Here is a 59,875-nt window from a genome sequence, read left to right on the forward strand (position 1 = left end):
ATTACCATACCACTGATACCAGTCCTGAAAAGAACCTTTGTGGAACTAATAGTAACAGCAAGTCTTTAAACTGACCCTCACTGCCTGACAACACTGCTTCCTTCCTGTCCCTATACAAAGTGGCAAAAAAGAGTAGACTGGAACGATTAGTGGTTACTGGAATAGCTCTTTTGTGGACCTGATAGTAACAGCTAATGATGATGATGATGATGATGATGAAAGACTAATCTGGCTGTCCCTGTAGCACACACCGTCCTTTCCCTTTCTCTAAACTGACAAAAGACACTCAGGCTGCTGCAAGAATCAGTAGCACAGCAAACCTATATACACCTAACACCTATACCAGTCCTGAAAAGAACTTTTGTGTACCAAATAGCTAGCGTTTTATCTCTCCCTACTCCACACAGCAACCTTTCCCTATAGTGACAGAAGAAAGAATGTAAAATGGCCGCCGGATCGGGTGTATTGATAGGTTAGGGGGAATGTCCAAGTGTCCATGTGCTGTCATGTCTCAATTGGCTGTCCTGTACCCCATGATAGACGTGTCATCATAGGTCAAAGTTCTTTTACACATTAAACACGTAAGTCCGCCGGACCGAACGACGGGAAAAGGCGAGCGAACGAGCGGACCGCGAACGACCGAAATTCGCAGCGAAACGACCGCTGGGCGAACCGTTCGGCCATCACTAGTCCACTCCCTCCACAGATGGGTATGCCGCTCTCTAAAGGAACCTCTGACACTTTCTGTTTGAGGGTGTTGCTGCCAGATCGATTTCCGGAATTCCCCAAGTTTGGGTCAGAAGATTGAAGACTTGTAGGGTCAGGGACCATTCGTTGTTTGATAAGAACTCCCTGCTCAAAACAGTCAGCTAGCGGGTTCTGAGCTGCTGGGACATATACTACGAGTTCCGCCCCTAAGAAAGTCATATTTTGAGTGGGCTGAAGACGGCTCTTCTTCCAATTGATCAACCACCCGAAATTTTGAAGCGCGTCGATCAGTATATCTCGATGAAGAATCAGTGTCTCTTGACTGTTCGCTAAGAGCAGGATACCCAGGGGGTCTCAAACTCAAATTAGCAGAGGGCCACATGACAAGTTTTCATATCCCATGGGGGGCCGCATGCAAACTTTAAAAACTTCAAAAACAATAAAAACTATACCAGCAATAATATACTATACTATACCCAGCACTGGTGTCAGCAGACACATTATTAAACCCAACACTGATGTCAGAAAAAGCATTAATAAACCCAGCATTACCCCCACACTCCATAAATACCCCCCACACTCCATAAATACCCCACACACTGCATAAATACCCCCCACACTGCATAAATACCCTCCACACTGCATAAATACCCCCCATAAATACCCCCACACTCCATAAATACCCCCCACACTCCATAAATACCCCCCACACTGCATAAATACCCTCCACACTGCATAAATACCCCCACACTGCATAAATACCCCCACACTCCATAAATACCCCTCCACAAATACCCCCACACTCTATAAATACCCCCCACACTCTATAAATACCCCCCATACACAAATTTCTACCCCAGTCACCCCACTAAGGACTTGCCTCAGTGTGATGGCTCACTCACCTCTCCTCTAGCTTCAACACAGGGCACCCAGCAAAGGACACAATCTCCCGCCCTGAGGTGGCAGCAGGACCCCGGATCCGGAGCTCTGATCGATCTCCAGTGCCTAGGTGGGCGGGGGCGATGGGCGGATCCTTCCTCCGCCCCTTCCTCCACTCTGTTCTCTCTCTGGTGCTGCAGCAGCATGCAGCAGAGGAGGGCACAGGAGGCGGAGATGGAGACAAAGCTCTTTCGGCGCCTCCCCCTCTGCGGTGCAATGCTGTCCAGGATCGGCCCTGCCTGCGGGCCATTTATAACCAAGTCCGCGGGCCGGTACTTTGAGACCACTGGTCTAAATAATGACGGAGACGCATGCCTTTCTCTCTTAGGAACGCAATCGCAGGAAGAAGATTGTCTTGGTAAATGTCCTGGGAGCGGAGGAGACACTGAAATGGCAAATGTTGACGGTTGACCGAGAATCGCAGATACTTTTGAAAAGCGGGGTGTATGGGCCTACGTGAAGATAAGCATCCAATAAATCTACGGAAAGCATCCAATCTCCTAAGTTTACAGCTAACAAAACTGATTGGAGGCTCTCCATTTTGAAAGCTTCTACTTGAATGCTTCTGTTGAGTCCCTTTAGGTCCATAACAGGCCGTAAGTCGCCTGTCTTTTTCCTTACCAGGAATAGAGGGGAGTAATTCCCCCTTCCTCTTTGGGAAATTGGAACTTCCAATATTACCCCCTTCATTACTAGCTCCACCACATACTTGAGCAGTAATCTCCTCTTGATTGGAGATGATGGCAGTCTGGTTGACTGAAAATGTTTTTTTGGTGTTTCTTCTATAAACTTCCATCTGTGACCATACTTTACTGTGGACAGTGTCCACGCGTCCTTTATGTGTTCCGGCCATACCTGCTCGAATTTTTTGGAGTCTGGCTCCCACTCTCCCAGGTAGGACAGGCCCCCCCTCAAAAAGACTTCTGAATAATAACTTTGACAAATTCGTTAATTCCGAATTTCAAAATTTGCGAAATTACGAATTTCCGAAATTTCCGAAATTCCGGATTTCGATTTTTCGGATTTCCGAATTTCGAATTTTCAGATTTCCTAATTTCCGAAATTCCGAATTTCGAATTTTCGGATTTCCGAATTTCCAAATTTCCGGATTTCCGAAATTTCGAATTTCCGATTTTCGGAATTCTGAAATTTTCGGAAATTCGAAAATCAGAAAAAAAAGAAAGAAAATCAGTTTAATTCTGAATAATAACTAACTATTAAATTATAGGTATTGGAATTCCCTTTCAAATTTGTTTGTTAGTGAACGTAACGAGTACGAATTTATCCGAAGTTACGAATTATCTGAAATAATGAATGCCAGATCTAACCAAATGAAACGTAAGAATCTAATAATAATAATAAAACCTTTTTATTATTATTCATTATTTGTTACTAATTATTTATTATTAATTTGTTCCATTCCATTTGTTTAGATGCGACATTCGTTATTTCAGATAATTCGTAACTTTGGATAAATTCGTACTTGTTAATTTAATAGTTATTAAACTGATTTTCTTTCTTTTTTCAGATTTTCAAATTTTTGGACTTTCAAATCTTTGAATTCCTGAATTCCGAAAATCCAAAAATTCGGAGTTCCGAAAATCCAAAAATTCGGAGTTCCGAAAATCCAAAAATTCAGAGTTCCGAAAATCCAAAAATTCAGAGTTCCGAAAATCCAAAAATTCAGAGTTCCGAAAATCCAAAAATTCAGAGTTCCGAAAATCCAAAAATTCAGAGTTCCGAAAATCCAAAAATTCAGAGTTCCGAAAATCCAAAAATTCCGAGTTCCGAAAATCCAAAAATCCGAAAATCTAAAATTCGGAAATTCAAAAATCCAAAAATTTGGAAAATATAAATGTGAAAAGACTTCTGGTTTTCCCCTGATGAGGTAGTCTTATCCCTTGTACACACGGTTGGATATTCCGACAACAAAATCCGTCGGATTTTGTCCGAAACTGGTGTTGCATACACGCGGTCGGACAAAGTTGTCGGAAAATCCGATCGTTCAGAACGTGATGACGTTATTTCGTTAGGACGGGACTACGTTCAGGCTAGTAGCCCAATAGCTTTGGTCTAGGAATTTGATCTGAGCATGCGTGGCACTTTGTCCGATCTGAATTTTCTACAAACGATCGGGAACAAAGTCCAGTCGGATCATGTTGGTGGAAAATTTTATAGCCCAGCTCTAAAACTTTGTCGGTCAAATATTTCGACGAAAACAGTCCAATGGAGCCCACACACGGTCGGATTATCCGACAACACGGTCCGATCGGACATTTTCCGTCGGAATGTCCAACCATGTGTGTACAAGGGCTTCGACTTCTGAAGTCTCAAAAAGGATGATTGTGGATTCTTCCAATTCCTTTTGAATTATCTACCTGGTCTGCATGTCTTCGCCTCCCTGTATCTCTCCGGGAGATTGCGCTTGAAGGTAGGTCCCTTGTGTGGTTCGGGACGCCGGCCAGAAGGAATTAGGCCCGACTTTTCACCTGTTACTTTGTAGATTGCCGAATCCAACTTTGATCCAAAGGGATCTTGCACCAATTAGACTTTGATGCCGCATCCGCCATCCATGGCTTGGGCCATAGGGCTCTTCTGGCCGGAACTGATGCCAGCATAGCCCTGGCAGAGGAACGAATTACATCCACTGCAGCTTCTGCCACAAAATCACCTGCCAGTTTCAATTCTTGAAGAGAACTTATTATCTTCTCCTGGTCAGCCCCCAAACAAACAGATTTCTCTATATTGGCAGACCAACTAGAATTTGCTTTTCCTACTGCGGCTGATGCTATTGCAGGTTTACATGCCCCACCTGCTGTGCAATATGCTTTTTTCATGTCTTGATGAATTTTTCGATCCAACACGTCCCGGAAAGTTACTGCACCCTCTATGGGTAAAGTAACGTAAAAAAAAAAAAAAGGTACTAAATAAGTAACCAAAATGGGACTTTTGAGGCATAGAAACAATGGAGAAGCAACCAGAAGAACAAATATATATTTACATAATATTTATAAAAAAAAAAAAAATTCCATAATCACATAATGTTCAACACATGCTTTTGTACAGGTGAGCCCTTGTGCGTCTCTACGCGTTTCACCATTAGGCTTCTTCAGGACACTGGCGTGGTTCAAAACGTAACATGTACAAGAAAATCTCACTATAAAATCTCAACCAGAAGAACAAATATATATTTACATAATATTTATTGAGAAAAATTCCATAATCACACAATGTTCAACACAAGTAAAAACATGCTTTTGTACAGGTGAGCCCTTGTGCATCTCTACGCGTTTCGCCGTGAGGCGTCTTCAGGACACGGGCAAGGTTCAAAACGTAACATGTACAAGAAAATCTCACTATCTGAAATGAGATATATTTGATTAAAATTCGTAGAAACGTGCAAACAATAAATCATATTGAGTTAAAAAGCGTATGCTAAAATATCCACGAGACACCAGGAAAAACAGAGACACCAACAACCAGAAAAAGGAAAAAAAAAAAAAAAAAGGGGGGGGGAAGGGAGAGAAAAAGAAAATACCTTAAAGGGATTAAGCCTCCTGTACAAATTTATGGTAGCCGGAAAGTTTCCAATGAAAACTGAGTATATGTAGCAAACTAAGAAAAAGTAAATAGTACATGATTGATAACGTGCAAAATTTTTTTTTCCAATTTTCGGATTTCCAAATTTCGGATTTCCGAATTTCTGATTTTCGGAATTACGAATTTTCGGAAATTTGAAAATCAGAAAAAAAGAAAGAAAATCTGTTTCATTCTGAATAATAACTAACTATTAAACTATAGGTATTGGAATTCCCTTTCAAATTTGTCTGTTAGTGAACATAACGAGTACAAATTTATCAGAAGTTACGAATTATCTGAAATAACGAATGCCGCATCTAACCAAATGGAACGTAACGATCTAATAATAATAATAAAACCTTTTTATTCTGGCTACCATAAATTTGTACAGGAGGCTTAATCCCTTTAAGGTATTTTCTTTTTCTCTCCCTTTTATTTCCCTTTTTCTGGTTGTTGGTGTCTCCGTTTTTTCCTGGTGTCTCGTGGATATTTTAGCATACACTTTTTTAACTCAATATGATTTATTGTTTGGATGTTTCTATGGATTTTAATCAAATATATCTCACTTCAGATAGTGAGATTTTCTTGTACGTGTTACGTTTTTTTCAACCACGTCCGTGTCCTGAAGAAGCCTCGCGGCGAAACGCGTAGAGATGCACAAGGGCTCACTGTACAAAAGCATGTTTTTACTTATGTTGAACATTGTGTGATTATGGAATTTTTTTCAATAAATATTATGTAAATATATATTTGTTCTTCTGGTTGCTTCTCCATTGTTTCTATGCCACAAAAGTCCCATTTTGGTTACTTATTTAGTACCTTTTCTTAATTTCCTGATTCTGTGGATGTGGCATCAGGAGTGCTTCTCTCTTTCATATTCGGGTAAAGTAACGTGTCTTGCAAGACGCATCAAGGAAGCATCGACCACCGGTGGTTGGGATCGCAAATTTACCTTTTTGTTCTTTCAAAGGATACAGTTTAGTAAATCTATTATTCAGATTAGCTCTCTTGTCCATTCTCTCCCACTCATCCTTGATGAGATCTTCCAGTTCTTCGATAAAGGGAAAGGACTCCGGTTCCCTCTTTAGATTAGGGAAGAAGTACTTCCGAACCTTGAGAAGGGTCTCTTTCGCCTCCTCCCATCCTATGGCTTCCTTCACTGACTTTATGAAGGGCTCCACTAGAGTAAAGTCAAATCCAGTAGGGGTCTCCGCATCAACAATGACGAAATCAGAATCCGAATCTATGGGCGGATTCTGAGCTACGGAAGATGCGCTCGGGCCGGCCTCGTCTTGTTCAGGAAGTGATGTCTCCAAGATAGTCTCCCGTACAGACTCTCCGATGAGGTCAGTCATCTCTCTTCCATCAGATTCCTTTTCTCTGGTTGCTTCATTGAAGCATGCCTGGCAGGCCAATTTGTCTGGCAAAGCTGGAGCTCCGCACACCCAGCAAGCGTTTGCTGCGGGGCGGGTGGTATAGTTCCTTTCGTGACGGGGGGAGAAGGTGACCTTCTATATGAGCGACTATAATGGAGAGTGAGGATGGTGAGATGAAGATCTTGAGCGACTTCTTCTAGATCTCCCAAGTATGACTGGAGCGTCCGTGATGCTTGGAAGATTTAGACCTGGAAGGGCTACCAGAAATCGCATGATTAGTGAATATTAGACATGTGCAGTTTGTTTAGTTCCGAATTCGTTTTTTAACGATTTTTGACAAATTCATTAATTCCGAATTTCCGAACTTTTCAATTTTCAAAATTTGCGAAATTATGAATTTCCAAAATTACCGAATTTCCAAAATTACGAATTTTAGATTTTCGAATTTTCGGATTTCTGAATTTCAGATTTTTGGGAATTCCGAATTTTCGGAAAAATCGAAAATCAGAAAAAAAGAAAGAAAATCTGTTTAATTCTGAATAATAACTAATTATAGGTATTCCGAATTTCCAAAATTTCGAATTTACGAATTCTGACTTTTCGAAAATCTGAAAAAAAGAAAGAGAAAATCTGTTTCATTCTGAATAATAACTATTAAATTATAGGTATTCAGAATTTCCAAAATTACAAATTTCCTAATTTAGAATTTTTGGATTTTCGAATTTTCAAATTTCGAATTTTCGGATTTCCGAATTTCCAAATTTCAGATTTCCAAATTTCGGATTTCCAAATTTCAGATTTTTGGAATTCCGAATTTTCGGAAATTTCGAAAATCAGAAAAAAAGAAAGAAAATCTGTTTAATTCTGAATAATAACTAACTATTAAATTATAGGTATTCTGAATTTCCAAAATTACGAATTTCCGAATTTCGAATTTTTGGATTTTTGAATTTCCAATTTTCGGATTTCCAAATTTCTAATTTTTGGAATTCAGATTTTCAGAATTCAGATTTTTCGGAAATTCGAAAATCAGAAAAAAAGAAAGAAAATCTGTTTAATTCTGAATAATAACTAACTATTAAATTATAGGTATTGGAATTTCCTTTCAAATTTGTCTGTACGGCCGCGTACACACGGGCGGACTGTCTGGCCAACTAAGTCCGTCAGACAATCCGACAGACAGTCCGTCCTACTTTTGAATGAACGAACTTGACCACACACGATGAACAGACAGTCCGCTGAAAGCTTGCGCGATGACGTGTACAGCACGTACGACGGGACTAGAAATCGGAAGTCCAATACACAGCAATGCAACCTTTCACCGTGTAAATCCTTTCTGAGCATGCGCCATATTTAGTCCGTCCAACTTGCCTACTCACGAGCGGACTGTCCGCTGAAACCAAAGTTGGACGGACAATATTACGGAAATTCCGAAAGACTTAGTCCGCCAGACTGCACGCTGAAAAAGTCCGCTGAAGCCCACACACGAGCGGACTGTCCGCTGAAACACGTTTCAGCGGACTAAGTTGGACAGACAGTCCACCTGTGTGTACGCGGCCTTAGTGAGCGTAACGAGTACGAATTTATCAGAAGTTACGAATAATAACTATTAAATTATAGGTATTCAGAATTTCCAAAATTCCGAATTTCCAAATTGGATTTTCGAATTTCCAATTTTCGAATTTTCCAATTTCCGAATTTCGGATTTCCGAATTTCAGATTTTCGGAATTCCGAATTTTCAGAAATTTCGAAAATCAGAAAAAAAGAAAGAAAATCTGTTTAATTCTGAATAATAACTAACTATTAAATTATAGGTATTCTGAATTTCCAAAATTACGAATTTCCGAATTTAGAATTTTTGGATTTCCAAATTTCGCGATTTTCGGAATTCAGATTTTCGCAATTCAGAATTTTCGGAAATTCGAAAATCAGAAAAAAAGAAGGAAACTGTTTAATTCTGAATAATAACTAACTATTAAATTAAAGGAACCGTATTGGAATTCCCTTTCAAATTTGTCTGTTAGTGAATGTAACAAGTACGAATTTATCTGAAGTTACAAATTATCTGAAATAACGAATGCCACATCTAAACAAATGGAACGTAACGATCTAATAATAATAATAAAACCTTTTTATTATTATTATTTGTTATTAATGATTTATTATTAATTTGTTCCGTTCCATTTGTTTAGATGCGGCATTCGTTATTTCAGATAATTCGTAACTTCGGATAAATTCGTACTCGTTAATTTAATGGTTAGTTATTTAATTAAACTGATTTTCTTTTCTTTTCAGATTTTCTAATTTTTGGACTTTTAAATCTTTGAACTTCCAAATTCCAAAAATTCGGAGTTCCGAAAATCCAAAAATTCAGGAATTCTGAAAATCCGAAATTCGTAAATTCGAAATTCTGAAAATTCAAAATTCGGAAATTCGAAAATTCTGAAATCCGAAAAATCGAATTGTGAAAATTCCCGAAATTTCTGAATTCCAAAAAAAGCAAAAAAAAAACGAATGAAACGAAAATGAACAAACTTTTTGTCAGTGCACATGTCTGGCGAAAAAAAAAGCAAAAGAGACCTACCTGAGACTGAGAGCAGCAAAGACGCCAAAGGAAAATCCTTTTGTAATATGCCTGTAACCATCAGCAAAAACTGACAGATTACAAGGCGCCGGAAATGACATCACCGCACATGTGCAGTAGTGCTGTGTAGTCCCGGGCGCCATCTTGGAGAAGGGCAAAAGTTCCAGTAGTATGACCTCACTTCCCCCCCGGCACCTGTGCAGAGAGCTGATGAGGACACTTCAGCCATCTTGGAGACTCCCCCTTGCCTGTTGGAACTATAGAGCCCAGAAGAACTTTAAAACAGACAAAAATGAAAGGAAATGACACACTTTTGCCCCGTATGCACGGGCGGACATTCCGACCACAAAATCCGTGGGATTTTTTTCCGACGGATGTTGGCCCGAAACTTGTGTTGCGTACACACGGTCGGACAAAGTTGTGGGAAAATCCGATCGTTCGGAACGAGGTGACGTTCGTTGCGTACGACGGGATTACGTAAAGCCTAGTAGCCAATAGCTTTGGTCTCGTAATTTGATCTGAGCACGCGCGGCACTTTGTCCGTCGGAATTCTCTACGAAAGATCGGAAAAAGTCCGATCGGATTTTTCTGTCGGAAAAATTTTAGATCCAGCTCTCAAACTTTTTTCCGTCTGGGTTTCCGACGGAAAAACTCAGATAGAGCCCACACACGCGATCGGATTTTCCGACAACATAATTCCGTCGGAAAGGGCATAATTGTGGGGGGGGGAGGGGCTGTGTGAGACACGTCAAGAAACGATTAGTTAATCACCTGACCGACAGCAACATACAGGGCTATACAATATAATACTGACATATAATCACACACGTAGGATGGACTTGTGTCTTTTTCCTAACATAAGGTTTATACTGTTCTTGCAGTGTGGTCGGGTCATGTGGTCGGGTCGTGTGGTCAGCTGATCCCGAGAGCGAGGGTTATGTGCAGCGTCAGTGCTGACAGTCGGAGTTCCTCCGCGATAAGGGCACTTAATCAGTTACAGAAGGGAAACATTGGCGGACTTTGTACCCCGACAGGGGCTATAAACCATATCACCGCCATCTCATATTATCTATTAAATTGGTCAATGGACACCAATTAAAGCGACCTGTCAATAAATCTGTATTGTTCTGGCTCCGGTCCATGCTGCCGAGCAATGTGTCAGTGTGCCCCTTCCAGGTATTTATTACCCCTCACAGGGATTGCAGTTCTCCCCCCCCCCCGACAATCTGCTTTGCTTTTCAGAAGGCCGACACCATCCTTGTTCAGGCATCATCCTGGACTGAAAAAAAAAAAGGGGAAGCTGCCCCGGGTCCAGACGTTGTGGGGCCCAAAGCAGCTTGCCCCGGGGACCCAGTCATTGTGGGGCCCAAAGTAGCTGCTGTGGGGCCCAGTCGTGGCTGTGGGGCCTAAAGCAGCTGCTCCGGGGCCCAGTTGTTGTTGTGGGGTCCAAAGAAGCTGCCCCAGGGCCCAGTCGTTGTTGTGGGGCCCAAAGCAGCTGCCGCGGGGCCCAGTCGTTGTTGAGGGGCCCAAAGCAGCTGCTCCGGGGCCCAGTTGTTGTGGGGCCCAAAGAAGATGCCCTGGGGCCCAGCCGTTGTTGTGGGGCCCAAAGCAGCTTGCCCTGGGGGCAAAGTCATTGTTGTGGGGTCCAATTGTTGTTGTGGGGCCCAAAGCAGCTGCCGTGAGGCCCAGTCGTTGTTGTGGGGCCCAAAGCAGCTGCTCCGGGGCCCAGTTGTTGTGGGGCCCAAAGAAGCTGCCCCAGGGCCCAGTCGTTGTTGTGGGGCCCAAAGCAGCTGCCGCGGGGCCCAGTCATTGTTGTGGGGCCCAAAGCAGCTGCCACGGGCCCAGTCGTTGTTGTGTGGCCCAAAGCAGCTTCCCCGGGGGGCCCAAAGCAGCTGCCCTGGGGCCCAGTCATTGTTGTGGGGCCAAAAGCAGTTTTCCCCGGGGCCCAGTTGTTGAGGGGCCCAAAGCAGCTGCCCCAAGGCCCAGTCATTGTTGTAGCGCCAAAAGCAGCTGCCCCAGGGCCCAGTCGTTGTTGTGGGGACCAAATCAGGTTCCCCAGGCCCAGTCCTTGTCGGGCCCAAAGCAGCTGCCGCGGGGCCCAGTTGTTGTTGTGGGGCCCAAAGCAGCTGCCGCGGGGCCCAGTCATTGTTGTGGGGCCCAAAGCAGATGCCGCAGGCCCAGTCGTTGTTGTGTGGCCCAAAGCAGCTTCCTCGGGGGCCCAAAGCAGCTGCCCTGGGGCCCAGTCATTGTTGTGGGGCCAAAAGCAGTTTTCCCCGGGGCCCAGTTGTTGAGGGGCCCAAAGCAGCTGCCCCAGGGCCCAGTCATTGTTGTAGCGCCAAAAGCAGCTGCCCCAGGGCCCAGTCGTTGTTGTGGGGACCAAATCAGGTTCCCCAGGCCCAGTCCTTGTCGGGCCCAAAGCAGCTGCCGCGGGGCCCAGTTGTTGTTGTGGGGCCCAAAGCAGCTGCCCCTTGAGCCTGCGCTGCCTACAAATATTTGATGAGTGGATTCTGGGGGTGGGGGGGGGCAAGAAAATGTTTGCCCAGGGTCCAATCAATATTAACCACTTCAGCCTCAGCCACTTCAACAGTGATTATTACAGTGGGGTGTCATTTTTATTATCTAGCACATGTTCATTTTAGGATGAATGTCGTTTAATTAGCACCTAAATTTACATTTTTTTTTTGTTTGACACAAGACCCGTCATGCCTCTTTCACAATAAGAAAAAAAAAAGAAAAGGTTTTGGCTGTCCATGCACTTTATTGCACATTGTGCCTTTTTCATGGCTGTACGGCACGTTATTGGAAAAGTTACCGATGAGTGACCCCGAATGAAGAATATGACGCACCCAGCAGGTAAAAAAACAAAACAAACAAAACAAAAAAAACACCCCTTTCTATAAAATAACCGATTGATTTTATTGGGGGGGGGAATTGAAAACCGCACACCTACCTGGCTTCCGCGATGCCCCGCCCACATGTAGACCGGTCTCCTTAAGGCTTTCTTCTTTCAGGTCTTGTCGGCGCCCCTTTTGCTGACATCATTACATATGATGCAGTACTGGTGACCACCAGAAGGAGCACCAGAGCACCATTCCAACACTAGAGAGGAGCGCACTGTCGGCTGCCGCAGATATATAAATGTTCCTAATTTTTTACATAACTCCCCAGTAAAACAAACACAATCTGGGGGTGGGGTGGAAGATAAATGATTTGTTAATGCCCTTTACGAATGTAGTCATCCTCTAAATTGGTACTTTATAACCAGTTCTCCTTACACAACAATATTCTCCAAAAATATTCCTTACACATCCACTGCTTCCTAATAGCCCTGTAATATATTTTTCATTCAATTGTTTCTTATTATTATTTTTTGTCCCCTTGTAACAACCTCCATGGGCTCCCAAAACCACCCCCCTCCATCCCCCATCCCTTTGTTTGGGACAAGTGGGGCATGCTATTTGTTGTCGATGCACACCGATCTATGCGTACTACATGTCCCATAGTCCATCACAGGAGCAAGCAAGGCAGGGGTGGCTACCTTCCCGCATACAGCGGCACCAAGGCAAGGGGGGCCTCTCGCATACAGCGGGGGCCTAGGCAGGGGGGCCACCTTCCTGCATACAGCGGGGGCCTAGGCAGGGGGGCCACCTTCCTGCATACAGCGGGGGCCTAGGCAGGGGGGTCTCCTTCCTGCACACAGCGGCACCAAGGCAAGGGGGGTCTCCCGCATACAGCGGGGGCCTAGGCAGGGGGGCCACCTTCCTGCATACAGCGGGGGCCTAGGCAGGGGGGACACCTTCCTGCATACAGCGGCACCAAGGCAAGGGGGGGCGTCCCGCATACAGCGGGGCCTAGGCACCAGGGATACACGATACTATTTTTATAACACTGAGTACCGATGCTTTATTTTTTTTTTAAAGTAGTGAAAACAGTCGGCCAGAGGGGAGGAGGAGGCAAGGTTGGCATGGAGGAGAAGAGGGGGTGGCACCCGCCAGTCAAGACAGTCGGCCACAGGGAAGGGGAAGGCGGGGATGGCACCCACCAGAGAAGACAGTCGGCCGGAGGGGAGGAGGAGGCGGGGATGGCATCCACCAGAGAAGACAGCTGGATGGAGGGGAGGAGGAGGCAGGGATGGCACCCACCAGAGAAGACAGTCGGCCGGAGGGAAGGGAAAGGCGGGGATTGCAACAGCCAGTGAAGAGAGTCGGCCGGAGGGGAGGAGGAGGCGGGGATGGCACCCGCCAGTGAAGATAGTTGGCCAGAGGGGAGGAGGAGGCCGGGATGGCACACACCAGAGAAGACAGCTGGCCGGAGGGGAAGAGGAGGCGGGGATGGCACCCGCCAGTAAAGACAGTCAGCCAGAGGGGAGGAGAAGGAAGGGATGGCACCCCAGCCAGTGAAGACAGTCGGCCAGAGGGGAGGAGAAGGAAGGGATGGCACCCGCCAGTGAAGACAGTCGGCCAGAGGGGAGGAGAAGGAAGGGATGGCACCCGCCAGTGAAGACAGTCGGCCAGAGGGGAGGAGAAGGTAGGGATGGCACCCGCCATTGAAGACAGTCGCCCAGAGGGAAGGGGAAGGCGGGGAAGGCACACACCAGTGAAGACAGTCGGCCAGAGGGAAGGGGAAGGCACACACCAGTGAAGACAGCCAGCCAGAGGGGGAGGAGAAGGAAGGGATGGCACCCGCCAGTGAAGACAGCCAGCCAGAGGGGAGGAGAAGGTAGGGATGGCACTCGCCAGTGAAGACAGTTGGCCAGAGGGGAAGCATTTCTGGTATCGGAGCATTTGTGCAAGTGCCGATACTAGTGCAAATGCTTAGTATCGGCACGGATATCGGTATCTGTGCATCCCTACTTCTCACATACAGCGAATCGAGGCAGAGGGGCTGCGCTTCTACATACAATGGGACCATGGAGAACGAATGCGGTAACCCTCTAACAGGAAGTCAGATCACAGTCTGAAAAAATAAAGGAATTTGGGAGCGGCTGAGAGAAACAGAAACTTGTGTACTTTATTTATTTATTTTTTATTTATTTTTTTAAGTATTGAGTTAATTAAATTAGAGTTTAGTGCAATTTTAAGCTCTGTGGATACAAATTAAACCCTCAATGTCTAAGGCACTATCATATTAAGGTGAGCTCCCCTACAAGGGAGCGGCCATCTTTCGGCCATCTTTAAAACTGCCATCTAAATGGCAGTTTTAAAAGCGCTACAATGGCATCATGGACGCCAAGTCACGCTGAGTCACCTTCGGACAGGCGCACTGCATAGACATTAATATAAGGCCTATTTGCTAGGATTTATAGAGACCCGGTCCAAATAGGAAATTCTGGAGACTACAAATATCACACAGAAAAATACAAAATGGCGAGCGACGTTTGTACGATGAAATGTCATTAGCACTTAACACAAAACAAAAAAAAAAAAAAAACACTTAATTGTTCCGTCAGGACACAGAAATATTCAATTGCTTATGAGAGTCCTGAAGGTGCGTGCCCAGCAGGTAAGCTGTCCAATCATTTACAGTCCTTCTACTTTCTCCATTAAAGTAAACCAACAGATCAGCATTCTTTGGGCAAACAGCGGCAGACTGCCGGCCAGTGTACAGTCAAGATGGCCGACGCGCCACGTCACACCCGTTTCGGCGAGATCAACTTCAGGTTTGTAGCGAAGTTCCAGCAGGCACGGCGCCCATATTGTGCCCTTTAAAAGGGCAGCCAACGTGCTCCGCATTATTAGTCCAGAGCGGAGGCCAGCATGGAGCGTCGACGTTTTTGTCCATGGAAGAAAAAAAACGCTTGGCGGTCTTCGTTTGTGAAGCGCGGTTCAGCCTAAAAGTACTTTCTGCATCCTGCGTGCCGCCACCATGGCCTCGTCCTCCGAGTCCGATTCGCTTTGGGAGGAGACAGAGCTGCAGGGGGAGGAGCATTCTGGGGAGCAGAGATAATGCATAAGGGGGAGGCGGTACTTCCCACAGAAATCCACAAACTTGATCTGACGCACGCACGAGTCGAAGTATACACCTGCCGGGGGGAGAGGAGGATTTAATAGCTGGAAAAATATCGCTTTAATGCTGATAGAACAGAAAAACCATCTAATCTAGTAATAAATGCTTTAAAAAAATAAAAAATAAATCAATTTATTGTTTAATGTAGACTAGCACAAGTGGCTGGATCTATCTTTATATTAGCTTCTTGCCATTTCTATACAATCTGGATCTACTGCACATGACTGTAATGGAGAGGAAGAGAGAGCAAAGTCATGACTAAATTCAGTGTGCGATTGGCGACCTGTAAAGCTTCACTTAGGCTACTTTCACACTGAGGCGCTTTACAGGTGTTTTAGCACTAAAAATAGCGCCTGTAAAGCCCCAGTCTCTGACCATCTCCTGTACCATGTCCCCCAGTCTCTGATCATCTCCTGTACCATGTCCCCCAGTCTCTGTTCATCTCCTGTACCATGTCCCCCAGTCTCTGACCATCTCCTGTACCATGTCCCCCAGTCTCTGACCATCTCCTGTACCATGTCCCCCAGTCTCTGACCATCTCCTGAACCATGTCCCCAGTCTCTGACCATCTCCTGTACCATGTCCCCAGTCTCTGACCATCTCCTGCACCATGTCCCCCAGTCTCTGACCATCTCCTGCACCATGTCCCCCAGTCTCTGACCATCTCCTGCACCATGTCCCCAGTCTCTGACCATCTCCTGCACCATGTCCCCCAGTCTCTGACCATCTCCTGCACCATGTCCCCCAGTCTCTGACCATCTCCTGCACCATGTCCCCAGTCTCTGACCATCTCCTGTACCATGTCCCCAGTCTCTGACCATCTCCTGTACCATGTCCCCAGTCTCTGACCATCTCCTGCACCATGTCCCCAGTCTCTGACCATCTCCTGCACCATGTCCCCCAGTCTCTGACCATCTCCTGCACCATGTCCCCCAGTCTCTGACCATCTCCTGCACCATGTCCCCAGTCTCTGACCATCTCCTGTACCATGTCCCCCAGTCTCTGACCATCTCCTGAACCATGTCCCCCAGTCTCTGACCATCTCCTGAACCATGTCCCCCAGTCTCTGACCATCTCCTGTACCGTGTCCCCAGTCTCTGACCATCTCCTGTACCATGTCCCCAGTCTCTGACCATCTCCTGCACCATGTCCCCAGTCTCTGACCATCTCCTGCACCATGTCCCCCAGTCTCTGACCATCTCCTGCACCACGTCCCCCAGTCTCTGACCATCTCCTGTACTATGTCCCCAGTCTCTGACCATCTCCTGTACCATGTCCCCAGTCTCTGATCATCTCCTGTACCGTGTCCCCAGTCTCTGACCATCTCCAGTACAATGTCCCCAGTCTCTGACCATCTCCTGTACCATGTCCCCAGTCTCTGACCATCTCCTGTACCATGTCCCCAGTCTCTGACCATCTCCTGTACCGTGTCCCCAGTCTCTGACCATCTCCTGTACCATGTCCCCAGTCTCTGACCATCTCTGCAGTCTCTGATCATCTCCTGTATAAAAATATTTTTAAAAACAGTCACTTTCGGTATTGTTTAGGTATTGGTTTCGGTTTTCGGGATCAACGAAGATTTATTTTCGGTATCGGTTTCGGCACCAAAAAACCCATTCGGTGCATCCCTAGCTGTAGTGCATTGAGTCAAGGCAGTTCATTCATTCATTGTAATGGTCTGCCTAACTTATCGGAACACGCCAATAAAAAGGTGCATGTACTATTTCCAGTAGTGCAACCCACTGCAATACAAATCCACCGACAAGCTGGGGCACCTTACAGAATGCAAGGTGCATTGGGATGCAATTCCCACCAATGCAATTAAAGTGCATGGCCGCATGTTACTGTGAATAGGAGAAGGAAGAGGAGAAGAAGAAGGGCAAGGAGAAGGAAGAGAAGAAGAAGGGCAGGGAGAAGGAAGAGAAGAAGAAGGGCAAGGAGGAGGAAGAGAAGGAAGAGAAGAAGGGCAAGGAAGAGGAAGAGAAGAAGAAGAAGGGCAAGGAGGAGGAAGAGAAGAAGGGCAAGGAGGAGGAAGAGAAGGAGAAGAAAAAAAAAAAAAAGGGAAGAGGAAGAGGAGAAGAAGAAAAAAGGAGGAGGATGAAAGATGACGAGGAGGACAAAAGAAAGAAGGAAGGAAGGAAGGAAGGAAGGAAGACACAGGAGAAGGAGAAGGAAGACAAGGAGGAGGAGGAGGAGGAGGAGGAGGAGGAGAAGAAGGAGAAGGAAGAGAAGGAGAATGAGAAGAAAGAGATGGAGGAAAAAAAAAGCAAGAGGAAGAGGAAGAAGAAGAAAAAGGAAGAGGATGAAAGATGAGGACGAGGAGGACGGAAGAAAGAAAGGACGGAAGGAAGGAAGGAAGGCACAGGAGGAGGAGAAGAAGGAGAAGGAGGAGAAGAAGGAGAAGAAGAAGGAGAAGGAAGAGAAGAAGGAGAAGGAAGAGAAGAAGGAGAAGGAAGAGAAGAAGGAGAAGGAAGAGAAGAAGGAGAAGGAAGAGAAGAAGGAGAAGGAAGAGAAGAAGGAGAAGGAAGAGAAGAAGGAGAAGGAAGAGAAGAAGGAGAAGGAAGAGAAGAAGGAGAAGGAAGAGAAGAAGGAGAAGGAAGAGAAGAAGGAGAAGGAAGAGAAGGAAGAGAAGAAGGAGAAGGAAGAGAAGAAGGAGAAGGAAGGAAAAGAAAGAGAAGGAAGAGAAGAAGGAGAATGAGAAGAAAGAGATGGATGAAAAAAAAAAAAAAAAACACAGTAAGAAAGAGAAAAGAAAAGAGAAAGAAAAAAAAAGAAGGGTGGGGTGGGAGAGAAAAGAGGGAGAAAATAAATAAGAAAAAAGGAGGAAGAAAACAGAGGGAGAAAAAAAAAAGGAGGGAGAAGAGAGAAAAGAAACAAAAAGAAAGAAGATAGAAGGGAAGAGGAGAGAGGAGAAGGCAGACACAAATCCATGAGCACTGCAGCGCACTGAGCGGTGGTGTAAGGGAGCCTGAATACAGGAGAAGTATCTCACCTGCACACTTGGGGTTGGGACATTTGCTGGACAGGTCCAGGTATCTGACGAGGTTCTCTGGAAGCTCCCACGGTGTGTACGGGAGTCCCCGGCTTCTGATGGTACGTCCGGCCAGCTCCAGCAGCGTGGGCGGGGTGTAGGTCAGATCCCTCACGAACCTCACTACCAGCGGATTCCCGCGCAGGCTGAGCTCCTGCAGGTGGACCAGACTGAGGATCTCCCTCGGTAGGTAGGTCAGGAGGTTGTTGTGAAGGCTGAGTGACCGCAGAGAGTGGACCCTGGAAGAGTAAGGCAAGAGAAATGGAGAGGGTCAGTATACCCCAGAGGGCACTAATAAAAACAAAACAGGGGTTCTAATCCCTCCTCACTCTATTCAAAAACTAAGTGTAGGCTTTAGATAGACTTTCGTTTGAAAGGAGTATATAGAATAGAGTCGACTTTACATATGTATTTAAAAAGGGGGGGGGGGGGGTGGACAACATTTAAACACTCACACTCTGAAGCCATTTGCAGCTGATTACCTATCTGATTGCATCATACTCACTGTGCCAGCTGTGGCGGGACGCTATGGATGCGGTTATCGCACAGGACCAGGCAGCTCAGGTAGGGCAGGTTGGCGAGCTCCGGTGGGATGTGGGAGATGAAATTTCCACCCAGATACAGGAACTCCAGACTGGAGGACAAAGAAGAATTCTGTTACATGAGATCAGTGTCCTTCATTCAAAAAGATCAGATATTTCAAGATTGTTACAATGTTACAATGTTTGGATCGACACTGGAGAACCCGTTAGATCCAAAGCAACCAGACATTACGTTACAGGTACATCCCATCATTACAGCACCAATCAAACGTGGGCATTACAGGCACCATATCTCCCATCACTACAGGACCTGTTATACCCAGACGTTACAGGTACAGCATGTCCAACCACTACTACACCCATTAGATCTAGACAATGCAGGTACAGCATGTCCCATCACTACAGGACCTATCATACCCGGGTGTTACAGGTACGGCATGTCCCATCACTACAGGGCCTATCATACCCGGGTGTTACAGGTACGGCATGTCCCATCACTACAGGACCTATCATACCCGGGTGTTACAGGTACGGCATGTCCCATCACTACAGGGCCTATCATACCCGGGTGTTACAGGTACGGCATGTCCCATCACTACAGGGCCTATCATACCCGGGCGTTACAGGTACGGCATGTCCCATCACTACAGGACCTATCATACCCGGGCGTTACAGGTACGGCATGTCCCATCACTACAGGACCTAGCATACCCGGGCGTTACAGGTACGGCATGTCCCATCACTACAGGACCTAGCATACCCAGGCGTTACAGGTACGGCATATCCCATCACTACAGGACCTATCATACCCGGGCGTTACAGGTACGGCATATCCCATCACTACAGGACCTATCATACCCGGGTGTTACAGGTACGGCATGTCCCATCACTACAGGACCTATCATACCCGGGCGTTACAGGTATGGCATGTCCCATCACTACAGGACCTATCATACCCGGGCGTTACAGGTACGGCATGTCCCATCACTACAGGACCTATCATACCCGGGCGTTACAGGTATGGCATGTCCCATCACTACAGGACCTATCATACCCGGGCGTTACAGGTACGGCATGTCCCATCACTACAGGGCCTATCATACCCGGGTGTTACAGGTACGGCATGTCCCATCACTACAGGGCCTATCATACCCGGGCGTTACAGGTACGGCATGTCCCATCACTACAGGGCCTATCATACCCGGGCGTTACAGGTACGGCATGTCCCATCACTACAGGACCTATCATACCCGGGCGTTACAGGTACGGCATGTCCCATCACTACAGGACCTAGCATACCCGGGCGTTACAGGTACGGCATGTCCCATCACTACAGGACCTAGCATACCCAGGCGTTACAGGTACGGCATATCCCATCACTACAGGACCTATCATACCCGGGCGTTACAGGTACGGCATATCCCATCACTACAGGACCTATCATACCCGGGCGTTACAGGTACAGCATGTTCCATCACTACAGGACCTATCATACCCGGGCGTTACAGGTACGGCATATCCCATCACTACAGGACCTATCATACCCGGGCGTTACAGGTACGGCATATCCCATCACTACAGGACCTATCATACCCGGGCGTTACAGGTACAGCGTGTTCCATCACTACAGGACCTATCATACCCGGGCGTTACAGGTACGGCATGTCCCATCACTACAGGACCTATCATACCCGGGCGTTACAGGTACAGCATGTCCCATCACTACAGGACCTATCATACCCGGGCGTTACAGGTACGGCATGTCCCATCACTACAGGACCTATCATACCCGGGCGTTACAGGTACGGCATGTCCCATCACTACAGGACCTATCATACCCGGGCGTTACAGGTACGGCATGTCCCATCACTACAGGACCTATCATACCCGGGCGTTACAGGTACGGCATGTCCTATCACTACAGGACCTATCATACCCGGGCGTTACAGGTACGGCATGTCCCATCACTACAGGACCTATCATACCCGGGCGTTACAGGTACGGCATGTCCCATCACTACAGGACCTATCATACCCGGGCGTTACAGGTACGGCATGTCCCATCACTACAGGACCTATCATACCCGGGCGTTACAGGTACGGCATGCCCCATCACTACAGGACCTATCATACCCGGGCGTTAAAGGTACGGCATGTCCCATCACTACAGGACCTATCATACCCGGGCGTTACAGGTACGGCATGCCCCATCACTACAGGACCTATCATACCCGGGCGTTACAGGTACGGCATGTCCCATCACTACAGGACCTATCATACCCGGGTGTTACAGGTATGGCATGTCCCATCACTACAGGACCTATCATACCCGGGCGTTACAGGTACGGCATGTCCCATCACTACAGTACCCATTATACCCGAGTGTTACAGGTACGGCATGTCCCATCACTACAGGACCTATCATACCCGGGTGTTACAGGTACGGCATGTCCCATCACTACAAGACCTATCATACCCGGGCGTTACAGGTACGGCATGTCCCATCACTACAGGACCTATCATACCCGGGTGTTACAGGTATGGCATGTCCCATCACTACAGGACCTATCATACCCGGGCGTTACAGGTACGGCATGTCCCATCACTACAGTACCCATTATACCCGAGTGTTACAGGTACGGCATGTCCCATCACTACAGGACCTATCATACCCGGGTGTTACAGGTACGGCATGTCCCATCACTACAGGACCTATCATACCCGGGCGTTACAGGTACGGCATGTCCCATCACTACAGGACCTATCATACCCGGGTGTTACAGGTACGGCATGTCCCATCACTACAGGACCTATCATACCCGGGTGTTACAGGTACGGCATGTCCCATCACTACAGGACCTATCATACCCGGGCGTTACAGGTACGGCATGTCCCATCACTACAGGACCTATCATAACCGGGTGTTACAGATACGGCATGTCCCATCACTACAGGACCTATCATACCCGGGCGTTACAGGTACGGCATGTCCCATCACTACAGGACCTATCATACCCGGGCGTTACAGGTACGGCATGTCCCATCACTACAGGACCTATCATACCCGGGCGTTACAGGTATGGCATGTCCCATCACTACAGGACCTATCATACCCGGGCGTTACAGGTACGGCATGTCCCATCACTACAGTACCCATTATACCCGAGTGTTACAGGTACGGCATGTCCCATCACTACAGGACCTATCATACCCGGGTGTTACAGGTACGGCATGTCCCATCACTACAAGACCTATCATACCCGGGTGTTACAGATATGGCATGTCCCATCACTACAGTACCCATTATACCCGAGTGTTACAGGTACGGCATGTCCCATCACTACAGTACCCATTATACCCGAGTGTTACAGGTACGGCATGTCCCATCACTACAGGACCTATCATACCCGGGCGTTACAGGTATGGCATGTCCCATCACTACAGGACCTATCATACCCGGGCGTTACAGGTACGGCATGTCCCATCACTACAGGACCTATCATACCCGGGCGTTACAGGTACGGCATGCCCCATCACTACAGGACCTATCATACCCGGGCGTTACAGGTACGGCATGTCCCATCACTACAGGACCTATCATACCCGGGCGTTACAGGTACGGCATGTCCCATCACTACAGGACCTATCATACCCGGGCGTTACAGGTACGGCATGTCCCATCACTACAGGACCTATCATACCCGGGTGTTACAGGTACGGCATGTCCCATCACTACAGGACCTATCATACCCGGGCGTTACAGGTACGGCATTCCCCATCACTACAGGACCTATCATACTCGGGCGTTACAGGTACAGCATGTCCCATCACTACAGGACCTATCATACACGGGCGTTACAGGTACGGCATGTCCCATCACTACAGGACCTATCATACCCGGGTGTTACAGATATGGCATTCCCCATCACTACAGGACCTATCATACTCGGGCGTTACAGGTACAGCATGTCCCATCACTACAGGACCTAGCATACCCAGGCGTTACAGGTACGGCATGTCCCATCACTACAGGACCTATCATAACCGGGTGTTACAGGTACGGCATGTCCCATCACTACAGTACCAATTATACCCGAGTGTTACAGGTACGGCATGTCCCATCACTACAGTACCAATTATACCCGAGTGTTACAGGTACGGCATGTCCCATCACTACAGGACCTATCATACCCGGGCGTTACAGGTACAGCATGTCCCATTACTACAGGACCTATCATACCCGGGCGTTACAGGTACAGCATGTCCCATTACTACAGTACCCATTATACCCAGATAATGCAGGTAAAGCATTTACCATCACTACCAAGATGTTACAGGTATGACATGTTGCATCAGTACAGCGCCCATTACACCCAACCATTAGAAGTACAGCATGTCCCATCATGACAGCACCCGTCACACTCAGACGTTACGGGTCCGGTATGATACGTCACAGTCAGACATTATGGGTACAATATGACATCACACTCAGACATTAAAGGTACGGTATGACGTCACAGGTACAGTATGACATCACAACAAGACATTACAGGTACGGTAGTGCATCACACCAATCTCCAGGATTCTACTTCTAACACTCCGCTCCCATGGAAACATTTCAATTCCGTATTTTAAATACTTTATTTGCGGTGTTATTCATTTTTCTAAATTATATTTGAATCACATGCAATGTGCCTGTGAACCTCCTAAAAAATGTGACTTCTTCAGGAGGAGTCAACTTTCTTAGCACAGCCCCCTCCTCCCTTGCGATTCCATAGCCTAACCACCCCCCCCCCCCCCCCCCCCAGTCTAATTACTGTCTTTGCTGACCCAGCTCCTCAACCACTCCTCTCATCTCCCTTCACAACCTTATATGCATCTGCTGGAGGAGGAGCGAAGAGGAATACTGTAGACCAGGGGTAGGCAACCTGGGGCCCTCCAGCTGTTGTGGAACTAAATTTCCCATGAGGCATTGCAAGGCTGGCAGTTACTCCCAGAGGCATGATGGGACTTGTAGTTCTGCAACAGCCAGAGGGCCCCAGGATGCCTACCCCCTGCTATAGACCATGGGTGCGCGACCTGCGGCCCTCCAGCTGTTGCCGAACTACAAGTCCCATGAATCATTGCAAAGCTGACAGTCACAAGCATGACTCCCAAGGCCAGAGACATGATGGGAATTGTAGTTCCGCAACAGCCGGAGGGCCGCGGGTTGAGCACCCAGGCTATAGACCCAAGTCCAGTGTGTGTGTGTGCGTCTGTGTGCGCGTGCGTGTTGCAAACAGTAGCTAAATCGCGTGACCTGGTCAGTTCCAGCAGCACAGATCAAACCATTTCCCGCTGGGCAGGGGGTGCTTACAATGATCAGCTTTTATTTATTTAAAACTTTTATCCCAAAAAAAAAAAAAGGGGAAGGAAGAAACGGTTACAAGAACTGGTTATAAAGTGTGAGCTTGATTTCGGCTTCAATTTGTTAGTGTATTAAAATCTGCTAGTACACACCCCCCCAGACTAACAATGCTGCTGTCTGCTGTGCCTCTAGTGGTCATTCATCCAGAGTTGTGTTGCTGGCCAGATCCTCAAATTGAGAACAGAGTTTAAAAAATAAAATAAAATAAATAGCCTAAAAAAGGAAAACGAATGCAGCCACCACCTCTAATGACTGGCAAGGTACAATAAGCGCTGTTGGCACTATATACAACCTGTATAATAATAATAAGTGATGGTTTGGAGTTGATTACTGCGTTAAGCCCGTCAGCGATAAGTGTTATTTACCCCGACAGCCCCGCCCCTAATTTTGTTGCTGAAAATAAGAGTGGTTGTGGCGTAGCGAGTTGAACGGGGCGATTTGCCCCCCACGGGGGGGGGGGGGGGGGGGGGGGACATTGGATCTGATGGATCTGATGGTGCACACATTCTGTACATTCTATACATTTCTGTTTCCATGAAGGAAAGTTCTAGGAATCCTGGGCAGGCCTCACATACGCCTCCTGAACTTTGTACAGACTTCTCTGGACCCGATGAACCTGCCAGGAGCTGGAGAGGAAGGGAGGGGGCCAGCGGAGGGCGCTGCTGCGGATTAACCCTCCATACACCGGGAGCCCCGGGGGGGCAAATTCCTAACGGGTGTCACCGGGGACAGTCATCGTATAGCAGATATTATAATATTATACGGCTACAGACAGAGCCTACATACCGGCCCCACCACCCTGTGCAATAAGGGGCCCTGTACCCCCAACAGTGGGGCAAATGGGGGGGGGGGGTTGGAGGCCAAGCAAGTCATAGCGGAGCACGGCGAACCAGCAGACAAGCATTTCCCACAATGCAACAGAATAGACCCCTATACTGCTCTGTATATCAGGGTTATCAGTAATAATAGATGGGGAATACACATCCATACAACATAGGGACACTTCCTGTCCTAGGGTGACAACACTCATCCTACTGTACCTATAGAGGAGCAGTGTTGTCACCCTAAGACAAGACTACAGAACCCCCACCCTCTGTCCTCATATATTAGCTATGGAATACACATATATACAACACAATGACACGTCCTGTCCTAGGGTGACAACACTCACCGTACTGTACCTATGGAGGAGCAGGGTTGTCACCCTAAGACAGGACTACAGAACTCCTCCCCCTGTCCTCCTGTAGTAGATGGGGAATACACATCCATACAGCACAGTGACACCTTCTGTCCTAGGGTGACAACACTCACCATACTGTACCCATGGAGCAGCAGTGTGGTCACCCTAAGACAGGACTACAGAACTCCTCCCCCTGTCCTCATATATAAGATATGGAATACGCATCAATACAACACAGTGACGCCTTCTGTCCCAGGGTGACAACACTCACCATACTGTACCTATAGTGGAGCAGTGTTGTCACCCTTAGATAGGACCACAGAACTCCTCCCCCTATCCTCATGTAGTAGATGAGGAATATACATCCATACAGCACAGTGACACTTCCTAGGGTGACAATGCTCACCGTACTACACCTATGGAGGAGCAGGACAGGACTACAAATCTCCTCCCCCTGTCCTTATGTAGTAGATGGGGAATGCACATACCCCAAGACAGGACACGTGGAATACACAGAGTACATCACTGTAGCACATGTCTCGTCTTGGGGTATGGGGTATGTGTATTCCCCATCTACTACATGGGAACAGGGGGAGGAGTTTTGTAGTTCTGTCTTCCTGCTCTTCCATAGAGAATGTGAATGAGCGTTGTCACCTCAAGACAGAAAGTGCGTTACTGTCCTGTATGAATATGTATTCCATTGTCTACTTCAGGAGGACAGGGGGAGGAGTTCTATAGATCCGTCCTAGGGTGACAATGCTGCTTCCTGTTCAGGGCCTTCTTTAAGGCAGGGCAAAAGGGGCAGCTGTCTGAGCCCCAAGCAGCTGCCTTATACTTGCCAACTATCCCAGGTTAAATCCCCTTGAAGTTTTAGTCCCTTGTCCCGATATCTCAGTGTGAAGTTCTGTCACTAACGCTGCCCGTCTCTGCCTATTGCTGTGTACAGATGACTCCCCTGCAGACCCCGTGTTTACATGTAAATAACCAGAATTGTGTGTAAAGAGCCGCGGACCGGCGGCATTCATATGTATATCATGCCCCCCTGAGGTCATATCCAGCATCACCTCTGCTGAATGCTGCCCACTAGGGGGGGGTGGGGGGGGGGGGGTAAAGTCCTGCCTACAACTGTGATCACTAAGCCGAACATCAGCCTATCCTGGAAAGGTCAGCAGATTGGAATCCTTCTCCATAATAAGGCCCCTTTCACACTGGGGCGCCGTCGGCGGTAAAACTGCGTTATTTTTAGCACCGCTTTAGCTGCGGTATTCGGCCGCTAGCGGGGGGTGTTTTACCCTCCGCTAACGACTGTGAAAGGGTTAAAACCACCGCAAAGTGCTGCTGTAGCGGTAAAGTCGCGCTGCCCCATTGATTTCAATGGGCAGGAGCGGTGAAGGAGCGTTGTACACACCGCTCCAAGGATGCGGCTTGCAGGACTTTTTTTTTTTTTACCATCCTGCTAGCGCACCGCCCCGGTGTGAAAGCCCTCGGGGGCTCTCACATTGGAGACACAGCAGCGGCTGTTTCAGGTCAGCTTGCAGGCGCTATTTTTAGGGCAATAGCGCCTGCAGTGTGAAAGGGGTCCAACATGGTGTCACAGCACTGCGAGTTGTGGTGCATGGGAATACGCACATCTCAGCAGATGTGTGAGGGTGTCATTAACAATTAATGGCACTTCTGTGTATCTGCTAAAGGGCGGAGGCATGTTTCTGTGGGGTCAGGAAAGCGATTTTTCATGCGTTCCCGACACACAGAAATGTGAACGCAGGCTAAATGTCTCAGTTACATTGGTGGTCAGTGTAAATCTTCTCATTACAACGGTGGTCAGTGTAAATCTTCTCTGTACATTGGGGCTTGGTGTAGAATCCTTTCATTCACACTAGTGGCCAGTGTGAAGGCCCCCCTTACATTGGTGGTCAGTCTAAATCCCTTCTTACATTGATGGATGCTGTGAATGCTCCTATTACATTAGTGGTCAGTGTAAATCTTCTCATTACATTGGTGGATGCTGTGAATGCTCCTATTACATTGGTGGATGCTGTGAATGCTCCTATTACATTGGTGGATGCTGTGAATGTTCCTATTACATTGGTGGATGCTGTGAATGCTCCTATTACATTGGTGGATGCTGTGAATGCTCCTATTACATAGGTGGATGCTGTGAATGCTCCTATTACATTGGTGGTCAGTGTAAATCTTCTCCTTACATTGGTGGTTCCTGTGAATGCTCCTATTACATTGGTGGTCTGTGTAAATCTTCTCATTACATTGGTGGTTAGTGCATATGGGTACAGTACAGCGAGTGTCGTCACATACAGCACATTAAACACACTTCCTGCCTTAGGGTGACAACGCACTCATTGTACCGTACCTAGGGTGACAACGCTGCTCCTCATAGGCACAGTACAATGAGTGCGTTGTCACCCTAAGGCAGGAAGTATAATGTGCTGTGTGTGTACTGTACCTATGGAGGAGAAGTGTTGTCAGCTTAGTATAGGACTACAGGACTCCTTCCCCTTCCATGTAATAGCTAGTGAATATACATACAGCACAGCACAGTTACATATGTCATGTCTTAGGATATGTGTATTCCCCATCTGCTACATGGGGACGGACGGGGAGGAGTTCTGTAGTCCTGTCCTAAAGTGACAACGCTGCTCTTCCATAGGTGCAGTGGCCTAGCACGGTCCCCCCTAAGACAGGACTACAGGACTCCTCCCCCCTGTCCTCATGTAGTAGACGGGGAATACACGTACATACAGCACAGTAACACATGTCTTCAGACATGAGTGTTCCCCATCTACTGCATTGGGGGGGGGGGGGTGGAGAGTTTTCGTAGTCCTGTCTTAGGGTGACAACCCGGCTCTTCTATAAGTACACTGAGAGAGAAAGGTCACCCTAAGACAGGAAGTGTGTTCCTCCACTCTATGTACTGTATGTGTATTCCCCTCTCTACCACATGATGAAAGGGGGAGGAGCTCTGTCTTAGGGTGACAACACTGCTCCTCCAGAGGTACAGTGAGTTGTCACCCTAAGACAGGAAGTGTGTCACTCTGCTATTCCCCATCTACCAGATTATAACAGGGGGAGGAGTTCTGTAGTCCTGTTTTAGGGTGACAATGCTGCTTCTCCTGATAACAGTACAGAGTGCAGCACAGCAAGTCATCGGCTCGCTGGATTTCTGGCAGGATCAATGGATATTTTCCTATCCAGTAGACGGAGATGGAGAAATAAGCACAGCGTGTAGTCCGGGTTATGTACCCTCTACATATCCCAGGGATGGTGAGAACAGACGGCGGAGGAGGTCAGCAGTTCCGGGAGCCCGGCAGGTGCGGACGGGTCCTCAAGGTCTATAAACAGAATGTTTTTCCACATTTCCAGGTAGAAGCACAGCTGTGATAAAGCAGCACTCCGGGTATACACATCCCATCAATTATATGACATCACAGCCAGGAGGGCTAGAAATCCACTTTGTGCCCCTCCCCCCCCCCCCCCCCCAACGTCTTTTATGACAGCCAGAGAGATTGTTTTTTTTTTCCATTCTGGAAATAGTACGGAAGGGTTAAACCCCACCGGGGAGATTTCTCTTCAGTTCAAATGTCTCCAACGTCAGAGAAATCTCCTCCCTTCAACACACATCACAGGCCTACAACTTCATCTGCTTTTTATCATGTGTTTTGTAATGCTTCAATTATTCAATTATGCTTTTTGTTTTTTGTTTTTTAAGCTTGAGAAATGCCCTGTGTGTGTGTTGATTTTCTATTTGTTTTAAAGGGGCTCAGTAGAACCCCCACTCAGCAGATCCCCAGCATATTAGTACCTCTCTTCAGCAGATCCCCCGCTCAGTAGCACCCCCACCTCTGCCGAGCCCCCGCTCAGTAGCACCACCACCTCTGCCGAGCCCCGCTCAGTAGTACCCCTCGCCACCTCTGCCGAGCCCCCGCTCAGTAGCACCCCCACCTCTGCCGAGCCCCCGCTCAGTAGCACGCCACCTCTGCCGAGCCCCCGCTCAGTAGCACCGCCACCTCTGCCGAGCCCCCGCTCAGTAGCACCGCCACCTCTGCCGAGCCCCCGCTCAGTAGCACCCCCACCTCTGCCGAGCCCCCGCTCAGTAGCACCGCCACCTCTGCCGAGCCCCCGCTCAGTAGCACCGCCACCTCTGCCGAGCCCCCGCTCAGTAGCACCGCCACCTCTGCCGAGCCCCCGCTCAGTAGCACCCCCACCTCTGCCGAGCCCCCGCTCAGTAGCACCGCCACCTCTGCCGAGCCCCGCTCAGTAGTACCGCCACCTCTGCCGAGCCCCCGCTCAGTAGTACCGCCACCTCTGCCGAGCCCCCGCTCAGTAGTACCGCCACCTCTGCCGAGCCCCCGCTCAGTAGCACCCCCACCTCTGCCGAGCCCCCGCTCAGTAGCACCCCCACCTCTGCCGAGCCCCCGCTCAGTAGTACCGCCACCTCTGCCGAGCCCCCGCTCAGTAGTACCGCCACCTCTGCCGAGCCCCCGCTCAGTAGTACCGCCACCTCTGCCGAGCCCCCGCTCAGTAGTACCCCCACCTCTGCCGAGCCCCCGCTCAGTAGTACCGCCACCTCTGCCGAGCCCCCGCTCAGTAGTACCCCCAGCTCTACTGAGCCCCCGCTCAGTAATACCCCCAGCTCTACTGAGCCCCCGCTCAGTAGTACCCCCAGCTCTACTGATCCCTCGCTCAGTAGTACCCCCAGCTCTGCTGATCCCTCGCTCAGTACCCTGTTTCCCCTAAAATAAGACCTAGTGTGATTGTCGGTGTTGGCTGCAATATAAGCCCTACTCGGTTTCCTCAAAAATAAGCCCTACCCTGAAAAGAAGACCTACAAGGACTTTAACTAGGGCTTATTTGGGGGGTAGGGCTTTTATTGCAGCCATCACCGACAATCACACTAGGTCTTATTTTAGGGGAAACAGGGTAGTACCCCCAGCTCTGCTGATCCCTCGCTCAGTAGTACCCCCAGCTCTGCTGAGCCCCGGCTCAGTAGTACCCCCAGCTCTGCTGAGCCCCGGCTCAGTAGTACCCCCAGCTCTGCTGAGCCCCCACTCAGTAGTACCCCCACCTCTGCTGATCTCTTGCTCAGTAGTACCCCCAGCTCTGCTGACCCCCTGCTCAGTATTACTCCCCTCCTAGTACTAATACCTCCCAATCATCCGTGCTAGCACAACCCGCCCCCCCCCCCAAAAAAAAATAAAAAATAAAAATAAAAAATAAAACACACCCTCTACCATTTTTTTTTTTTTTTAGCACAAACTCCCAAACCCCCCCCCCCCTTTTTCCCCAACATAAATCTCCCCAATCACCACTTCTGGCACACCCCCACAAATGTGCACTCCTGGAACAATTCTTAACCCCTGCCACCCCCAAATTTCCCCTTCTCAACACCCCAATATCCTTGTGGCGCCCCCCCCCCCACCTGATACTATGGTGTCCAGAGCCGCTGCTGCCTCTCCTGCCCATACCTTGTCCCAGCCCTGCTCCCTCCCAGTTGTACACCCCAGTTTAGCTGATCCCCCTGTTCAGTAGAAGCTCCCAGCTTTGCTGATCCTCCACTTAGTAGTAACCCCCAGCTCTGCTGATCCTACATGCTAGTAGTAGCCCCCAGCTCTGCTGTTTCTCTCCCCCCCCCCCCCCAGGAAGTGACTGCTTGTTGGTGTATCAGTGCATCCTGGGATATCTCATACCTCCAAAACAAAAGCTAAAAGCTCCTCAAAAAGCTGCAGGTGCTGTTAGCGAGCGTTGTCGTAGACTTTGATGGAGGCTTTGGAGATGCTCTGAAGCACCAAGAAAGCAACGTGAGGGATCATTTCTTAGGCTAAGCAAACACAACACAACTTGTGAACAGGACTGTAAGCTAACCATTTTATTTAGTGACTGAAGCTTTGATTGGCATTCAGAGTGCTTTAAAAAAAAAAAAGCACGTCCAACGCTACGTTTTGAAGCAAGTGTAAACAAGTCCCTAGACAGTTGTCACTAGAACAGGTGTCCCCATTGGAGGATTTACCTCCAATCCTGTTCTGGTGACAACTGTAACATTTAAGAGACACATTCTGTCTCAGGTGCAATGGTGACCAGTATGAATAGAGAAGGGGAATCTACGCAGAGGGCAGCAATACCTGCGCTTTACTCTTTTGGGTGGATTTGTGGATGAATCTAGGAGAAGAATTACAAGCCCCAGCCGTAGCTGAACAGAAGATGATTATCCAGGCCAGGTATACGTGCCGGCACACACTCCTCCACCAGTCAGAGCCGCTACGGCCAGATCCCCTACAAGGAGCTTGTGTCACTCACAGCATAAGCAGCACTGGGATGAAAGCCACAGAATTCATAAGAGACTCCAAACACTGAGCCTCTGTGTTCCTTCAGAGGATGAAGATCCTAAACACTGAGCCTCTGTGATCCTCCGCAGGATGAAGATCCCAAACACTGAGCCTCTGTGATCCTCCAAGGGATGAAGATCCCAAAACACTGAGCCTCTGTTATCCTCCGGAGGATGAAGACCCCAAAACACTGAGCCTCCCTGATCCTCCGCAGGATGAAGATCCCAAACACTGAGCCTCCGTGATCCTTCAGAGCATGAAGATCCCAAACACTGAGCATCCGCAGGATGAAGATCCCAAACACTGAGCCTCTGTGTTTCTTCAGAGGATGAAGATCCCAAAACACTGAGCTTCTGTGATCCTCCAAGGGATGAAGATCCCAAAACACTGAGCCTCTGTGATCCTCCGCAGGATGAAGATCCCAAAACACTGAGCCTCTGTGATCCTCCAAGGGATGAAGATCCCAAAACACTGAGCCTCTGTGATCCTCCGCAGGATGAAGATCCCAAACACTGAGCCTCCGTGATCCTTCAGAGCATGAAGATCCCAAACACTGAGCCTCCGCAGGATGAAGATCCCAAACACTGAGCCTCTGTGTTCCTTCAGAGGATGAAGATCCCAAAACACTGAGCCTCTGTGATCCTCCAGAGGATGAAGATCCCAAACACTGAGCCTCTGTGATCCTCCAGGAGGATGAAGATCCCAAACACTGAGCCTCTGTGTTCCTTCAGAGGATGAAGATCCCAAACACTGAGCCTCTGACGGGTGTAGATCCCAAACACTGAGCCTCTGAAGGGTGAATAATTCCAAACACTAAGCCTCTGGAGGATGAAGATCCCAAACACTGAGCCTCTGGAGGATGAAGATCCCAAACACCGAGCCTCTGGAGGATGAAGATCCCAAACACTGAGCCTCTGAAGGGTGAATAATTCCAAACACTGAGCCTCTGGAGGATGAAGATCCCAAACACCGAGCCTCTGGAGGATGAAGATCCCAAACACCGAGCCTCTGGAGGATGAAGATCCCAAACACCGAGCCTCTGGAGGATGAAGATCCCAAACACCGAGCCTCTGGAGGATGAAGATCCTAAACACCGAGCCTCTGGGAGGATGAAGATCCCAAACACTGAGCCTCTGGGAGGATGAAGATCCCAACCACCGAGCCTCTGGAGGATGAAGATCCCAACCACCGAGCCTCTGGAGGATGAAGATCCCAAACACCGAGCCTCTGGAGGATGAAGATCCCAAACACCGAGCCTCTGGAGGATGAAGATCCCAAACACCGAGCCTCTGGAGGATGAAGATCCCAAACACCGAGCCTCTGGGAGGATGAAGATCCCAAACACCGAGCCTCTGGAGGATGAAGATCCCAAACACCGAGCCTCTGGGAGGGTGAAGATCCCAAACACCGAGCCTCTGGAGGATGAAGATCCCAAACACCGAGCCTCTGGAGGATGAAGATCCCAAACACCGAGCCTCTGGGAGGGTGAAGATCCCAAACACCGAGCCTCTGGAGGATGAAGATCCCAAACACTGAGCCTCTGGAGGATGCAGATCCCAAACACTGAGCCTCTGGGAGGATGAAGATCCTAAACACCGAGCCTCTGGGAGGATGAAGATCCTAAACACCGAGCCTCTGGAGGATGAAGATCCTAAACACTGAGCCTCTGGAGGATGAAGATCCCAAACACCGAGCCTCTGGAGGATGAAGATCCCAAACACCGAGCCTCTGGAGGATGAAGATCCCAAACACCGAGCCTCTGGAGGATGAAGATCCCAAACACTGAGCCTCTGGGAGGATGAAGATCCCAAACACCGAGCCTCTGGAGGATGAAGATCCCAAACACTGAGCCTCTGGGAGGATGAAGATCCCAAACACCGAGCCTCTGGAGGATGAAGATCCCAAACACCGAGCCTCTGGAGGATGAAGATCCCAAACACTGAGCCTCTGGAGGATGAAGATCTAGGGACTTTGATCACCAGACAGTCAGCGTGTCCAGGGAGAGGAACCAGGAAGGGTGGTGTACATAGAGGGGACATCATACTTTGTGTTCTCAGGTATAGAGAAAAACTAATAGTATAACATCCAACACATCTCCAGTTTTCTGAGAAACATATTGTGGGTTACCCATTGTTGGTGTCATGGGAGGAAGAGAAGAGTGCCCCATCATTGGTGTCAGCGGCCTATCGTTGGTGTCGGTGGGAGGAATGGCGCCCCATCCATGGTGTCATTTGGGAGGAGAATCTGTATACATTGTATCCTATATACACTTCTAGAGTGTAAGCTCTAAACTAAAATCTAGTGGAACCAGAGGCTATATTGTGCTCAGACATGGGGACGATTAAGATTTGACTAGGAAAATGAAATGCCGTTTTACACACTTAGGAATGTATCCCGCTTTCATTTCTTCCTACTATATATGTGCACTTGGTAAAAAAAAAAAAATGTATATATTATTTTAGTGGAACCAATTGCCTTTGGAAGTCATCTAATTAGTAAATAGAGTGTGTGATTTCATCTCAGTATAAATACAGCTGTTCTGTGAAGCCCTTAGAGGTTTGTTAGAGAACCTGAGTGAACAAACAGCATCATGAAGGCCAAGGAACACACCAGACAGGTCAGGGATAAAGTTGTGGAGAAGTATAAAGCAGGGTGAGGTTATAAAATAAATCTCCCAAGCTTTGAACATCTCACGGAGTTCTGTTCAATCCATCATCAGAAAATGGGAAGAGTATGGGCACAACCGCAAACCTACCAAGACATGGTTGTCCACCTAAACTGACCAGGCCGGGCAAGGAGAGCATTCATCAGAGAAGAGCCAAGAGGTCCATGGTGACTCTGGAGGAGCTGCAGAGATCCACAGCTCAGGGGGGAGAATCTGTCCACAGGACAACTATTAGTCGTCTCTCCACAAATCTGCCCTTTATGGAAGAGTGACAAGAAGAAAGACATTGGAGAAAGAAAGTCATAAGAAGTCCGGTTTGCAGTTTGTGAGAAGCCATGTGGGGGAGGGGGCAGCAAACATGGGGAAGAAGGTGATCTGGTCAGACGAGACCAAAATTGAACCTTTTGGCCTAAAAGCAAAACGCTATGTGTGGGGAAAACTAACACTGCCCATCCCCCTGAACACACCATCCCCACCGTGAGACATGGTGGTGGCAGCATCATGTTATGGGGATGCTTTTCTTCAGCAGGGACAGGGAAGCTGGTCAGAGTTGACGGGAAGATGGATGGAGACAAATACAGGACAATCTTAGAAGAAAACCTGTTAGTCTGCAAAAGACTTGAGACCGGGGCGGAGGTTCACCTTCCAGCAGGACAACGACCCGAAACATCCAGCCAGAGCTACAATGGAATGGTTTACATCAAAGCATATTCATGTGTTAAGCCCCGTACACACTATCAGATTATCTGCTGAGTTTTTCCTTCAGATTTACCAAAACCATATAATATGAGGACAAACCTTAGGAGTTTCAATGTGTATGCAATCAGGCAGGCCCTTCTACTACATGATGTTGGTAAATCTGAAGGAAAAACTCAACAGATAATCTGATAGTGTGTATGGGGCTTTAGAATGGGCCAGTCACAGTCCAGACCTAAATCCCACTGAGAATCTGTGGCAAGACTTGAAAATTTCTGTTCACAGACGCTCTCCATCCAATCTGACAGAGCTTGAGATATTTTGCAAAGAAGAAGAATGGGCAGAAATTTCCCTCTCTAGATGTGCAAAGCTGGTAGAGACACCCCCAAAAAGACTTGTAGCTGTAATGGCATAGACGGGGGGGGGGTTCTACAAAGTATTGACTCCGGGGGGCGCCATACAAATGCCCCCCACACTTTTCACATATTTGCATCATTTTCCTTCCTTTCCTTCCACTTCACAATTATGTGCCACTTTGTGTTGGTCTATTACATAAAACCCCAATAAAATACAATTTATGTTTTTGGTTGTAAAATAACAAAATGTGTAAAATTTCACGGGGTATGAATACTTTTCCAAGGCACTGTATATGACCTGTATACATTGTATTCTACCCATCAGATGATCTGGTTCTAATTATCTATATTTGGTTTCCCTGTATATTTGATTACATTAACAGATATATTTTTTTTTGGGGGGGGGGGGGGGGGGGGTTAAGTGTCGGCTTTAAATCCACATTGTCACACTATTCTAGGGCAAATTTGGGCAAGTAAAACAAAGAAGTGGACTGTTACCCTGGCAGGGGGTACTTTGGCCAGAGTTGGGCTTTAAGTAGAAGGTGGCACTTCTGGAATGTAAAGTAAAATCTGCAGCAGGAGCGATGAGGAGGGAGCTGATGCAACATCTCGGGGGCCCGGCGACACTCCCCAACCTGGAACATGAACAGATGGAGAGAACGAACCAAATCTCCAAATGTCAGTAAAGATGGATCGTCCTTGCCTACCCAATACATGCCACTCAACATACCACTCCTTACCCACCCAATACATGCCACCCAGCCAACTAATGTACAGCTCCTTGCCCACCCAATATATACCACCAAGCCAACCAACGTACCATTCCTTGCCCACCTAATACAAGCCAACCAACTTACCGCTCATTGCCCACCTAATACAAGCCAACCAACTTACCGTTTCTTGCCTACCCAACATACCACTCCTTGCCCACCCAATTCATGCCACCCAGCCAACCAACATAACGCTCCTTGCACACCCAATACATGCCACCCAGCTAACCAATGTACCGCTCCTTGCCCATCCAAAACATTCCAACTTACAGCTCATTGCCCACCCAATGTACCGCTCCTTGCCCACTCGAAACATGCCACCCAGTTTACCGCTCCTTGCCCACCCAATACATGCCACCCAGCCAACCAACGTACCATTCCTTGCCCACTCAAAACATGCCACCCAGCTTATCGCTCATTGCCTACCCAATCCATGACACCCAGCCAGCTTACCCCTCGTTGCCCACCCAATACATGCTACACAGCCAGCTTACGGCTTCTTGCCCACCCAATATATGCCATCCAGGAAACCCACATACTATTCCTTGCACACCCAAAACATGCCACCCAGCCAAACAACTTACCACTCATTCCTTACCCAATACATGCTACCCAACATACCACTCCTTGCCCACCCAATACATGCCACCCAGCCAACTAACCACTCCTTGCCCACCGAATTCATACCACCCAGCCAACCAACATACCGGTCCTTGCATACCCAATACATGCCACCCAGCCAAACAATGTACCATTTCTTGCCCACCCAAAACATGCCACCCAGCCAGCTTACCCCTTGTTGCCTACCCAGTACATGGCACCCAGCCAGCCAACTTACCGCTCATCGTCCAACCAATACATGACACTCAGGCAGCCAATTTACGGCTTCTTGCCCACCCAATACATGCCATCCAGGAAACCAAAGTACCATTCCTTACAGACCCAATACATGCCACCCAGCCAACCAACTTACCACTCCTTGCTCACCGAATACATGCCACCCAGTCATCCAACCACTCCTTGCCCACCGAATTCATGACATCGAGCCAACCAACATACCGATCCTTGCATACCCAATACATGCCACCCAGCCAAACAATGTACCATTTCTTGTCCACCTAAAACATGCCACCCAGCCAACTTACTGATCCTTGCCTACCCAATGCATGACACCCAGCCAGCTTACCCCTCGTTGCCTACCCAATACATGGCACCCAGCCAGCCAGCTTACTGCTCATTGTCCAACCAATACATGAAACTCAGCCACTCAACTTACAGCTTGTTGCACACACAATACATACCACCCAGCCAACCAACATACTGCTCCTTGCCCACCCAATACATGTCACCAGGCCAACCAACCTACCTGATCATGTTCTCGATCTCCGCCGGGATGCTCTTGAGCCGGTTGCCCCCCATGGACAGGGTATTCAGAGTCTGTATCTGGAAGATCTGGCTGGGGATCTCCTCAAACTGGTTCCCGCTGAGGTTCAGCACCTCCAGCTTCATGGTGCCCAACTCTTTGGGTAACGAGAATTCATCCAACCGGTTGTTCTTGGCCATTAGGGTCTTCAGCCTGGTGAGCCCCAGGATCTCCTCTCCAATGTAGGCCATGGAGTTGTTGCTGATGTCCAGGTGGGAGATCTGGGAGAAGGTGGCCACAGTAGGGGGGAGGACCACCAGGCGGTTGTGGGGCAGCAGCAGTTGATGGACCTCTTTCTTCCGATCGTCGGTCATCTGCTCCAGGTTCAGGTTGTCCAGGCCGAGGTGGGAGAGGTTGAGGATGTGCTCCCCCTCTGCTGGCTCTGGGCCCTCCATGGTGGGGGAGATACCCTCTACTGGGGCAATCAGAGAGCTCCTGGAGTCCTCCCAGAACAATCAAGGAGGGGACCTCAGGGCAAACTGAGATTTGTCTTGGGGCCCCTCAATGTAGATACAGCAGAGTGCAGGGGCCCCTCAGTACAGGGGGAGCAGAGTGCAGGGGCCCCTCAGTATGAAGGGATCCAAGAGCCCCTCAGTATAGGGGGGAGCAGAGTGCAGGGCCCCCTCAGTATAGGGGGGAGCAAATTGCAGGGCCCCCTCAGTACAGGGGGGGGGGGAGAATCCAAGGGCCCCTCAGTATAGGGAGGAGCAGAGAGCAGGGACCCCTCAGTAGGGGGGGGGGATCCAAGGGGGGGCCCTCAGTACAGGGGGAGCAGAGTGCAGGGGCCCCTCAGTATAGGGGGAGCAGAATCCAAGGGCCACTCAGTATAGGGGAGCAGAGTGCAGGGGCCCCTCAGTATAGGGGAGCAGAATCCAAGGGTCCCTCAATATAGGGTGGGGAGAAGAATCCAAGGGCCCCTCGGTACAGGCAGTGTGGCTTCCCGGGGCCCCTCCGCGTTCTGCTCCTCTCCGTTCTCTGTACGGTTTGGTCAGCAATCTCCTGGCTTATGCAAGTCTCGGGAACGTGAAACCAGCGCTCAGCCTGCCGCCCCGGAACCTGCACTGCACACCACACCACCGACACCCAGAGGGGGTGAGCTATGTGCTATACAGGGGGCGGGGCCGCCCGGGGGCGGGGACACTGGGGTTGAATCGTGTTGCCAGGGGGCGGGGACAAAGTGTAGCGACTGGGGGCGGGGCTGGACCGGAGCCATGAATGGGGGGGGGGGGGGAGTAGCAAATTCCTGACGTCACGTGAGGGATCCGGAGCAATGATACAATGTAATGATTGCTCAGCATTACTCAGCAATTTCCGGCCCACCGGATCACCTGCATACATTGTATCCTATATATATATATCATCTGTATACATTGTATTCTCTATATATAGAGATCTGTATACATTGTATCCTATATATATATCATCTGTATACATTGTATCATATATATATATCATCTGTATACATTGTATCCTATATATATATCATCTGTATACATTGTATCCTATATATATCATCTGTATACATTGTATCCTATATATATCATCTGTATACATTGTATCCTATATATATATCATCTGTATACATTGTATCCTATATATATCATCTGTATACATTGTATTATCTATATATAGAGATCTGTATACATTGTATTCTATATATATCATCTGTATACATTGTATCCTATATATATATCATCTGTATACATTGTATCCTATATATATCATCTGTATACATTGTATCCCATATATATCATCTATATACATTGTATCCTATATATATATATCATCTGTATACATTGTATTCTCTATATATAGAGATCTGTATACATTGTATCCTATATATATATCATCTGTATACATTGTATCCTATATATATATCATCTGTATACATTGTATCCTATATATATCATCTGTATACATTGTATCCTATATATATCATCTGTATACATTGTATCCTATATATATCATCTGTATACATTGTATCCTATATATATATCATCTGTATACATTGTATCCTATATATATCATCTGTATACATTGTATCCTATATATATATCATCTGTATACATTGTATTATCTATATATAGAGATCTGTATACATTGTATTCTATATATATCATCTGTATACATTGTATCCTATATATATATCATCTGTATACATTGTATCCTATATATATCATCTGTATACATTGTATCCCATATATATCATCTATATACATTGTATCCTATATATATATATCATCTGTATACATTGTATTCTCTATATATAGAGATCTGTATACATTGTATCCTATATATATATCATCTGTATACATTGTATCATATATATATATCATCTGTATACATTGTATCCTATATATATATAATCTGTATACATTGTATCCTATATATATCATCTGTATACATTGTATCCTATATATATCATCTGTATACATTGTATCCTATATATATCATCTGTATACATTGTATCCTATATATATATCATCTGTATACATTGTATCCTATATATATCATCTGTATACATTGTATCCTATATATATATCATCTGTATACATTGTATTATCTATATATAGAGATCTGTATACATTGTATTCTATATATATCATCTGTATACATTGTATCCTATATATATATCATCTGTATACATTGTATCCTATATATATCATCTGTATACATTGTATCCCATATATATCATCTATATACATTGTATCCTATATATATATCATCTGTATACATTGTATTCTATATATATCATCTGTATACATTGTATCCTATATATATATCATCTGCATACATTGTATCCTATATATATATATATATCATCTGTATACATTGTATCCTATATATATATCATCTGTATACATTGTATCCTATATATATATATATCATCTGCATACATTGTATCCTATATATATATATATATATCATCTGTATACATTGTATCCTATATATATATCATCTGCATACATTGTATCCTATATATATATATATATATATATATATATATCATCTGTATACATTGTATCCTATATATATATATCATCTGTATACATTGTATCCTATATATATATATCATCTGCATACATTGTATCCTATATATATATATATATATCATCTGTATACATTGTATCCTATATATATATCATCTGTATACATTGTATCCTATATATATATATATCATCTGTATACATTGTATCCTATATATATCATCTGTATACATTGTATCCTATATATATATATATAGAGAGAGAGATCTGTATACATTGTATTCTACATATATAGAGATCTGTATACATTGTATTCTCTATATATAGAGATCTGTATACATTGTATTCTATATATATCACCTGTATACATTGTATCTATTATATATATATATATATATATATATCATCTGTATACATTGTAATCTCTATATATAGAGAGAGATCTGTATACATTGTATCCCATAAAGATGATCTGTATACATTGTATTCTCTATAGAGATCTGTATACATTGGGGGTTATTTAGGAAAGGCAAATCGCTTTAAATCGGAGGGAAAGATCTGAAATGAGGGGAAGCTCTGCTGATTTTATCCTCCAATCACGTGCAAGCTAAAATGCTGTTTTTTATTTTCCTTGCATGTCCCCCTCAGATCTACAGCGACTTCACTTCCAAGTGTACTTTCAGTGCAAAGTGGAGTTGCCTTTAGTAAATAACCCCCATTGCATTCTATATAGATGATCTGTATACATTGTATTCTATATATAGATGATCTGTATACATTGTATTCTATATATAGATGACTTGTATACATTGTATTCTATATAGATTATCTGTATACTTTGTATTCTCTATAGATGATCTGTATACGTTGTATTCTATATATAGATGATCTGTATACATTGTATTCTATATATAGATGACTTGTATACATTGTATTCTATATAGATTATCTGTATACATTGTATTCTCTATAGATGATCTGTATACGTTGTATTCTATATATAGATGATCTGTATACATTGTATTCTATATATAGAGATCTGTATACATTGTATCATCTGCATACATTGTATTCTATATAGATCATCTGTATACATTGTATTCTATATATAGAGATCTGTATACATTGTATTCTATTTATAGATGATCTGTATACATTGGATTCTCTATAGATTATCTTTATACATTATATTATATATAGATGATCTGTATATATTGGATTCTCTATAGATGATCTGTATACATTGTATTATATATAGATGATCTGTATACATTGTATTATATATAGATGATCTGTATACATTGGATTCTGATTCCTCATTGGTCAGTCACAGGCTGGGGCAGGTCCTGGACTGTAAAATAAAAACAAAACATTGGGGTGGATTTACTAAAGGCAAACTGTGCACTTTGCAAGTGCAGTGGCACTCTACAAGAGAATTTGCTCCAGAGCTTAGTAAATGAAGGGAGACTCTGCTGACTGCCACCATCCAATCATGTGCAAGCATTTTTCTTTTTTCATTTTTCCTTGTGATTGGGTATTCTTTGCAAAGTGACGCTTCACCTCATTTACTAAACTCTGACTGAGGCAGCTGCCCTTGCAAAGTTTCTATATTGTGTTGTGACTAGTGCCAGGCCCTGCCATGGTGTTAGAAGAGGTAAATGGCACACACAGGGGTCTCTCGGATGCAGATTGGGGGGGGGGGGATCCAGAATATCTGTTCTGAGCAGAGAAAAATGGGATTTCAGTTTTCTCCGGGTTCTGAAACTCCCAGGTTGAGTTCTGGAGTCCAGAGACTTCTAAGAGCTTTAGGAGGGACAAAAATCCTCTGTGTGCATAGTCGTTATATTCAAGGACCTAGCAGTGTTCAGGGCTCCACCCGGGAGACAGGAGGTCCCTGCCCAGGGGCCAGGGCGTTGGCCAGGACAGCCAGGAGATGCAGGAGAGGTTGACGGGATTTCGGTGGCGAGGAATTTGTGGGTTGAATGGCTGGTTTCAGCACTTATATCACCCCAACACCAACACCCTGCTCAGAACATCACTTAAATTACCCCAACACCATGCTTCATATGTATTTCTAATATTATATTGTAATAATAGACCCCCCTCCCTCATTACAGACCCCCCTCTCCACTAAGTATAGATCCCCCTCCCTCAGTACAGACCCCCTCTCCACTAACTATAGTCCCCCCTCCCTCAGTACAGACCCCCTCTCCACTAACTATAGACCCCCCTCCCTCAGTACAGACCCCCTCTCCACTAACTATAGACCCCCCTCTCCACTAAGTATAGATCCCCCTCCCTCAGTACGGCCCCCTCTCTCCACTAACTATAGATACCCCTCCCTCAATACAGACCCCCTTCTCCACTAAGTATAGACCCCCCTCCCTCAGTACAGACCCCCTCTCCACTAACTATAGACCCGCCTCACCCAGTACAGACCCCCCTCTCCACTAAGTATAGATCCCCCTCCCTGGGTACGGACCCCCTCTCCACTAAGTATAGATCCCCCTCCCTGGGTACGGACCCCCTCTCCACTAACTATAGATCCCCCTCCCTCAGTACAGACCCCCCTCTCCACTAAGTATAGATCCCCTCCCTCAGTACGGACCCCCCCTCTCCACTAACTATAGATCCCCATCCCTCAGTACAGACCCCCCTCTCCACTAACTATAGTCCCCCCTCCCTCAGTACAGACCCCCCTCTCCACTAAGTATAGATCCCCCTTCCTCAGTACGGACCCCCTCTCCACTAACTATAGATCCCCCTCCCTCAGTACAGACCCCCCTCTCCACTAAGTATAGATCCCCTCCCTCAGTACGGACCCCCCTCTCCACTAACTATAGACCCCCCTCCCTCAGTACAGACCCCCCTCTCCACTAAGTATAGATCCCCCTCCCTCAGTACGGACCCCCTCTCCACTAACTATAGATCCCCCTCCCTCAGTACAGACCCCCCTCTCCACTAAGTATAGATCCCCCTCCCTCAGTACAGACCCCCCTCTCCACTAAGTATAGATCCCCCTCCCTCAGTACGGACCCCCCTCTACACTAACTATAGATCCCCCTCCCTCAGTACAGACCCCCTCTCCACTAACTATGGTCCCCCCTCCCTCAGTACAGACCCCCCTCTCCACTAAGTATAGATCCCTCTCCCTCAGCACAGACCCCCCACTAAGTAAAGATCCCCCTCCCCTCGGTAACAGACCTCCCACTAAGTATAGACCCCCCTCACTCGGTACAGACCCCCCTCTCCACTAAGTATAGGCCCCCTCCCTCAGTAGAGACCCCCTCACTAAGTAAAGATCCCCCTCCCTCAGTACAGACCCCCCCACTAAGTACAGATCCCCTCCTTCAGTACAGACCCCCCCACTAAGTATAGACCCCCCCTCCCTCAGTACTGACCCCCTCTCCACTAAGTATAGACCCCCCTCCCTAAGTACGGACCCCTCTCTCCACTAAGTATAGTCCACCGTCCCTCAGCAGGGACCCCCCTCCACTAACTATAGACCCCCTCCCTCAGTACAGACCCCCCTCTCCACTAACTATAGACCCCCCTCCCTCAGTACAGACCCCCCTCCCTCAGTACCGAATCCCCTCTCCACTAAGTATAGACCCCCTCCCTCAGTACGGACCCCCCTCTCCACTAGGTATAGACCCCCTCCCTCAGTACAGACCCCCCCTCCAGTAAGCATGGACCCCATCCCTCAGTTCGGACCCCCCTCTTCACTAGGTATAGACTCCCCCCACTCAGTACAGACCCCTGCCATTAAGTACAGACCCCCCTCAGTACAGACCCCCACTAAGTACAGACTCCCCCCCCCCCACTAAGTACAGACCCCCCCCTCCACTTATGCTAGTAGAGAGGTGGGGGTTAGAAATGTGCTGGGGGGTGCTTTTTACCTTTTTTCTGATCACTATCCCTGTCCCCCTCCTCTGTCCATCTACACAGGGCTGTCTTTAAGGCAGGGCAAAAGGGGCAGTTGCCCCAAGCCCCATCATTGTTGTGGCCCCATCATTGTTGTGGCCCCCAAAGCAGCCGCCTCATACTTGCCAACTATCCCAATTTAAAGCGGGAGTTCCGCCAGATTCTGCGGATATCTATGCCGGAAGTGGTTGCAGATACCTGTACTGTACAGGTACCTGCACCCCCCTCCCCCTGAAAGGTGCCAATTGTGGCGCCGGAGGGGGGGAGGGTTCCAATGAGCGGAAGCTCCACTTTAGGGTGGAGCTCCGCTTTAAATCCCCTTGAAATTTTAGTCCCGTTGTTCCGATATCTCAGTGAGAAGTTCTGTCACTAATGCTGCTCATCTCTGTCCTATTGCTGTGTACAGATCACTCACCTGCAGGCCCCGTGTTTACATGTAAATAACCGGCATTCATATGTAAATAGCCACGGATCGGCGGCATTGATGTGTAGGGATGAGCTGCGTGTTCGAGTCAATCTCATATTCGACTCGAACATTGGCTGTTTGCCCGCTCGCCGAATTTCGAACATTATGGGCCGATCGCGCCAAATTCGAGTGGCACATCACGGCCCATAATTCACTGCTGATTCACAGTGCATTGCTTGCTGATGATTGGCCAAGCATGCACTATGACACTATATACTGGGCTCAGTGTGCAGATAAAGCTGACTGCAGACTATTCCTGTTCTATTCCTAATAATACAGGCAATTGATTGAGCTAAGCTGCAGTTTATGAAGCCAGTGTACTGTATACTGGGCACAGTGTGCAGCTAAAGCTGACTGCAGACAATTGCTTGTGTACCTATTCCAATACATCAAAGACAGTATGCCTGGAAGGCCAACAAGGAGAGGCAGACACACACACAGGCCAATAAAAGAGGGCAAGCAGGCCCTGTGTCTAGAGGCAACCGCGCTGGTCGTGGACACGGTGTATCCTCATCAGCACGTGGCTGTGGGACACGCTTGTCCTTTTTTTTCGGTAGCTGGCCGCGTTGAGCCGCAACATGCAGAAGACTTGGTAGAGTGGATGACCAAGCCCTCTTCATCCTCCTCATCCTCTCTCACCCAGGCTGGCTCAGGGTACTTTGTCTGCCAAAGTGGCCTCTTCTCTCGGCTCAATGCCATCAGTCACTCCGTCCCTAGCACCACCATGTCCTGAGGAGTCCCCCAAACTGTTTGACCACAATGTTTGGTACATGCCGCAGGAGGATGCACCGTGTTTTGAAGGCTCCGATGATGGTACCCAGCTTGAGGAAGGCAGTTACGTGAGCCCAGAGAGAGGGGGTGCCCAAGAAGGACAGTAAACTGGGAGTCATGTTGCCCCAGCTGCAGCATACTGCCAGGTTTTCTCCAGTGATGAGGAGGGAGGGGATGATGAGGTCACTCACTCTACATGGGTGCCTGATAGGAGAGAGGAGGAGGCACATAAGTGCATTAAGTGCATTACTGGCACTTAAGCCAGTAATGGTGGTTTGCGACAATGACACCAACCTCTCCGTCCTCCGACAGGGACACCTGACCCATGTGCCCTGTTTGGCTCACGTCCTTAACTTGGTGATGCACCAGTTCTTGGGCAGGTACCCGGGCTTACAGGATGTCCTGAGGCAAGCCAGGAAAGTCTGTGTGCATTTCCGATGGTCAGGTCATATAATCCCAGTGCTTGGCTGGCTGACCTTTAAAAGGAATTTAACCTGGCCAAGACCTGCCTAATCTGTAACATGCCCACCAGGTGGAACTCAACGTTGGCCATGCTGCAGCGGCTGCACACACAGCAGAGGGCCATCAATGAGTACCTGTGCGACTATGGTACCAGGACAGGGTCAGGGGAGCTTGTTTTTTTTTTTTCCATGCCAGAGGGTCATGATCAGGGATGCATGGACTGTCTTGTCATCATTTGAGGAGGCCACAACGATGGTGAGCAGTGACAGTGCATGCATCAGTGACATTGTCCCTCTTGTCCACCTGTTGGAGCACACGCTGCATGGAATAATGGACAGGGCACTTGAGGCAGAACAGAGGGACGAAAAGGAGGACTTCCTTACCTCTCAAGGCCCCCTTTATCCAGACAGTGTTCCTGCTGGCCCCGCCATCACATAGGAAGAGGAGGAGGAGGAGGATTGTGTCAGCATGGAGGTGGAGGCTGGCACTCAGCATCAGCAGCAGTCTTCAAGGGATGATTTACAGTCCCAAGAAACCCATGGAGTTGTACGTGGCTGGGAGGAGGTGGCTGCGGATCATGTCATCCTTAGTGACCCAGAGGACTCCAGACCGAATGCCTCAGCTAACCAACGCTGCATGACCTCCCTGATCCTGCAAAGCCTGCGAAAGGATCCTCGTATTCGTGGTATCAAGGAGAAGGATCATTACTGGCTGGCAACCCTCCATGATCCACATTACAAGAGGAAGCAGAGGATGAAACATCTTCGGGAGGCCTTGCAGAAAGGTCTGTGCAACGCGTTTCCAGAGCCTGGGAGGTTACAGTTTCCTGGTCCTCCTTGGCAACATGTTGCTGAGGCTTCGACCAGTCACAGAAGGAGTGGTGGAGAAGGTGGATGTCTGTCCGATGCGTTCAGATAATTTTTTAGTATGCACTCCCAAGGTATGATCGGTTCCGGCAACCATCGCCAGCGTCTGTTGTACATGGTGCAGGAATACCTAGGGGCAAGGTCAGACTTGGACACCTTTCCCACCGAAAATCCTCTGGCTTACTGGGTCTTGAGGATGGATCACTGGCCAGAGCTTGCACAGTATGCAATTGAGCTACTGGCCTGTCCTGCATCCAGCGTTCTTTCGGAACGCACCTTCAGTGCTGCTAGAGGCTATGTAACCGATCACACGGTGCGCCTGTCCACCGAATCGGTCGATCGACTGACCATCATAAAGATGAATCAGTTTTGGATCACCACCAGCTACCAAGCACCTCATGCTGATGTAACCGAATAATTTTTTTTTTTAATGTGAGATCCCTTCAAGACTGCCTATGCTGATGCCGAGTGACTATCCTGTTATGCTGAGTGACTATCCTCTTCCTCCTCAATGATCATGCTGATAGCTCTGAAGAACATTTTTGGTTCTGGGTGCCGCCACCAGTGGCTAAGGCCCAATTTTTCAGCCCCTGTTTAACAGGGGTGTGTAACTACCATTTTTGATGCAATACTTTGCAGCAGGGCTCATTCCTGCACTCCAACTAGAGTATCTGTAAGGGGTTGCAGTGTTGTGGCACCAGTGGCTAAGGCCCCTGTTTAACTGCTTGCCGACCGCCTCACGCCGATATATGTCGGCAGAAGGGCTCGTACAGGCAGAATCACGTACCCATACATTGCCCTTTAAGAGGCGGCCAGTGGCGCGCACCCGCGGGAAGCTCCGTGAGTCGGGTCGCGGGTCCCGCGGACTCGATCTCCACGTGGATACCCGCAATCGCCTCGCGGGGAGGAAGAACGGGGAGATGCTAATGTAAACAAGCATCTCCCCATTCTGCCTAGTGACAGTGTCACTGATCTCTGCTCCATGTGGTCGGAGCAGAGATCAGTGATGTGTCATACACAGCCACACCGCCCCCCAACAGTTAGAAACACGCCCCTAGGACACACTTAACTCCTACACTGCCCCCTAGTGGTTAACCCCATCACTGCCAGTGTCATTAACACAGGAATCAGTGCATTTGTATAGCACTGATTGCTGTATAAATGACAATGGTCCCAAAAATGTGTCAAAAATGCCCGATGTGTCCGCCATAATGTCGCGGTCACGATAAAAATCGCTGATCGCCGTCATTAAAAAAAAAAAAAAAGTTATTGATAAAAATGCCATAAAACTATCCCCTATTTTGTAAACACTATAACTTTTGCACAAACCAATCAATAATCGCTAATTGCGACTTTTTTTTTTTACCAAAAATATGTAGAAGAATACGTACCGGCCTAAACTGAGGAAAAAAAATGTTTTTTTATGTATATTTTTTGCCGATATTTATTATAGCAAAAAGTAAAAAATATGATTTTTTTTCTAAAATTGTCGCTCTTTTTTTATCTATAACGCAAAAAATAAAAACCGCAGAGGTGATCAAATACCACCAAAAGAAAGCTCTATTTGTGGGGAAAAAAAGGAAGTCAATTTTGTTTGGGTAAAACGTGGCACGACCGCGCAATTGTCAGTTAAAGCGACGCAGTGCCTAAATTGCAAAAAGTGAAGGGGGTAAATTCTTCTGGGGCTGAAGTGGTTATCAGGGGCGTGTAATTACAATTCTTGATCCAATATCTCACAGCAGGGCGCTCCAGCGCCCCCAACCAAGAGTAACTTTGAGGACTTACAGTGTTGTGGCAACACCAACACCTTGTTCCGCCATTTCTGCAGAGCATATAGGGCAGGCCCCTACTTTCAAACATCCAACTTACAAACATCTCCTACTTGCAAACGGAAGGAAACAGCAGGAAGTGAGATGAAATCTACCCCTAAGGAGGGAAATTCTCTCCTGTAAGAGCTGATATGGGGAAAAACGTGTCGCCTCTCCACTGATGCTTTATCACCAATCCTTGTTTCACTAAAAAACCCACATTTTTCAAAATCCAATTGTCATTGGGACAGAAAGTGAGGTGAAATCTTCTGAAGAGGCACACAAACAGCAAAACAAATTATACAGGGGTGATAACCCTTCCCTATGTTTTCCAAAAAACAAATGCAGTCCCACTAAAAAATCACTGATCACCGCCATTACTAGTAAATAAATAAAAATGCCATAAAAATATCTCATAGTTTGTAGACGCGATTTCGGCGCCGATTTTCACAGACATCTGTGCGGGTGATTTCTGCACAGATGTCAATGGAAATCGCACCCGGAAATCGCAAAAAAAGTAGTACAGAAACGACTTTTTGAAATTGGCGCCGCAAGCTTAGCGTCGCACCAATTAGGACGGTGCCATTGCCACTTTTTTTTTTTTTGTTTTTTTTACATTTATTTATTTTTTTTGTTTTATACAATACATGTTATAACAAGCCACACATTGTGGGCAACAACCGGCCACAAACTTACCGGCACAGAAAACGACAAAAAACATTGCCACCGCTTTGACATGTCAAATCGCACCAAGTGTGAACCAAGGGCTCATGTGTAACGGTTTCCTCTGCTTTGGCTGGCGTGTCGCAGGCACACGTGGAGAGCACGGTTTGCAGGCGTGTTCAGGCCCGTGACTGACGCGTTGTAGATTCTCTGACGGCGTTCTCCTTGCCACATGCGAACCCGATGACTCTACCCTGAACTTCTTTTATTGTCCTCAGGTAGATTAGATAGAACAGCTGAGTCTCCAGGAACCGCCATGACCCGACACTTTATTATCGAGATCGCCCTCTGTGTGTCCCCCTCGCCCTCTGTGTGTCACCCTCGCCCTCTGTGTGTCACCCTCGCCCTCTGTGTGCCACCCTCGCCCTCTGTGTGTCACCCTCGCCCTCTGTGTCCCCCTCACCCTCTGTGTGGCACCCTCATCCTCTGTGTGTCCCCCTCGCCCTCTGTGTCCCCCTCGCCCTCTGTGTCCCCCTCGCCCTCTGTGTGTCACCCTCGCCCTCTGTGTGTCAGCAAAGATTTCAAGGAGTGAAAGTCGGGGCTCATTCACACTCCTAAGTAAGTTTCACTGATCGACGCAGACTCTGTGCAAGACACGCCGAATACCACGGCGGTCTATGTGGAGCTCCATGTGCCCAGTTCACACCAAGGTGGCATGTTGATGTGCTCTTGGAAGAACATGTCGACATACTGCATAGCCTCACAATGTTTTACGTACCGCATAGCCTTGCAATGTTTTACGTACCGCATAGCCTTACAATGTTTTATGTACCGCATAGCCTTACAATGTTTTACGTACCGCATAGCCTTGCAATGTTTTACGTACCGCATAGCCTTACAATGTTTTATGTACCGCATAGCCTTACAATGTTTTACGTACCGCATAGCCTTACAATATTTTACATACCGCATAGCCTTACAATGTTTTTCGTACCGCATAGCCTTACAATGTTTTTCGTATCGCATAGCCTTACAATGTTTAACGTACTGCATAGTCTTACAATGTTTTATGTACTACATAGTCTTACAATATTTTACGTACCGCATAGCCTCACAATGTTTTAAGTACCGCATAGTCTTAAGCCTCATACACACGGTCGGACTTTGTACAAACTTTTCCGTGGACTTTTGTACAAAGGGCGTGGTCCACAAGTTTGTATTGCATACACACGGTCTGACTTTTTGACAACAAACACAAACGTAGTGACATCACAACGTACTGACGCCACTTCAAAAGAGGACGTTCAATGACTCCAGCGCCACCTTTGGTCAACTTCTGTATTGTAGTCTGATCTTTTGCATTGGTTCTGAGCATGCGTGTTTGTACCTTGTACAAAAGTCCGATGCTTTTGCATACACACGGTCGGACTTTGCTCCATCAGACTTTTGTTGCCAGAAAGTTTGTCCATTCGCACAGCCAACAAAAGTCAGATGAAAACAGAAAAAGTTTGTCCGATGGAGCGTACACACAGTCGGATGTTGCTCTAAAACAGCTAATTTGCATGTTTGTTGTCAAAAAGTCCGACCGTGTGTACGGGCCTTTACAATGTTTTACGTACCGCATAGCCTCACAATGTTTTTCATACCGCATTGTCTTAAGCCTCATACACACGATAGGACTTTGTACAAACTTTCCCTTGGATTTTTGTACAAAGGGCGTCGGCCCTGAACTTGTATTGCATACACACAGCAGGACTTTTTCAGCCAACTTTCACCAAATCATGTGTTTTTTCTGCTCTTTACCGCCACCTTTGGTCAACTTCTGTATTGTTGGCTGATCTTTTGCATTGGTTCTGAGCATGGCATGTTTGTACTTTGTACAAAAGTCCTATGGTTTTCTGTACACACGATCAGACTTTGCTCCATCGGACTTTTGTTGCCAGAAAGTTTGTCCGTTCGCACAGCCAACAAAAGTCCGATGAAAACCAAAAAAGTTTGTCCGATGGAGCGTACACACGGTAGGATGTTGCTCCAAAACAGCTAATTTGCATGTTTGTTGTCAAAAAGTCTGATCGTGTGTATGGGCCTTTACAATGTTTTACGTACTACATAGTCTTAGCCCTTGTACACACGGTCGGACATTCTGACAACCAAATCCGTTGGATTTTGTCCGAAACTGTTGCGTACACACGGTCGGAAAAAAGTTGTCGGAAAATCCAATTGTACGTAACGTGATGACGTTATTTCGTTACGCCGGGACTACGTTCAGGCTAGTAGCCAATAGCTTTGGTCTAGGAATTTATTCTGAGCATGCGTGGCACTTTGTCCGTCGGAGTAGGCTACACATGATCGGAGTATGTCCGATCGGAGCATTTTGTCTGAAAATATTTCCAGCAAGTTGGAAAATTTGGTCCGACGGATATTCTGACGGAAACAGTCCGATGCAGACCACACACAGTCGGAATATCCGACAAAATGGTCCAATAGGACACATTCCGACGGAATCTCCGACCGTGTGTACAAGGGCATACAATGTTTTTCGTACCGCATAGCCTTACAATGTTTTATGTACCGCATAGCCTTACAATGTTTTATGTACCGCATAGCCTTACAATGTTTTATATACCGCATAGCCTTACAATGTTTTATGTACCGCATAGCCTTACAATGTTTTATATACCGCATAGCCTTACAATGTTTTTCGTACCGCATAGCCTTATGCCGCGTACACACGGGCGGACTGTATGGCGTACTTAGTCTGTCGAAACACATTTCAGCGGACAGTCCGCTCGTGTGTGGGCTTCAGCTGACTTTTTCAGCGTGCAGTCTGGCGTACTAAGTATTTCGGATTTTTCGAAATTCTGTCCGTCGTACTTTGGTTTCAGCGGACAATCCGCTCGTGAGTAGGCTAGTTCGACGGACTAAGTATGGCGGATGCTCAGAAAGGATTTACACGGCGAAAGGTTGCATTGCTGTGTCTTGGACTTCCTATTTCTAGTCCCGTCGTACGTGCTGTACACGTCATCGCGCAAGCTTTTGACGGACTGTTTGTGCATCCGTGTGTGGTCAAGTCCGTTCATTCGAAAGTATGACGGACTGTCCGTCGGATTGTATGACGGACTAAGTAGGCCATACAGTCCGCTCGTGTGTACGCGGCCTTACAATGTTTTACGTACCGCATAGCCTTACAATGTTTTACATACTGCTTAGCCTTACAATGTTTTACGTACCGCATAGCCTTACAATGTTTTACATACTGCTTAGCCTTACAATGTTTTACGTACTGCTTAGCCTTACAATGTTTTACGTACTGCTTAGCCTTACAATGTTTTACGTACCGCATAGCCTTACAATGCACCACACAAAAATGTTTTTACAGCCCACACATACCAATACCATAAATAATGAATGGTAATGGGTTTGCAGCGCTGCCCCATTGTTTTCTATGGGAAGGGGCACTTTAGGGGCGGTAAATACACCACTCCTACACCGCTCCAAAGATGCGGCTTTCAGGACTTTTTTGACCGTCCTGCAAGCGCACCGCTCCAGTGAGAAAGCCCTTGGGGCTTTCACACTGGAGAGACAGCAGCGGCTGTTACAGGGTGCTTTGCATGCGTTATTTTTAGCGATGTAGCGCCTGCAAAGCACCCCAGTATGAAAGGGGCCTTAGGGTGTGCACTTCTCTTCAACCCAAACATTTTAGCGGCCCGAAACACCTTTGTGTCCGGGTTCCAGTCCGCCTGAAAACCCGAGCACATGATTCAAATCTGGGCTGTCTGGGTGAATTCCGGACAAGTGGCAACACTAGTGTGCACCCCAAAGCTCAAATACATTTGCGTGTGTGTGTGCGCAGGTGTACACGGTATATATTGATGGTCAGTGGCGGCTGGTGCTCAAAATTTTTTTTTTTTTGGGGGGGGGGGGGGGGGGTGGGGGCGCAAACAAATTTAAAAATTCAGAAAAAAAACATCAACTGCAGCCACTGTGCCATCATATGCAGCCACTGTGCCAAGAAACGAATCCACTGTGCCAATAAATGAAGCCACTGTGCCAATAAATGAAGCCACTGTGCCAACAAACGCAGCCACTGTGCCAACAAACGCAGCCACTGTGCCAACAAACGCAGCCACTGTGCCAACAAACGCAGCCACTGCGCCATCAAACGCAGACACTGTGTCAGCAATTGCAGCCACTGTGCCCATCACAGGCTGCCACTGTGCCATCGAATGCCGCCAGTGTGACCCCCCCCCCCTCACCCGCTCACCGTCTGCCCAGCACTTACCCTGTCTTGGTGGGGCAGCAGGTGACGGGGACAAGCGGGGTCCTTCAAGCCAGCATCTCCTGCCGTTCTCATCTCCCGACTCCCATCCTCTCCTCCTGATAGGCGGCGCCTGTCGTTTCAGCCAATCAGGTGACAGGCAACAGACCCGAGCACCTGATTGGCAGAGAGGCGGTTCAGTGTATTCATTCACTTTCCCAAGACAGCTGAGTGAGCGGTGCGCATCAAGCATGGCGCTCACAGGTCACTTATTTTGACACCTATTAGAGCCTATGGCTCTAATCAGGTGCTTCAAAAACACCCCCCGCCGCTGTAATTCAGGTGCCCGAAAAGGGGGGGGGGTGGCAGTGGCAGCCATGGATAGATTCATGCAATGCATGAATCTATCAATAGTGCATAGAGGGGGTGGCAGGAGAGAGGGGGTGGCACCCGTGTGCCCTTAATGCACAGGCCGCCACTGCTGACGGTGTCAGTAGAGCAAAGGTATCAGTAAGGCACTGGACATTGTCAGTAGTTTTTATTTTTTGTTTTATTTTATGTTTTTATTATTTTTTACAATTTGATTTTTTTTAGGAGCCCCGTTAGGGGGCTTTAGTGAAAAATCAGGGATCTAAGCAGGGGGTATCTATGCCACATTGGGAAATTAGGGTGTGCCCAGGCGCACCTGGCACACCCTGTGCGCATGCCTATGACTGCTGCTGTGTATTGTTTCGGGGCGATAGCATAGCTCCCAACTGTCCCTGATATGGAGCAATGTCCCTGATATGGAGGGACTGTCCCTGATATGGAGCAATGTCCCTGATATGGAGGGACTGTCCCTGATATGGAGCAATGTCCCTGATATGGAGGGACTGTCCCTGATATGGAGCAATGTCCCTGATATGGAGGGACTGTCCCTGATATGGAGCAATGTCCCTGATATGGAGGGACTGTCCTTGATATGGAGGGACTGTCCCTGATATGGAGCAATGTCCCTGATATGGAGGGACTGTCCCTGATATGGAGCAATGTCCCTGATATGGAGGGACTGTCCCTGATATGGAGCAATGTCCCTGATATGGAGGGACTGTCCTTGATATGGAGGGACTGTCCCTGATATGGAGCAATGTCCCTGATATGGAGGGACTGTCCCTGATATGGAGCAATGTCCCTGATATGGAGGGACTGTCCCTGATATGGAGGGACTGTCCCTGATATGGAGGGACTGTACCTGATATGAAGGGACTGTCCCTGATATGGAGCAATGTCCCTGATATGGAGGGACTGTCCCTGATATGGAGCAATGTCCCTGATATGGAGGGACTGTCCCTGATATGGAGCAATGTCCCTGATATGAACGGACTGTCCTTGATATGGAGGGACTGTCCCTGATATGGAGGGACTGTCCCTGATATGGAGCAATGTCCTTGATATGGAGGGACTGTCCCTGATATGGAGCAATGTCCCTGATATGGAGGGACTGTCCTTGATATGGAGGGACTGTCCCTGATATGGAGCAATGTCCCTGATATGGAGGGACTGTCTCTGATATGGAGCAATGTCCCTGATATGGAGGGACTGTCCCTGATATGGAGGGACTGTCCCTGATATGGAGGGACTGTCCCTGATATGGAGGGACTGTCCCTGATATGGAGCAATGTCCCTGATATGGAGGGACTGTCCCTGATATGGAGGGACTGTACCTGATATGGAGGGACTGTACCTGATATGGAGGGACTGTCCCTGATATGGAGCAATGTCCCTGATATGGAGGGACTGTCTCTGATATGGAGCAATGTCCCTGATATGGAGGGACTGTCCCTGATATGGAGCAATGTCCCTGATATGGAGGGACTGTACCTGATATGGAGGGACTGTCCCTGATATGGAGCAATGTCCCTGATATGGAGGGACTGTCTCTGATATGGAGCAATGTCCCTGATATGGAGCAATGTCCCTGATATGGAGGGACTGTCCCTGATATGGAGCAATGTCCCTGATATGGAGGGACTGTCTCTGATATGGAGCAATGTCCCTGATATGGAGGGACTGTCCCTGATATGGAGCAATGTCCCTGATATGGAGGGACTGTACCTGATATGGAGGGACTGTCCCTGATATGGAGCAATGTCCCTGATATGGAGGGACTGTCTCTGATATGGAGCAATGTCCCTGATATGGAGCAATGTCCCTGATATGGAGGGACTGTCCCTGATATGGAGCAATGTCCCTGATATGGAGGGACTGTACCTGATATGGAGGGACTGTCCCTGATATGGAGCAATGTCCCTGATATGGAGCAATGTCCCTGATATGGAGGGACTGTCCCTGATATGGAGCAATGTCCCTGATATGGAGGGACTGTCCCTGATATGGAGCAATGTCCCTGGTATGGAGCAATGTCCCTGATATGGAGGGACTGTCCCTGATATGGAGCAATGTCCCTGATATGGAGGGACTGTCCCTGGTATGGAGGGACTGTCCCCGATATGGAGCAATGTCCCTGATATGGAGCAATGTCCCTGGTATGGAGGGACTGTCCCTGGTATGGAGCAATGTCCCTGATATGGAGGGACTGTACCTGATATGGAGGGACTGTCCCTGATATGGAGCAATGTCCCTGATATGGAGCAATGTCCCTGATATGGAGGGACTGTCCCTGATATGGAGCAATGTCCCTGATATGGACGGACTGTCCTTGATATGGACGGACTGTCTCTGATATGGAGGGACTGTCCCTGATATGGAGCAATGTCCCTGATATGGACGGACTGTCCTTCATATGGAGGGACTGTCTCTGATATGGAGGGACTGTCCCTGATATGGAGCAATGTCCTTGATATGGAGGGACTGTCCCTGATATGGAGCAATGTCCCTGATATGGAGGGACTGTCCTTGATATGGAGGGACTGTCCCTGATATGGAGCAATGTCCCTGATATGGAGGGACTGTCTCTGATATGGAGGGACTGTCCCTGATATGGAGCAATGTCCCTGATATGGAGGGACTGTCCCTGATATGGAGGGACTGTCCCTGATATGGAGGGACTGTCCCTGATATGGAGCAATGTCCCTGATATGGAGCAATGTCCCTGATATGGAGGGACTGTCCCTGATATGGATCTATGTCCCTGATATGGAGCAATGTCCCTGATATGGAGGGACTGTCCCTGATATGGAGCAATGTCCCTGATATGGAGGGACTGTACCTGATATGGAGGGACTGTCCCTGATATGGAGCAATGTCCCTGATATGGAGGGACTGTCCCTGATATGGAGCAATGTCCCTGATATGGAGGGACTGTCCCTGATATGGAGGGACTGTCCCTGATATGGAGGGACTGTCCCTGATATGGAGGGACTGTCCCTGATATGGAGCAATGTCCCTGATATGGAGCAATGTCCCTGATATGGAGGGACTGTCTCTGATATGGAGCAATGTCCCTGATATGGAGCAATGTCCCTGATATGGAGCAATGTCCCTGATATGGAGGGACTGTCTCTGATATGGAGCAATGTCCCTGATATGGAGGGACTGTCCCTGATATGGAGCAATGTCCCTGATATGGAGGGACTGTACCTGATATGGAGGGACTGTCCCTGATATGGAGCAATGTCCCTGATATGGAGGGACTGTCCCTGATATGGAGGGACTGTCTCTGATATGGAGGGACTGTCCCTGATATGGAGCAATGTCCCTGATATGGACGGACTGTCCTTGATATGGAGGGACTGTCTCTGATATGGAGGGACTGTCCCTGATATGGAGCAATGTCCTTGATATGGAGGGACTGTCCCTGATATGGAGCAATGTCCCTGATATGGAGGGACTGTCCTTGATATGGAGGGACTGTCCCTGATATGGAGCAATGTCCCTGATATGGAGGGACTGTCTCTGATATGGAGGGACTGTCCCTGATATGGAGCAATGTCCCTGATATGGAGGGACTGTCCCTGATATGGAGGGACTGTCCCTGATATGGAGGGACTGTCCCTGATATGGAGCAATGTCCCTGATATGGAGCAATGTCCCTGATATGGAGGGACTGTCCCTGATATGGATCTATGTCCCTGATATGGAGCAATGTCCCTGATATGGAGGGACTGTCCCTGATATGGAGCAATGTCCCTGATATGGAGGGACTGTCCCTGATATGGAGCAATGTCCCTGATATGGAGGGACTGTCCCTGATATGGAGGGACTGTCCCTGATATGGAGGGACTGTCCCTGATATGGAGGGACTGTCCCTGATATGGAGCAATGTCCCTGATATGGAGCAATGTCCCTGATATGGAGGGACTGTCCCTGATATGGATCTATGTCCCTGATATGGAGCAATGTCCCTGATATGGAGGGACTGTCCCTGATATGGAGCAATGTCCCTGATATGGAGGGACTGTACCTGATATGGAGGGACTGTCCCTGATATGGAGCAATGTCCCTGATATGGAGGGACTGTCCCTGATATGGAGCAATGTCCCTGATATGGAGGGACTGTCCCTGATATGGAGGGACTGTCCCTGATATGGAGCAATGTCCCTGATATGGAGCAATGTCCCTGATATGGAGGGACTGTCCCTGATATGGAGCAATGTCCCTGATATGGAGCAATGTCCCTGATATGGAGGGACTGTCTCTGATATGGAGCAATGTCCCTGATATGGAGGGACTGTCCCTGATATGGAGCAATGTCCCTGATATGGAGGGACTGTACCTGATATGGAGGGACTGTCCCTGATATGGAGCAATGTCCCTGATATGGAGCAATGTCCCTGATATGGAGGGACTGTCCCTGATATGGAGCAATGTCCCTGATATGGAGGGACTGTCCCTGATATGGAGCAATGTCCCTGATATGGAGGGACTGTACCTGATATGGAGGGACTGTCCCTGATATGGAGCAATGTCCCTGATATGGAGCAATGTCCCTGATATGGAGGGACTGTCCCTGGTATGGAGCAACTGTTCCTGATATGGAGCAATGTCCCTGATATGGAGGGACTGTACCTGATATGGAGGGACTGTCCCTGGTATGGAGCAATGTCCCTGGTATGGAGCAATGTCCCTGATATGGAGGGACTGTTCCTGATATGGAGCAATGTCCCTGATATGGAGGGACTGTCCCTGGTATGGAGCAATGTCCCTGATATGGAGCAATGTCCCTGATATGGAGGGACTGTCCCTGATATGGAGCAATGTCCCTGATATGGAGCAATGTCCCTGATATGGAGCAATGTCCCTGATATGGAGGGACTGTCCCTGATATGGAGCAATGTCCCTGATATGGAGGGAATGTCCCTGATATGGAGCAATGTCCCTGATATGGAGCAATGTCCCTGTCTCTCTACTGTACATACTGCTTTAGACAATATGTACAGTAGAGAGTATTGCCTTACTACTGCACTACTACTACTGTTGCAATACTCTCTACTGTAAATACTGTCTAAAGCCGGCTTTAATTCAGCATTCTCAAGTACTAATACTAAAGTACTAATAATAAAGTATATATATATACACACACACACACACACACACACACATACACACATACATACATATATATATATATATATTTTAACTACTGTCTGGTCTATTGGGTTTAATACCCCTAGGGGGTACTCGCTGTGCCCTTGTGCACAAGGCCTCCAAATGTTTGTATGCTGTAAATATTGCACGCCCGCTAGCATGCTTTGTTTATGAGAGGGGTGCGGCTGCAGAGTGGAGCTCCACTGATGACAGGAAGCACGTGACCTCCACTCTAATACTTTTTTTTTAACTGAACTTTATTGTGAAACTCTGCAGCTAGAGCTCCACTGTGGTGAAAGTGAAGTTCCACCCCCCCCCCCCCCCAAAAAAAATATTAATAAATAAATTACTGTGCTTAAAAAAAAAAAAATAATAATTTTTACTCATCTCTAAATGCCTGTTGCTAGGGGGTCCCTCGTAATCTGCCTTCTTCGGCGCCTGGGCACCTGACGTCACTTCCCTCGGCGCAGGAAGGGAGACCGCCTCTCCCCCCCTCCCTCTTGTCAATCATCTGGGACACGTGCTCGCGCATGCACAGCGGGTG

The 59,875-nt window shown here is 47.7% G+C and overlaps 1 protein-coding gene across 1 annotated transcript; it reads right to left on the bottom strand.

Moving 5' to 3' along the window:
- Positions 1 to 14,196: 14,196 nt before the first annotated feature.
- LRRC58 (leucine rich repeat containing 58) lies at positions 14,197 to 38,640 on the bottom strand. The gene is made up of 4 exons (XM_077479597.1): positions 37,544 to 38,640; positions 18,730 to 18,858; positions 18,186 to 18,463; positions 14,197 to 15,209 (listed from the first exon to the last, which is right to left on the bottom strand). Exons 1-4 carry the CDS (start codon positions 37,993 to 37,995, stop codon positions 15,013 to 15,015), a joined length of 1,056 nt encoding a protein of 351 aa, XP_077335723.1. The 5' UTR covers positions 37,996 to 38,640; the 3' UTR covers positions 14,197 to 15,012.
- Between the last annotated feature and the right edge of the window lie 21,235 nt (positions 38,641 to 59,875).

The sequence above is a fragment of the Lithobates pipiens genome, unplaced genomic scaffold, assembly GCF_037356315.1.
Source record: "Lithobates pipiens isolate NorthernLeopardFrog02 unplaced genomic scaffold, aLitPip1_a1.2 Scaffold_16, whole genome shotgun sequence".
Classification (NCBI taxonomy): Eukaryota; Metazoa; Chordata; class Amphibia; order Anura; family Ranidae; genus Lithobates; species Lithobates pipiens.

Bases quoted from the DNA above. Each gene is read 5' to 3' on its own strand.
- LRRC58 (XM_077479597.1), bottom strand. From the start codon at position 37,995: ATGGAGGGCCCAGAGCCAGCAGAGGGGGAGCACATCCTCAACCTCTCC. The intron at 18,859-37,543 runs GTAGGTTGGTTG...TTTGTCCTCCAG, and splicing joins GAGATCGAGAACATGATCAG to TCTGGAGTTCCTGTATCTGG. The intron at 15,210-18,185 runs GTGAGATACTTC...TCCCCCCGGCAG, and splicing joins TCCCAACCCCAAGTGTGCAG to GTGTATACTTCGACTCGTGC.